Source organism: Artemia franciscana, chromosome 11 (genome assembly GCF_032884065.1).
Source record: "Artemia franciscana chromosome 11, ASM3288406v1, whole genome shotgun sequence".
NCBI classification, from domain to species: domain Eukaryota; kingdom Metazoa; phylum Arthropoda; class Branchiopoda; order Anostraca; family Artemiidae; genus Artemia; species Artemia franciscana.
Genome location: NC_088873.1, coordinates 42,951,737 through 43,023,825, shown reverse-complemented (window position 1 = coordinate 43,023,825; position 72,089 = coordinate 42,951,737). Strand labels below are relative to the sequence as shown.

Below are 72,089 nucleotides of genomic sequence, written 5' to 3'. Positions count from 1 at the left end.
ATTTAACAATAAAGCTTACTAAACAAGTCTGACTGCTTTTTTTTAGTTATATGCAAGAAGGTAAATATACAGACATTATGTGTATACAAAAAAATATATGTTTATTCAGATTTTTTCTCAAATCGTTTCAAAAATCTGCTTTTTATAAAGCAAACGAAAACCTGAAAGATCCAACAAAACTTATTAACACAGAACAAACAAAAACCTGAAATTCATAAAACAAAATGCATAACAACAAATTTTATAGCATAGAACTAATAGCAGGACAAGTGTAAATTTAGGATAAAGTGTTGAATTAAAAAAATGAATAGAGAATAAAAAAAAATAACCAAAAATAAACATTTTACAGCTTATAAGCAACAAAAAAACTGACACATATCAAGGTAAAAAAACACATATCAATTGGGGTTTTTTTGCATTAGTTTCCAAATAATAAAACACAAAATATAGTCTCCCAAAGTTTAATGGCTGAATTGAACAGACTTTGTTCCCCTCTTAAATGTCTGATAACTTGACATTCCCATTGGAATCCCCAGGACTACCCCTACTTTGGTGGTAATATATAGTTCATCATACCTGCACACAGAAAACAATTACTGAAAATTTCTCTATGGAATGATTACTTGTCTCACCAAACTTAAAATAAAAGCTAATAATCTAAATTTAAACGTGTTTTGCAGCAGAAAGAAGCCCTTTTTATCACCACTCAGCTCTTAATCATAGATACAGGAGCATAGGCAGTTACATTTTTTTTCTTGGGGCCACTTAATAAGCAAGGAAAAAAATAGGGACAATTATTTTCTAGAGCAAAGTAGCTTATTGTGTGACAAAAAAGTTAACTGTATAGAGTTACCGTTTTTAATGAAAGAATCCTCAGAAACCGTGATGAGATCAGCCATTTTCGGAATTTATGGCAAGTCCATGAAAGTTCTTGGAATGGACATAACGTAAATTATGAGAAGTATAATACTATCACAGACACTTGGATATGACACAGATTTTAGTCTGGAGATTCCTAAAATACAAAAGATATAGTGATTGATGACTAATAATGACTTTTAACCATTGCAAAGCAGATCTTATCTTAATACAGTTGAAAGTACAGGCTCAGGCTCAGCTCCTTCAGTAGTCAAAGGCATTGGAAATCTGATTATTTCTTTTCTAGTAAGAAGAGGGTGCAAACATTCAAAGACTGATGTAAAAATTCATGTAACAATAATGTAACTTTCAAAACTGATGTAAGAGAGAGAGAGAGAGAGAGAGAGAGAGAGAGACAGAGAGAGAGAGAGAGAGAGAGAGAGAGAGAGAGAGAGAGAGAGAGAAAGAGAGAGAGAGAGAGAGACACTTTTATTATATATATCATCAATATACAAAAGAACCACATCAGCCACTTTAGAAAGTCAAATACTTGTTAGTAGTGGCTGATAAACATTAATGAGCAACAATACCGATACAACAATTAACAAAAAAAAAAAAAAAAAAATACCGACAATATTAACAAAAAAAAAATGAAACAAAAAAGTGGGAACAAGAAAACAAGATGTAACAACAACAATACTGATGTAACTTTGATGTAACAATTAAAAAGTGGAGTTGTTGATCTCAAGTTATAACAAACTTTCTCGGCAGAAAAGCACAATATAGCTGTTAGCTTATTCTATTAGCTGTTACGGCTGTTAGCTGAATTCGTAAATTTTCCAAGCCAAAAAACTATTAGGTTAGAAAATTAGGTTTAACGCTTGAAATGACAACTTTATTCATGGTTTTAATGCTTAAAACTCTACAAAGTGTAGGCCTATGCCATTGTGTATTTCCAAGAGGGTATATCTAGCTGTTCTTACTTTTAAGGCTTCAACAATGTGACAATAGACTTAAAATCAGATCCAAAAACATATTATGTAATAGCATTGCTTTTATCGATTAAAAAATAAGTATTTATTTTCTGTTTGAAATTTTGTTTTGAAATTCAAGCAATTTAAGAAATAATTTCAGAAAAGTAAGTATTTAGTTTTTTAACATCCACTAAAATGTAAGAATATTTGTCAAAAATAATTCTGACAAATGGATCAATTGTTTAGGTTAACTAAGGAAGAGAATTAGGTTAACTAAGGCTAACTTGTTGGGACTCGCTTATGACAAGGTTTAAATTTGTCTTCAATTACTTTTTTATCCAAATATTGTTTCAGCATCTAGGTCAATTTTCTCGACGTAGATAACTTCGAAGACCGCACTGCCTTTCCATGACAAAAATATAACAGCTCAAACTAGGGATTAAAAGGTTTCATCCCTAATTTGAACTGTTATATTTTAAGCCAATTTCATTATGAAATCAACTTCACATTTTTGTTACAACTCTTTGATTAGACATGTAGACAATATACTAATGTAAAAAACAACAAACAACACCCCTATTCAAAGGTTTTCCATATACCATGGTTGTAGTGATAGCTGTAACCTAAGACAGAGTAAAAAGATAATGAAATACCGTGAAACCCTGTAAAATGGCGTCGATTAGAAACAAAAATTAACCAGAAGTTTGCCATCCAACCTTTTTAATGGTGCCTTTTTAAACTTTTTAGCAACCTATTAAAGAGAAACCAAACCCCATTGTTACCAACTGTTTAAATACACCTTTTGAAAAAAAATTAATACCTTTCAGTGCGCTAAAATTTTTAGGAGAATTTCCAGATACTGTAGATAATACATTCAACAAAACATTATATTTTTATACGTAGCCTTACCATTTAAGAATTTAGATAAGAGACTGAATCCCATCTTTCTGCCAAGACAAACCTGCTATAAAAACAGTTCCTTTAGAAGGAGTAAATCACAGAATAGTATATTTATTGTATTAACTTATAAATTATATTAACTACAGATCTTCAATTCTTTTAATATTCTTCCACATTCTAAAATCTGTTTCGAAATTCAAAAATTGGTACCATGCAAATTTTCATGGCTGCAAGCCAACAATAAAAACAACCATTCTGTTCAAACTTCTTAGTATTACTTCTCTAAGGCTCTTTAGCAGCCTACTAAAGATAAACCACAGCCTATTGCAACAGTTCCGGTTCCAAAAATTGTAGGGAGGTATATGGACCAACAACAAGTCCTTTCATCTCTTTGACTTCTTCTTCAGAAAAACTAGCCACTGGAGCCACTATTCTCCTCCAGTCTGCAAACAATGAATATAAAAAATTTTAACAATCATTTTTAAAACAGATTTTGAAAAAAAAACTTGTCGATTTGGTAAATTATTGGCACCTTTCTCACATTGCCCCCCCCCCCTCCAAGATTTCTCTTTAGATTATTGAAACTGCATATTTGCATCAAAAGTTTTCTGCGTTAGAAGTGAGTTTCCATGTTTTTTTTTATTATTATATGTCCATCAAATGATCCATATAAAGGGGGATAGAACACAACCCTGCTTAACTCCTGATTTAATGCAAAACCAGTTGCTAACCTCATTTCCTACCTTAGCTGCAGCAGTATTATTCTCGTACATAGCAAAAAATCAAACAGGAACAAAGAAAGAAATTCTTTGTTCTTCAGTTCTTTGTTCTTCACTTTCATTTTTGATGCTCACTGTTATTTGCTTTTGCATTACTGCTGACTGCACAATTCTTTGTTCTCCATTGTCGTTTTTGACAAGTTCTGATTCTCATTGTTGCTTATAATTTTCACTGTCACTTATCTTCTAATGGTATGTTTCCTTGCCTTTGTTGTTATATATCTTAAAAACCTATCTACGCCTAAATAGGCCATGAAAGGTATGCAAAAAGTTCCAAAGCTGCCAGCAGCAGAGCTAGACGAGATTCCAAAAACTGCCAACACTTTAGCAGGTTGACTGTTTAGACTGCTTTACTTTGAGGAAAAAATTATTTTTACACCTGAAAATTTGCAGAACAGTAACAAATGTAACTTAGTATTATGATAATGATAATTGTATTATGATAATGGATAGTGTTTTGAATAAAATCCCATTATCAAGGTTACAAGAATTAGAAAGTAGGTCAGATTTGTTTAATTTAGTTTTTCAAGCTCCTTTAGCTCATGACATATTAATGGTTTTTCACATTTTTTAAATATTCCACCAAACAAAGATGTATTTTTTAATGAATTAACTCACAAAAATTTTTGTTTTAGGAGGATTTTGTTCTGGAATTGTCAGGGATGGATGAGCAGCTGTAGTGTGATTGAGAAGTTTTTATTAGACTTGGGTATTGATATTTTGGGCCTTTGTGAGGCTTTCTTAGATGAAGATTCTGCAGAGAAAATTGATATATAAGAATACCAATTTTTTCATAGAAACAGAGCCCAGCAATTTTTTTGCCTAATATTAAGAACTTTCGTTTGTAGAGATATATCATCCTTCTTCTTCTAATAAGGTAAATTGCATAAGTAGATTGGAAAAATATGCTAGTTTACCTTTCAAGTCTTTGTATTTCATTCATGATTATAGGGCTTTATGAAGAATTGGAATGTTGCATAAAGACCAAAAACAGTACAACCAGATTTTTCAAGATCATGTCTGGTGTTCGTCATGGTGTGTACTTTCCCCATGCTCTTAATAATTATAATGGATTATGCCCTGAGATTTGCATCAGGTTATAGGGTAAAAGTGAGCAGCAAGCAACTGATCAATCTGGACTTTGCAGACAATGCTGTCCTTCTCAAAGATTCTAAAGAAAAGCTGCAGCAGCTACTTGACACTATCACCAAGAATACAGAGAATGTTGGGGTCAAAGATCAATACTGAAAAATCAAAGAGCATGGCCATCACAAGCTCGCCACTTGTTCTTCATTGCAAAAACAAGGATCTATAACAAGTCCAGGAGTTCAAGTACCTGGGTAGCTGGATTGATTGTGATGGAGAGATTTCAGCTGAGATTAAATATAGAATTGGACAAGCCACAGGTGCCTTCAATAGATTGAAGCCTATTTGGGGAAGAAACAAATATTAAAAGCAACTTAAGCTTCAACTCTTAAAAAGCAATGTACTCTCAATTCTCCTTTATGCAAGTGAATGTTGGAAAATAAACACCCAGCTTGAAAAAAGGATCCTTTCATTTGAAAATATGAGCCTCAGAAGAATGTTGAATACAAGCTGGCAACAAAAAATTACAAATGCAGAAATATGCAGAAGAACAGGTCAACCTCTGGTCATTGAGTAGCTGAAAAGAAGGCAGTTGACATACCTGGGACACATTCTTCATATGGAAGAGAGCCGCCTTCCTCAAACAGCCTATGAATGGAAGTCAGACAGTAGAAGAAAGTTAGGCCACCCCAAAAATACATTCAGACAAACATATGATGAAGATCTGAGGATGGCTGGCACTACTACCTGAATGGGAAGATGACATTGCTGCAGGATCAATGCAGGACGAATGGAGAGGCTTTGTTGATGCCCTATGCACCACCAATGGCTCTGGAGGAACTAATGTCTAATGGGTAAAAATTGTAATATTTACTGTAATGATGGTTAAGCAGGGGGTAGTAAAGTCTATATTTGCTCTCTGAGAAAAAAGCCAAATCTAGCTCTACAGGTGAGTACCTTTCAATTTCCATTCCAATGAATATCTGAAGCTTTCAGGGGGAATATGGAGGTAGGAGGATTATCCCATGTAAAATTTTCTTTGGAGGGGAGAGGTGGAATTTTCAGTGTGTGGAGGGGGGGGGAGAGCCTAATGAGAGCTTCTTGGGGGGAAAATTTTCGAGGGCAGGGAAAAGACATCAACTTAAAGTTTTTGTAAGTGACTCTTTTCTTCAAATTAATTGAATTATATACAAATGCACAAAAAAAAACTTAATGAGAATATACAATTTGGGATATGTGTTTGATGATCAGTGGGAGGGAAGGGATAGTAGACTAGTACTTTTAGGAGCAAAATATGCATCTAGAATGATTTTCTGTTATTTTTCATAATTTTATGGTACTTCCAAATGAGAGAGAAACAACTAAAACAAAACCTTCATATCTGTCTTCAAATTGAAACAATTACAAAGACGCAGAAAAGAAACAAATTCCATGGAAAGCCAATTCCATACATAAATACATTTCAAGATATACCTTTTGACAATTTGAGGGAGGGATTGTTACTGGTACACTTCAAGGACCAATATACAAATGCTTGAAAGCAATTTTCACAACCTATTGTGTTTCTTTTAGACAATGAATATATAATATACTAAAAGAAAATGCCAAAACATTAAAGTTGTTACTTTATAATATCTAGACTGTCTCTACTAATCAGATCCTCAAGTTTTCTTCCATTGCTATACATTTTTCATTACATCTTTGTAAACTAAGCACTCAATAGCTTGTAGAGATAAATTTAACTTTTTTTGGTGCCAAAATAGGACTAATTCTTCTCCAAATGAAATTTGGTAGTAGGGTACAGTTCAGTGTCATCAGAAAAAAACACTATTAAATTCCAAAAATTAACTTTAAAAAATACAAGAATACTTACTTATATCATTGTGAAAGAGCTTTGCTTTACTTTATTCCCCAACCCTCCTTAGTATGTACATTTAAAAAAATTTCAAGAACATTAAAAAACCTGAAAATATTCTAATTAGTTTTAAATCTTAACAGAGTTGTAAAACCATAACATATATCCAATGCATTTTCTGTGTGTTGAATTTGTCAATATTGATAGTTTATAGGTTGAAACAAAAGAGTTATGGACTGCAAAATACATAAAAAATATATAACTGGGCTTAGCTGTATATTTACACAATAGCAAGAGTTAGGGGGTTAAGTAATATGAAGCAATTAGTAATGATATATGTATGTATTTTAGATCCTTTTTTTAAGGTTGAAGCAGTATCATAACATAATGAAGAAACAGAAAAATGCATTGGAAATATATAGTTTGGGCTATATGTTATGGTTTTACAACTATGTTAAGATTTAAAACTAACTTGAATATTTTCTGGTTTTTGATGTTCTTTTCAGATTTTTATGGTGATTCCTTCTCAAGAGCCTTGATTGTGTATTGATATTCCTTATAATTTACTGGATGAAATTATGCCTTTATAATTTACAGCAGCTATTGGTAAGCCATACTTCCTTTGTTTCCTCAATTTCATCTGTACTTGAACAAGATTTAGTCAGTTATTAAATCACTTTTAATTGAATAGCCTAGGGCTATGAAGACCACTAGGGGTGAAGGAGAACTGGAGTTTAATTGTCCAAAACACAAAAATGTCGCTTTTGTTCTAGTATGTCACTTTGTGAAGAAAAGCTATTCTAGACCTATATCCTTTTTGAAAAATAGACAGGGAAGAAGGAAAAATGAAAGTTCAGATAAAATTATATTTGAAGTTTTAAATAGGATTAACAACACATTTTAATGGTGTAAACCAATGAGCAGTCCACTACATAAGGAGACATGTCTTACTTCATAATATACAAAAATGTCCCTGTTAAAATAATTTCCAGTGGGAGAACCTTTATTGTTACTTCTTTTACTGTTGTACAATTTATTGAACAAAACTGTGATAAATAAACATAGATTTGACTGCATTTATCTGTTTTCAAATAGTCTATATATTAAAATGAAATATCATTACTACCATGTACCAAAAAGATATTAATAGGCAAATATTGATAGATGGATAGATACTTTATTTAATAGGCCTACACTTACCTGGATATACACTGAAAGAAGTGAAGATAAATGTTCTCCTGCTGGAAAATATGTTAACTAGGATTATATTACATTATGAAGTAAGATTTGTTTTCTTAACATATCTCCTTATGTAGTGGATTAAATAAAAAAACAAAGTTTTTTTAACTGAAAGTAAGGAGTGACATTAAAACTTAAAACGCACAGAAATTACTTCGTATATGAAAGAGGCTGCTTCCTCATCAACGCCCCGCTCTTTACGCTAAAGTTTGACTCTTTCTCTCAATTCTTCTTTTTAAAACAGTATAAAACTTCAGCGTAAAGAGCGGGGCGTTGATGAGGAAGCAGCCTCTTTCATATACGAAGTAATTTCTGTGCGTTTTAAGTTTTAATGTCACTCCTTACTTTCAGTTAAAAAAACTTTGTTTTTTTATTTAATTTCTGAACGTTTTTGAATCAATGCATGTTTTGATTTTGGCTCTCTGCAGAGGAATAATCAAAACGAAATTTGCATATTTTTTTTTTGGCTTAATGGCTTTCTCATAATTTTGATCGAATGATTTTGAGAAAAAAAAAGCGGGGGACGAAACCTAGTTGCCCCCCGATTTTTTGGTTAATTAAAAAGGCAACTAGAACTTTTAATTTTTTACGAATCTTTTTATTGGTAAAAGATTTACATAACTTATAAATTAGCTTACGTAAAGAACTTTTGTATTCTCATGTTTTTATTACATATATGAGGGGATTCGCCCCATCGTCAGTACCTCGCTCTTTACACTAAAGCTTCAATTTTATCCCCATTCATTAAGAATGACCCCCTGAATCACAAAAGCCGTAGAATAAGTAGTTGAAATTACTGAAAATACTTTAGCGTAAAGAGCGAGGTATTAGAAGGAGGTGAGCCCCTCATATGGGTAATAATTTCTGTTTGTTTTAAGTTTTATTTCTGTTCCTTACTTCCAGCTGAAAAAGCTTTTTCACTTTTATTTTTTAATTGTTTTTTTTTTAAATAATGCTAGTAGCCTATATCCTGCTCTCCCTTCATGGAAATTTTCTTCTCCCATTACAAATTCTCTAAGGAAAGTTCCCCCAGCATATCCCCCTCTTCTCAACCCCTCCCCCAAACCAAAAAAATCCTCCTGAAAACGCCTGTATACTTCCCAATAACCATTACTATATGTAAGCACAGGTCAAAGTTTGTAGGATAAGATAAGATAAGAGATAAGATAATATTTATTTCAACAAAGCAACTATCACAAGCCCAAAAGGGCCGAATTCGCACTTCAGCGTCAGTACAACATCATAAATTGCAATCAATAAAAAGTCAAACAATAAAAACTCGTAAAGTTAAAACAGGGAAAACAAATTTAAACAAAAATGTAGCTAGCAAGAATGAAGGAAGAGCAAGAGGAAGATTGTAACTTGTTGCCCCTCCCATGGGGACTGTGGGGGAGTAAGTCGTCCCCAAAGACATAGTTATAAGGTTTTTCGACTACGCTGAATAAAATGGCTATCTCAGAATTTTGATCCGCTGACTTTGGGAAAATAATTAGCGTGGGAGGGGGCCTAGGTGCCCTCCAATTTTTTTGGTCACTTAAAAAGGGCACTAGAACTTTTCATTTCCGTTAGAATGAGCCCTCTTGCAACATTCTAGGACAACTGGGTCGATACGATCACCCCTGGGAAAAAGAAAAAAAAAAAAAAAACAAATAAACACGCATCCATGATCTGCCTTCTGGCAAAAAATGCAAAATTCCACATTTTTGTAGATAGGAGCTCGAAACTTCTACAGTAGGGTTCTCTGATACGCTGAATCTGATGGTGTGATTTTCGTTAAGATTCTATGACTTTTAGGGGGTGTTTTCCCCTATTTTCTAAAATAACGCAAATTTTTTCAGGCTCGTAACTTTTGATGGGTAAGACTAAACTTGATGAAACTTATATATTTAAAACCAGCATTAAAATGCGATTCTTTTGATGTAGCTATTGGTACCAAAATTCTATTTTTTAGAGTTTTGGTTACTATTGAGCCGGGTCGCTCCTTACTACAGTTCGTTACCACAAACTGTTTGATTGCTTGTACATTTACACCATTTTTAATATCTCTTTTGTAGTTAGCACTAAGTAAACCAATCCTTATGCAAGATCAACTAAAGCTATTTTTTATGCCTAGTCTAAACTTACATATTGAAAATAAATCAGGTTAATAAGTTCCAAGTTCAATTTGAACAAACTTTCACCTTTAATGTGAATGTCATTTAAACAGTAGATTTGCCTAGGTAAATGTTTAGTTTCATCACAACCTGTCTAAAGTGACTAAAATTGCTGTGCTAAAGTGTACAGCAATTGCAGAGTTGTGCTGATTTTGTTTTTCCCAAGTGGCCAAATGCCTATACCTTTTTTAAATTGGTGACTTCAAGATGGTTTTGATTTGCTCCTTGTTTAAAGTAAAACAAATAGTTAAAATACCAACTATTAGGGGAAATATGTCTCTTGATATCATTCTAACTAATATGAAAAATTATCACAGTCCCCCCTCAGCTTTGATGCAGCTGTGCGGGAAATATGACTCTCCTGCCTTTTGCCACTCTCTTCAAATTTTAGTAATTTTTTTTCTCAGAAAATTACGGCTCCTACCACCCTCTTTGAAATTTTGACCTTCTTACTTCTGGTAATTGGCTGAATACTGAAGATAGTTCTAATATTCACAATTTACAAAATCTTGATGATTAAAATGGATGCATTCCATAAAAAAGCTAAATGATAAATATCTAATATCTTTCCCAGAAAAAAAAATTAAGAAGTGCCTTAGTGATAAACCCTTCAATAATCAACACATTAAAATACTACTTCAGAACAAATTGAACAAGTTTATCAGAAATGGTAAACTAGACAAAGCTAATAAGCTAAGAAAAACACTAAAAAGGGAAATTCATAAATTGGCTCAATCCTACTACAAAAATAAAAACCAAAGCATTGGTGTTTCAAGGTTAAAAAGTGGATCCATCCCTAAAAACTGTTTATAAATTAGCTTTAAGTAGTGGTAAATTGGGTGGTTGTTTAGTTTCATCCTAAGCTGTCTTAACTAGAAACTATGCTGCAAAGTAGCATAGTTTCCATAATACAGCACTTACAAATGCTAATTCTAGAAGTGTATCTATTTCTGGTTGACCCACCTCCTCCACAGGGCAAACTAAAAATGCATAAAGTAGGCAGGGTTTTGCGGTCAATGTTCCTATTACCTGAACAATTGTTTAGGGTCATGAAACCATTTTTCATAGGCTAAATGCATTTTGACTTCTGGAACATCTTTTCTCTCTTGCAAAACAACTGCAAACTCACTGTTATAGAGTTATTCCTGCCCAAATATTCTTGTATTTATGCATATAGAATTGAAATCATTTCTGTTTCTATTGATTGGATATTTGAAATCACAAATGTGTAATACTTTAAAAACAAATTTGGGCTATATATTTACACATTAGGGGGGTGGGGTTAAAGCATAGCATATATATAAATATGTAAATTAACCATTGCTGTATTTAATATATGTTATGCTTTACCTCCCCCTAATGTGCAAATATATAATAACTCCATAATGGTGAGTTTGTGGTAGTTTTGCAAGAGAGAAAAGATGTTCCAAGAGTCAAAATGCATCTATTAACAATAGTTTCATGACCCAAAACAATTGTTCAGGTAACAGGAACATTGACCTTTTGTTGTAGGCCTAGGCTACTTCATTCAAGCAGAAGAACTATTTTGCAAGATTTGACTTTTACAACACACATAGCCTATTTTTGAAAGTCATCAAAGGTCAGGGCCCCCTAGAGGGAGAATAAGTTGAGGTAGGTACTTCAAAATACCTTACCAGGACATGGGCTACTTTGGCCTGTAGACCCATCCCTGAAAGTTTCATTTTCATAACCTAACCCCTTTCTGAGATAGCAAAAAGTCAATTTTGAGCAGTCTGGATAGACCTATTGAGTTTAATTCCTAGCCTGGTTATTGAAACAAAAACAGTACGGTTATTTATTACTTACAAAGAGACTTCACCTTTAAATGCTATAAATTTACAGATATGACTAGGCCTTATCCAGCAGGCTATTTTTGCAATGGGTGTGTTCCAGGGACTTACTGTAGTAACCGAATGGTTACTATTTCCGTTCCTAGCGGGAAAATGGTTACTGCCCAACCCACTGGGAACGAGAATAGTTACTGCCGGCAGTAACCGCAGTAAGTGATTTTCTTACCGTGCTCAAAAGAATGGTTAGCACAGTAAGTACATAATTCACCTTCTTCAATAAAAATCTCATTCAACAAAAATGAAATAATGGAATATGAAGTTATTTGATTGGAAGAAGGTGGGACAGTGATTTTGCAAAAGAAAGAGGGATCTGAGCCAGGTTAGTAAATCACCATATTTTGGGATCAACATTAAAGGACACCCTGAGTAGTAGGCTATCTATTAGCAAGTAGGTTAAATCAATGAAAAACTTATTATTTAATTCAAAGTTTTCAATGTTTTCTGGCATATCCAGGCAAAATTATTACCTTAAATTGCCATTTGGTATCATTCTAAGGATTGACTTCTTCCAGGTAACATTGAGGCTCCATTAAATTGCCACATGGTAGCATTTTAAGCATTAACTCCTTTTAGGCTCTGTAAACAGGCCTAGGTGAAGTATTACAGATAAGTTGAGGATTTATGGGCTGCCAAATCATTATTCTAAGACTGTCTTTAATCCTATTGAAGAAGTAGGCTAGGGTAGACTATTCAGAGTCTATTCCAAAGGATGGTAATTTTATCCAGTAAAATTCTAGTTGATTGACTTTTTGCTATCACTGAAATGGGTTAGGTTAGGAAAATGAAACTTTCAGGGATGGGTCTACAGGCTAAAGTATGTCCTGGGAAGGTATTTCAAAGTACACATCTCTACTCATTCTTGCTCTAGAGGGCCTTGATCTTTGATGACCTTCAAAAATATTTATAGCAGAAGTTACATGTTTCCCATTGATTCTGCCAATCTATCCCTCAACCTTTAACTCCCTGTTAATTGAAGCAACTGTAAACAAAGCAAGAATGGGGGAAAAGGTAACAGGTGACAGAATACATTGGAACTATATAATTTTGGCTATGTATTTGCACATTAGGCAGGTTGGAGGTAAATTATAGTATAGAGATGCATGCTTTTCCCTTTGGTATGTAGGCTAAGTAGAAGGTCACTTGTACCTGATGCTGTCCGTGTTGTTTTTAGTTGGATGGGAAACATCCAAAGAAAGTTTCCTTTGAAAAGGAAAGGTGAGAATACCCAAAAGTGAGATTGAATTTGTCAAAGCTTGGAGGTTTGCCCCTTCAGTCTGTTTAAAGGAAAATGGATTCATAATTGAAGCTTTGTTCATTTCAATCTTAAGGGTGACCTATATTTGTGACAGTTCATTAAATGGTTGCAAAGGGGTACTTTTGTTAATTCATTTGTCTTCTTTATTTTCTAACAGTTTTTTTAATCTTTAAATTGATATCCATTTCTTACAAATTTTTATTGATACCAGAGGTTCATTTGCAAGTTTTCACCTACTTTGTAATCCCTGGTCTCACAATTACATTTAAATTTACTGAAGCTAGGAAACATGGAGCTACTATCTATTTAAAGAAAATCAATGGATATAAGTTGGTTTTATTGTATTTAAGCCCTAGGGCCATGGCAATTAAAGACAAATTAAAGAAGATTAACTTTAAAATACTGGACATTAAATAAGCATGATAGTCACAAAGAAAAACAAATAACAAAATTATACTTCTGTGTTCAGTTGCCAACCTGAGCAACAGTCATAATTTTTTTTAATCTTGCAGAACATTCACCCTAATTATATTCACAAGCTATCTCTCATGACCCACACTCTTGTCCATACATCCACATTTCAGGGAAATAGAAGGACCATCATACTGACATTCTTCATTTTTACTTATATTTAATGGGTTTGAAAGAAAGTTTCTATGGCTAAGTCAGTAGGCCAGTAAAGGACCTGGTGGTCCTCTAGCCAGGTAGTGCAATAGGAAGCTAGGGACCAGCCAGTCTATGCTCTTGCATGCCCTTCCTTCTTACTGTCCCTAGATTTCCATATGTACTCATTTAAAGTTAGGCCAACTCTAGCTGAGGTTAGTCATATCACCAACCCCTATCCAAAACAAAATAAACTGACAATGCCAGGAATTAAACCTGTACCCCTTGGACAAAGCATTCCAGCCCAGAGTGCCTACCACTTAGCAAGGAACACAAATTTGACCAGAGAACAATAATTATTTTTAAAAAAGTAGAATATTGAAAAACAAAACTTGCTATAGTTGTCCCACTACTATCCTGTAAATGCTATAGGCCCATTTTATTTAGACAAATCAATTTAAGAGAGGTATCAACAAAACTCCATCAGGGATTGTATATGCTTAAGATACAATCAAGCTATTTGAATGCTTAGTTATGTGATATTCTAGTCTTCAAATAATAAAAAAAGAGAAAAAGTATATGATCTATTTATTTTTCACCAGCTCATTTGAGCAAAATCATTTGTGACAGCCAAATGCCCATGGTTGGCTTAGAACCTCTCTAAATGCTCTGAAACAGAAGGAATAAAAAAATTATACTAATCAGCATTAAACTGTCCCTTAAATTTAAACACGTGCATTTAATTCGAAAATCACGCTACTGCTAGTCAGCTTACTGTGCCGTTCCCACTGGCTCTACCGCAGTTAGAAATGGGCAGTTACCGCGCAGTTACTGAAAACCGTCAGCTGAAACACACCCAATGTTCCACTCACTAGTGTTGCCAACACTTCGTAAGAAAAAGTGCTGTATAACGCTCTAAAATTGTACCACTGATCAAAACCATATCTATTTTTTTGCGTGTTGTGCAGGACGAAATTTTTTTTCACTACGCAAAACACGTGGACGATCGGAAAATGTACCAATGATCAAAACATTATACTATATCTATTATATATCATATCTATTATATATACTATATCATTATTATATCTATTTTTTTGCGTGTTGTGTTACGGGCAGGACGAAATTTTTTTCACTACGCAAGACACGTGGACGATCGGAAAATTACATTAGTGATTTCCATGTCATGAGATGTTTAGTGCAAATATTTAAAGTAGCAAATCTACTTTAAATGTACCACTGATCAAAACATTATACTGTATCATTATTATATCTATTTTTTTGCGTGTTGTGTTACGGGTAGGACGTAATTTTTTTTCACTACGCAAAACACGTGGACGATCGGAAAATTACATTAGTGATTTCCTTGTCATGAGATGTTTAGCGCAAATATTTAAAGTAGCAAATCTACTTTAAATGTACCACTGATCAAAAAATTATACTATATCTATTATATATCATATCTATTATATATACTATATCATTACTATATCTATTTTTTTGCGTGTTGTGTTACGGGCAGGACGAAATTTTTTTTCACTACGCAAAACACGTGGACGATCGGAAAATTACATTAGTGATTTCTTTCTCAAGAGATGTTTAGCACAAATATTTAAAGTAGCAAATCATGTCACCTACATTCAGATTAAAAAATTACTTTAAGCCATGCTTACAGAGTATCCCCGAGACTTCTACTGTTTTACATTGCAAATCTTCAAAGGTTGAATTCGTTGCAATTATTGGTAAAATTCTAGTTTAGCTATGTTTTGTTATCTTGGGAAGGAGTTAGGTTAGAAAAATAAAAATATCCAGGGATGGGTCTACCACCTAAGGTATGTTCAGGGAAGGTATTTTGAAGTTCCTACCTCTCCCTCAAGAGAGCAGTGACCTTTGATGACTGATAAAATGTTTGTGCTATGAAAGTGAAACCATACAAAAAAGACTTTCTGCTGAAATGAAGTACAGTAAACCTGCTTTCAGCTTCACAAGTTTCCTCAATCTAATTTTATGAGGTTCAAATATCTGCAAATAGGGCCTACAATTCTTAAATTTAGAAGATATATATTGATATGGCTAAAATTCTACTCAAATAACAGAATTGCCTATACAGAACTAAAACCAGAGAAAAGGAAACTGAAAATTAGGGTTAAATGCTGTTTTGTTAAAATTTTAATAGGTAGCCTATAAATGTGTCCAGTAGACAAATTTTTAAGATGAAGAAATCAGAAAAGGGCTAACCTAGAAGCTTGGCAACACCTTCCCAGAACACCTAGCCTACCCACACAGTAAAATTCTAGTTTAGTGACTTCTTGCTATCTTGGGAATGGGTTAGGTTAGGAAAATGAAACTTTCAGGGATGGGTCTACAGGCTAAAGTATATCCTGGAAAGGTATTCTGAAGTACCTACCTCCACTCCCTCTTCCTCTAGATGGTCCTGACCTCTGATGACCTTTAAAAACATGTGGGTTATCAAAGTTAAACCTTGCAAAATATATCTCCTGCTTGAATAAAGTACAACAAATTGTTTTTTGCTTCATAACTTTGCTCAATCCCAATTTATAAGGCTTTAAAGATATGCAAATACATTTCTGGGAAGTATTTAAAGTACTCACCTCCACTCCTTCTCCTTCTAGAGGGCACTGAAGTTTGCCTACATGACAGGTCTATACCTATTGTAATTTTGACAAAACAACAGTTTTTAGCCCTGGATTTCTGAAAGTTTCATTTTCCTAACCTAACACCTTTCCAAGATAGCAGAAAGTAGCTAAGCTAGAATTATAGGCTACCTAATTAGGCCTATTATATTACTATTAGTTTAATTTTCTAAATTGAGGTCTTGGTAGCCTAGTACTAGCCAACTACTGCATTTTCCACAAGATTCTTTGGTAATCAACCAACTAGCAGTACCAAATAATATTATTCTGACTTTAAAAGTGATTTATCTTACATTTTTTGGTAAAATTCTAGACAGGCTACTTTTGGCTATCTAATTCCTGTATTTTGTGTAGAATTGGTAAAATTTTAGTTTAGCTGCATTTTGCTACATTAGAAAAGGGTTAGGTTTGGAAAATTAAACTTTTGGGAACTTTCTACAGACTAAAGTCTGCCCCCAAAAGGTATCTTGAAGCATTTACCTCCACTCCTTTCTCTCTAGAGGGAACTCTTTGTGTTATGAAAGTGGTACCTTGCAAAACATATCTTTTACTTAAATGAAGTACAAGAAAGCTGTTTTCAGGTTCAAAACTTTGCTCAATCTTAATTTATGAGGTTTCAAAGATCTGCAATTACATTTCCTAGACTAAAAACAACAACATTTACATGGCTTAAAATTCTGCTCAAATAACATGAACTGCATCTTAAGAACTAAAACCAGAGAAAAAGAAACTGAAAATTACATTAATTTTTTTTTTTGTCAAAATTATAATAGTTAAAGACCTGTCAAGTAGGCAAATTTCTAAGACTTAGAACTCAGATAAGGGTTGACATAGAAGTTTGGTGATATCTTCCCTGAGCCTGTTTTTGCCCCAGGATTCATTGCTGAAAGTCTCATTTTCCTAACCTAAACCCTTTCCAAGATAGCAAAAAGTAGCTAAACTAGAATTTCACCATAGAATTTTAATCCATTAATATACATTTTTTCCAATTTAGGAAATGTATTTGCAGATCTTTGAAACATCATAGGTTGGGACTAAATAAAATTGTGAGACTAAAAATGCTTTTTTTATACTTTATTTTACAGGATCTGTTTTGTAAGGTTTCACTTTTATAATGCTAAGATTTTTGTAGGTCATCATAGGTCAGTGCCCTTTAGAGAGAGAAGGAGCAGAGGTAGGTACTTAAAAAAAAAATTCCATGGTCATACTTTAGTCAGCAGATCCATCCCTAAAAATTTCATTTTCCCAACCTAACTCCTGTATAAGATAGCAAAAAGTAACTTGTATAGAAGTTTACCCAGTTTTCTTAAAATTAATTAAAATTTTTTTTTGAAAAAAGAAATCTTTCAAAGAAAAGTAAAGGCCATATTAAACTTAAGATCAACAGATACAAATATCTGCTAAAATTTAAACTTAAAACAACCAGAAATTACTATTAAAGAATAAATGAAACCCAAAATGGACAGAAATTAAACAAACAATCATAGCAATAAAACATTCAGCAGGTACTAATATAAATGAATCAATAAGTCTTAAAACAATTTAAGGTTAAATTGCATATGCAAACCAAGCTTAAAATAAACAAAAATATTTTGCTATTGAAGCATAAATGAAACACAAAACAAAGAGAAATTAAATAAACAATCACAGCAAACGAACATACAATAGGTACTAATATAAATGAATAATTCAATCTTAAAACAAGCAAAACTTAAATTGAATCAGCAAATCAAGCTTGAAAGAAACAAAAATCTTTGCAAACAAGAGTTAGGGTTTTCCTCCTTCTTTCACTGTAGAAGTCTAAATCTACTGCATCATTGGCACTTTACTAAAAACAAATCAAATTAAAAAAAATTTCTTTTGTACTTATTACAACATTGAAAATAAACATAAAAATTACAGTAAATTTAAATTTTGAACTGATGAGCTTTCAGTAATTAACGTCATTATATGAAATATTCAGTTTAATTTTATTGGTTCCTTTCCAAAACTGTTCAAGGTGACTATAGCTTCACAACAAACAGAAGTTTGGATACTGTCCCCTTCCCTAACTGTAAAAGTCTAAAGCATACTATGCCATTGCTGCTTTACTGAAAACAGATTATATTGTAAATATACTCTTTTCCAGTTATTGCAACATTGAAAATGAAAATAAAATTACAATGAAATAAAATCTTGGACTGATGATCTTTCAACAATTTATAGCATTATATATCAAACATTCAGTTTGATTTCATTTATATTTTTCAAGACTGTTTAAGACACAAATAGTTTCAGTAAAGTTCCAATGTTGCAGTAGGTTTTACACTTTTACTGTGAGAGAAGGAGGTAAAACCTAAACTCTTGTTTGTAGAGATTTTTGTTTGTTTCAAGCTGGATTTGCATATCGAATTCAAGCTTCACTCGTTTTAAGTTTTATTTACTCATTTATATTAGTATCTATTGTATGTTTGCTTGTTATGATTGTTTATTTAATTTCTTTTTGTTTCTGGGTTTCATTTGTGCTTCAGTAGCAAAATATTTTTGTTCATTTTAAGCTTGATTTGTATATTCAATTTATGCTTTACCTGTTTTAAGATTTATTTATTCATTTATATTAGTACCTGTTGTATGTTTTTTTGCTATGGCTGTTTATTTAATTTCTATCCATTTTGGATTTCATTTATTAAAATAGTAATTTCTGGTTGTTTTGAGTTTGAATTTTAAATGCATTTGTATCTGCTGATCTTGAGTTTAATGTGTCCTTTACTTTTTTTTGGAAAACTTCTTTTTTGAAAAGTTTTTAATTAATTTTCGTTTTTTTTTATTGCAAAAAGTTTCAAGTTTAAAAAGATTCTTTATTTCAAAACAAAATGTTTTTTTTTTTCAACATCAAAGTATCAAAACTAGTATCAAAGTAAAGAAAGCATCAAAGTAAATAATCTATCAAAGTAACAAGAAGCAACTTGCCCTTGCACTGTAAATCAAAGTTACCAGATAAATCTCTAAATACAAGTATCAATGTAACAGTGAATAAGTTCTGTAACTCAGATTTCCCTGGGGGGGGGGGTCAAGCATGGAAACATATTTAATTGGCCTGTGAACTATTGATATCTCAAAATTTAGACCAGATGACCTTTGGGAAAGTGGGGTGTGGGCTAGTTGCCCATTGATCATTTTTGACTCTTAGGAAACAGCTAGTAGTTCCAATATCCTGTCAAATGAGCCCCCTCCAAAGTTGATACAACCACCCATTCCACAAAAACCTTATATTATAATAATGGGCAACTTACATAAATTACAATTCTTTCCCTGGGGGCTAAGGAGGATTTATTAGCCCTTCTTAGCCTCTAAGTTATGGTAATTTGAATTTTGGACTGTTTTGAACAAAGTGACTATTCCAAAATTTTGACAAAATGCATTTGGGGGAAAAGGCACAAGAGGAGGTAGCTTGTTACTTTTTGATCGCTTTTGATTCTTACAAACTTACAACTTACATAAGTTACAGTTTCTGTCCTGTGTGTTATGGAGGATTTCTAAACCCCTAAGTAATAGTAAATTTGAATTTTGGACTATTTTGAAAAAAATGGTTATCTCATCATTTTCATTGGATGCATTAGGGGGAAAAGGCATGGGGGGGTGGATGCTCCCTGATCACTTTTGGTGACTCATAAAAAGGTAGCTACAACTTTCAATTTCCAACTAAATGAGCCCTTCCTAAAGTTTATACAACCACCCCTTATAAAAAAATCTTATATGCCCCTAGGGTATAGCTTATGACACTTGCCCCTGGGCTCTGAGGGGTTTTGTTGACCTGGAGTTTTTGTTATTTGATCTCTAAACTATTTTGCACAAAATAGCTATATAAAAATTTTGAATAGATGCATTTGGGGGAAAAGGGCCTTGGGTGGTGGGGGTTGGTATTGCCCACCAATCACTTCTGACTCTTAAAAAGGGCACTAGAAATTCTGGTTTACAGTCAAATGAGCCCCCCATTTTGCACAAAATAGCTATCTAAAAAGTTTGATATAGATGCATTTGGGGGAAAAGGGCCTTGGGTGGTGGGGGGTTGGTATTGCCCAGCAATCACTTTTGACTCTTAAAAGGGCACTAGAAATTCTGGTTTACAGTCAAATGAGCCCCCTACATAGTTTATACAACCATCCCTTCCCTTAAAACTTATATGCCCATGGGACACATTTTACAACTCATGTTTTATCCCTAGAGAATTTGTTGTATTATTTCCCCCAAACTCATCTAATACAAATTTTGTGATAGCCAATTTTGAAAAATAGTGTAATCATCAAATAACAAAAAATCCAGGGTCAATGCAACCCCCAGGGCAGTGTTGCCATTCTAGGAATTTACCCTCTATAATTGTGATTTTTGAGGGGCTAAATTTTCCATTTAGGGATTTGGGGATTTTAGAGATCATAACAAGTCTTCTGGAATTTTAAGGAATTGCTAGGGTTTTGGCCCAAGAAAATCGTCTTCCAACTTGAAAAAAATGCAACAGAAGTAGTTTAGTATCTCATTTTTCCAGAAAGCTAATAGTCTGGACATGCCATAAAGTGTGTTAAGAGTCTTTTGCACAGTCAATTCGTAAGTTAATTATGTTTGACTGCTTTTTCTATGCTGGATAGAGCATTCTAGAAGACGACAATAATAACTAAATTGATCTAGAAGTCAAGGAGAAGAAGGGTCCAAAATTCTTTTCAACACTACTAATAACAACGAAAACCTGGTAAAGGTGCAAATTAGGGACCCCTACAGTCAAAGGTGCAGAGGTGCTGCTCAATTAAACTAGGACATGCAGCAATAATTGTTTATATCCTGCTTCTACTAGACAGCCCTCTGCAACTTTAGAGCACATTCTGAATAGTTTATAGTAGTGAATAAGATGTTTTTGTCAGGAACCCCTTTTTCTTCCATTTTCTGCACTTTTACCAAAACTTGGTTAGTTATCCAGATAAGAGCAATTTGCGTGTTATTTTCATTAAAACTTCTTTACCTTCTCCTGTTTCCACAGCCTCCCTGCCTCATTCTGATTCTTCATAATTGAACTGCAATCAATAGCTACTGCTACCCTCTAATGATACCAAAAATTGAACAAACTTAGGATACAAGGTGATCTATCACCTTTTAATAACACATCAAACATATGTACTTTCCATAGGATCGTGACTTTTTTGTTGATAAGGAATGTTTTTATTTACGAGATGATTATTTTAATGTGATTGATTGCCAGTTGATGCTCATTGATAGTACCCTGACTGCTGTACTATGTAACTATAAAGTTGTCATATGAAACTAGGTTAAATTACTTTGCTTAAAAAAATGAACTTGAGAAAAGACAAAATGGAACAGCTATTATATGTAAAAATCTATAAAAATGTCAGTCTCTTTTCTTCCCTAGAGGTTTTTAGTCACAAGAGGCAACATACTTTCATTGAATTTCAAAAGTTCTACCAAGTTAACTTGCATAAGATTCTGCAGTCTAAGCAGACTTGATGGCTTTCAGTCAAAGTGGCTACTGGACCTTTCAATAATTCTGAACAAAACAGTTCTCTTAAAATTTTGATTGGATATGTTTGGGGGAATGATAGGATTGTGGGGGAAGGGCTGGTTGTCCTTGTTTTTCTTTTGGCTTTAAAAATGGTACTAGATCTTCTGACTTCTAATTGAATGAGCCCCATCCAACCTGAATTGTAAACAACCATCCACTCCATAAGTGTTTGTTCAGAGTTCATGGTGAACACACTTGCGCTAAATTGGATATTTCATTATCAAACCAGTAAGTTTTTCAAGTGAGTTTAATCCTTGAGATTTCCCAATCTTTGGCAAAGGATTATAGGTCTTGACCTAAATAAAATTCCATTACATTATGGATTAAACGACTGTCTCTGGACTTTGATTTATGGATTACGATTTAGGTTGTGGCCGCTTACAAGTGAAGTAAGATAGCTGAAAAATTGGTGTTCAGCCTTGTTCTGACCTTTTTGAGTAGGTCACTCAGAGAAGGGGTAAAATTTGATCTGATCATCAAGAGTGCTATTAATTACTTTGAATACAATTCAGTTTTACAAGCTAAGAAGACCCTTTGTTGTGAGCTGGATATCCAAACCCAGATGGTTTTGTATGTCAAGGATGATGACAATATGACTGATATGAACAAGTTGCTAGTCATAGCGGTAAAGCAAAATGTTCTGATCCCGAAGCTTGTAATTTTCAGTCCGTGTGAAGTATCTGTCATTGGCATCTGTTCATGCCACAGTAGTTTCGAAAGTAAATGAACTTTCAAGAAAATTAGACAGATTTATGTTGAATGCTAGCCGCGTCCTGGCCAGCCTCCCTGACAAGTCTTGGCCTCCTCAATCCGCACCCCCTCAACACTTTACTCTGTGATACTTAAGAATCCCCCATAAGACTTAGAAGACCTTAATGAATGAAAAACATTCATTGACAAGGTGTGTCCAAATCCGAACAATATAGCCAAGTTACGCCGCTCTGATGACGAGTGGAAACTTGTGGTTTGGTCCAAGAAAACTGCAGTCCAGATAGTTGAAAATGTTCAGCGCCCCGAACCATCGCTCAACATTTCCCTCAAGGAGCCTGCTTTTGTCTTGGCGGTTAAGCGAGTGCCAGAAGATTTAGACGAACTGTTGCTGAAACAGTTAATTCCCAAGTGCACTAAAACAGTACAGTGTGGCAAGTCCTGAGCATTTAAAGTCTACTTTCCGTCTTCAAGTGTGGTCTTTGAAGTTATCTAAGTTCCCTTGTCCTTATCTATATGTCCTGTCAGTTTAAGCCAATCAAAAAAAAGCTAGATTTTGATGGCACAGTTTCAGCTGTCACTTCTAAATACAACCCAAGTCCAAAATATCCTTATCTTCATTGAAGTTCCCTTGTCCTTGTCTATATGTCCTGTGAGTTTGAGCCAATCAAAAAAAGCTAAGTTTTGTTGCCAATGAAAAAAAGCTAAATTTTATTGGAACAGTTTCAGCTATCACTTATAAATACAACCAAACCCCAAAATATCCTTGTCTTCATTGAAGTTCCCTGGTCCTTGTCTATATGTTCTGTAAGTTTGGACCAATCAAAAACAGCTAAATTTTAATGGTGCAGTTTCAGCTGTCACTTATAAATACATCCAAACTCCAAAATATCCTCGTCTTCATTGAAGTTCCCTTGTCCTTGTCTGTATGTCCTGTGAGTTTGAGCCAATAAAGAAAAAGCTAAATTTTGATTGCACAATTTCAGCTGACACTTATAAATACAACCAAACTCCAAAATAGTTCCCTTGTCCTTGTGTATATGTCCTGTGAGTTTGAGCCAATCAAAAAAAGCTAAATTTTATTGGCACAGTTTCACCTGTCACTTATAAATACAACCAAACTCCAAAACATCCTTGTCTTCATTGAAGTTACCTTGTCTTTGCCTATATGTCCTGTGAGTTTGAGTCCATCAAAAAAGCTAAATTTTGATTTAAATTTTGATTATATATAAATTTTGATATATAGTGTTCAGCTAGCTTTCATTCAGTGCAGACGAACAAAAAACAACATTTTTCTGTATATTACCTTGCTCTTGAAGCGTGAACATAAGCTTAATTAGACGGATTATTTTTTCAAGTTACAAGGATAAACTATTATGAAATTGTAAAGATTGAATCACATTAACTACGTCACTCGTACAAATACCAATCTACCTGTGTTTACTGTGAAATTGTGCAAAAAAGATTGGATTTGTTTGTTTTGCTAATTAATGGATTAGCTGACGTTGAGTCAGGAACTGCGTGTGAACTGGATTCGTTTCATGGGATGCAGCCGAATAGACTAGTACATAACGCTGTACTAAATTTTGCCGTGCGGGCGAAATCAAAAGGAAATGCAAATGCCGATATTATCAAAACTGGTTGCGATTTTTTCGCCGACGATTTGGTGAGCGAAGCAAAGAAAACGATTTGGTCTGTGGCGAATTATGCTAAGGCTGAAAGTTGCTGATACATTTGCAGACATTTTGAAAGTTTTAGACTACTGTGATAAGAATTCAGTGGAACTGCCGAAGTTTGTTATACAGGACTGGAAATTTTTCGTCAAGTTCAAATCTTCTGCTGAAAAGACCGTTGAAAAAATGAAAGCTAGTAAGCCTGAGGTCTCTGCCATGCTCAAAGAGAAAATGTTTATTGATGTATTGAAACAGGTTCCACCTAGTATGACCCATACTGATATAGAATCCCCTGTTCCAAGTGCATTAAAGCAATAGAAATCGGTAGCTTTGAGCGCTCCAAAGTGTTCAAGCTGTATTTCGGGACCAGGAAGGATCTCGAAGACTTTCTTGCAGTCTCAGTCCGAGTTGGTTATGAGAAGCTGCCTACTGTAGAATTCAAATTTCTCCCAAAAAGATGTTATTCGTGCCATAGAGTTGGTCACTTAGCGACTAATTGCGTATTGACGCCTATATGTGGTCGTTGTGGTGCTTCTGATCACACATCCACAAAGGACAATTTTTGCACTAAAGATATGTTCTGAATCTTATGCAAAAAGAAAGGCCATACATTCTATAACATAAGATGTCTGGCTAATAAAGCAATTATCAATATGAATTCCCTACCAAAATGAATCTAGAACCCGCTTGTACTAAGCATGCAGTTGCAACGTGGAATTTAAATGGAAATCTCTTTAACTGGTATGTTTTTATTGAGGACCTTCTTTCAAGATATGATATTGTGTGTTTGCAAGAACATTTTGCAACCTCTCTCAGCCCTACCTTATTGAACCTGTCACCAAACCATCAAGTTTTTACAGTCGCAGCCAAACGCTCCCGCACTCATGGCCGGCCATCTGGTGGCCTTGCGACTTACGTTAGATCCTCTCTATCCACTTCTATGTTTGACTCTGCATTAGACTTTCTCGCTGTCAAAATCCAAGATATGGTTATAGTGAATGTTTACCTCCCTACGGACTATCGTGATGATCGATCAGATAGACTGTTTGCCATAAGTATTGCAAGGCTATTGAAGTATATTGATAAAATAAAAAAGTATGGACTTTCGTGTCTGATAACAGGTGACTTTAACTGTGATCTTGAAAACATGAGCGGCAACAACAGTTCTAATCGTGCTAGTATGCTACTCGGTATGCTAGGTGATGAATTTATACTCGCGTCTAATAATAAGAGTTTTTCATATATTCATAACTCGGGAAGTATGTCAAACCTAGATCATGTTATACACACTCGATCAGTTACACCGAATGAGATTCTTGTTTCTGATTTTCCGTTGTTTTTCAATATTGATTTAAATACTAGTTTTTCGCCTCCTCCTGGAAGGCTCCAGAAGCCTCCTTATTTTGTTTGTGATTGGAAACGTGCGTCTATGAGTTCATTTCAGTCGACTTGTGATGAACTTGCTTCAAAAATCCGTGTTCCTATTGATCTGCTGATGGTTAGTTCAAAGAACTATCCGGTAGAGTCACGAATTCGGTTGAATATTTATTGTAGTGAGCTTGTACACGCATTGCGTCTCGCTGAACAGTCAGCTGTACCATCTAGACGGGTGTGGCCTGGTACCGAAGTACCAGGCTGGTTTGCAAATGTGAATCTGCAAAACACGTGTAATTCGGCAAAATTTTGGCTGTCGGTTTGGCGTGAGGCTGGCTGTCCACGAGGCGGGTGGGTGAATAAGTTTCAAATTCATAGTAAACGTAAATTCGCGAAAGAACTTTCACTACACCGTAGTGTAATTATTCGTTCATCATCTCAGGCTATCCTTACCTACTCAAATAAACTTTGGTCTTCATTGTTTAAAGAAAGATCTCATGTAACATTGACCTCAATATCTCGAGATAACTGGGTTCAGCATTTTAGAAATGAGTTTTCGGCTCCTGATATCAGGCTACAAAAAAGCTTCGGTGTGAAACTGGATGATTTCTTCTCACGTAAGCAAGAAGAAAACAGTCCGGGTGTTATAATTACTAGGTGTTCTATCCGTACTGCTATTAGAAAACTAAAAAAAAAAGAAATCGCACGGTTGTGATGGTATATCAATTCAGCACCTGCTGTTTTGCAGCGAGTTGTTCCTTGAGCACTTTGCCCTGCTTTTCCAAATAATTTTTAAACTGTGTATAGTGCCTGATTCTTTTTCAGTAGGAATATTAACACCTGTGCCTAAAAAGGGAAAGCCACTTAGCCAATGCTCGTCATTCCGACCTATAACTTTAGCTACAGTTTTTTGTAAGTTATTTGAGGCACTTATTGTTGATGAACTGCGGTCAAAATACACAGTTCCTGACCATCAATTCGGTTTTCAGCCTAGTCTAGGTTGTGGCCATGCTCTTTCTGCTCTTGTTTCGGCTTTGATAGATGCTGAGAAAAGCGGTGAGAGCATAGCTCTCGCTGGGCATGATGTCAGAAGGGCCTTCGATTCACTAATTCATGAGCAGATTATTTTAGATATGGGCCTAGCAGGTGTTGACCCAAGTATGTTAAACCCTTTATATGATATGTATAAAAATTTAAAAGCTAGGCTTAAGCTACCGACAACACTAAACCTGACAAATAACCCGGTGCTTCCCGTTAAAAAAGGTGTAAGGCAGGGTGCATTGACCTACCGCATTTAATAACAGCATCGTTAAACCGCAATCTAAGTCAAATCTGACATACATTCTGAGAGGGATTGATCTATCATTAATAAGCTATGCAGACGACGTACTTAATCTGAGCCGCCTCCTTCGCGGTTTAGAGGAGAATGTTATCCAGTTTCAAGTAGAATATGGAAAAATAGGCCTTCAGTTTAATGAAAAGGAGTCAGATGTGTTGTTGTTTAATGCTAAGCAAGGGTCTGCTGTTGATGTTAGGCTGGGTGGTGCTACTGTTCGGCTTGCCAAACACATAGTTTATTTGGGGATCCCTATTGGTCGGTCTATGCTTGAAACGCGTCATCTTTTGCAGAGTCATCTGCAGAAACGGATCTCTTTAGCGTATAGCCGTGTTGTAGTTTATAAGCGTCAGTTTGATCGGCGGATTTTGGCCCATCTCTATAATGCAATGGCACTACCCCATTATCTGTATTTGAGTCCCTTTTGGAGGATATTCCAAAAGGAAGACAAGAATGAATTGCGGTCTACATATTATAAATATGCGAAGTACCTCTTACGGCTTCCACCATGGACAAGTAACCGTATTGTAACAAGTCGGTATGGGATTATCGACCCTAATGAAGCGATAATAGCCCAGATCGCCAGATATAACTCTAATATCGTTACTCATCCTTGGGCAATTATTTTGAGGCAATAGCTTTTGTTTTTTGTAGTTAGATATCCATTTTTTCTTTATTTTTCTTGTGTTTGTGTATTTTTTTGTAGTGTGTTTTTTGCTTTTTATCTTATACTCCATCTGTTTCTTTTAATGGTAAATAAATATATACATACATACATACATACATACATATATATGTCCTGTGAGTTTGAGTCAATCAAAAAAGATAAATTTTGATGGGGCAGTTTCAGCTGTCACTTATAAATACAACTAAACTTCAAAGTATCCTTGTGTTCAGTGAAATCTACCTATCCTTGTCTATATACCCTATAAGTTTCAAGCCTGTCAGACAAAAATATCTGTAGCCCATTTGTAGGTGTCATAAATTGATACAGTATTGATATAGTCTTAAATATTTGTCTGTATAAAACATGTTTGCTTTTTTAAAATACTATCGTTAGTATTTGTTGTGTGGCTTTTGTCTTTTAATAATCTAGACAGGAATGGGAGCCAAGAGAATTTCAGATCTGCATTGTTAGTAAATTCAAATGTTGTTTCCTTTGTGCTATTTTTTGCACAACTGGAAGATTTTATAGCTATTAGTTAAGCAAGGCCAATTTAAGGAGTATTTTAAGAACAAGTCACATTTGAACTAACAAAAGAGATAGAGCAAAATTTTAAGCGCCCATTTTCTGGCATCACAAATCCAATGCGATCCAATTTTTTTCAAATTTTTCATTTTTGTTAAGGTTTTCTTGGCCCTATCTACGTGTAATTTTATAGTTGATCAGCAAAGACTTATTTGTGGTTTTCCAAATCTTAATTTGGAAAAAAAGGGGTTTGCCCTGTTAGGCCCAACACATTTTTAACAAAAACAATTCTGAAGATTTAATAACCGAGAATGTGCTTTTTAAGGCTGCATCTTTTACATTAAGTTCATGCTTCCCTAGGACTTGTAGCTTTAAATTCCAAACTGATCAATGATAACAGGTTTTTGGCTCATTTTCAGGCCCCCTTGACCCTTTTCCCTCCTCACATATATGTTTGTTTACCTTTCCCCAGAGGAACTCCTTTGTCTTTGAGGAAGAATCAATTTTGGATATCATGAGAAAAAAAAAAATCATTGTATCATGTTTTAATCTATCGAAGTGTAGTTACACATACTCCATGTTCATCGGAGGAGGGGATGCTCAATAAGTTTTAAAGAGTTTCAATGCTCTGAAAAATTTTTATGGGCACAATTAACGACAATATCTAAGTTTTTGTCACTTATAAGCTTTTTGTAACCAAGATTTTCATAGAATTATAGGGTTAATCTTAATGTGGGGTTCCTCTACCCCTCCTACCCTTGTATTAGCTGTTGCATGTGGAAGTTTTCTTTTTCATAGCATGATTTTCATTTTCTTTTTTTTTAGCTGCTCCTAGAAAATGGTCTTGTCTCACCCACTGGAAATGGGCTATACTCTTTTTTACCGATGGGATTTAGAGCTGTAGAGAAAATATGCAAAATCATAGACAATGAGCTGGAAGCCATTGGGGCTCTGAAGCTAGAACTACCAGCTTTGACTTCAATAGATCTATGGAAGAAAACGGGTCAGTGTATGTCTATTTTTTATTTTTCTGCCAAGAAAAAAAAAGAAATACATAAAGACAAGCATGTGAACAGGGGGATGGGAGTAACTCAAGTTTCAAGTGAAAATTGAGAATAACATTAAGTTTAAAGTATGTCCTACATTCTAGTGGAATTGCTGCAACCCTGCTCTTTAGAAGCAGGATATTAAGATGCTCTTTAGAAGCAGGGTCTGCTTTAGAAGCGGAATATTAGAAATTCAAGATTTTAATGTTTAAAGCAGACATGAAGGATAGTTATTCTCTTTCATTCACATGGTGTAGTCTTATAGAAATTCATACAGCTTCTCACATTGCGTTTGTTTTAGAGGATTCCATCTCTAAGAAATAGGGAAAGAAATTTAGATGCTAGCTTGCAGTGCTTATCACATAGAGGATATCAAGTATTCGTTTTAAATTTATATGTTGCTGTCTTCTTCCAATTGAAAAACTTTTTATATATTTAATTCCTGGCTGGTTCTTAAATTCAAATAAAGGGTAATTCAAAATCTGAGGTGTGCTGCAATCTCCTCATCTGGTGCTCCTTATACTAAAGTTTTCTATATTGCTCTCACCTTCATCAAACCTTATGCTTTATTCTCAAGTTCATCTTTTTATCACAATGCCTTGATGTTTGAATGCAATTGATTCCTGTTATTAAATACTAGGTGTGTTTTTTAATTAAGGTCTGTGTTAACATTAGTACATATTAGGAAAGAATTAAAGAATATTAGAATATTACATAAGGAAAGATTATTTAAAAAAAGTAAGTTTATTTTCAGAAAGTGCATGATTTACTCTATTTTTTGACATAGTTACCAAGTTTTTTGAAACACTTAAACACTTATTATGCCTATCAACTAATCTTAAGTATTGCCGCCAACTCCAATAGCCAAGAGTTCACTGCTTTTTTTTACGTCGTCGTCATCTTTTTAACAGTTGTCACTGGGGTGGCAACTAGTTGAACTGGAGACGAAACATGGGTTTTACATATCACATTCACGCCCAAGTCAGAGCAACAAAACATGGAATGGAAACACACACACACACTCTCCTGAAAATTTGAAGGGCGAACATCCTCTCTCTCAGCACAAAATCATGGTGTTGGTGTTTGAGAATAGGCATGGTGTTTTTTTGGTCGACTTCATGCAACAGAGAAACCACTATCAATGCAGAGGCATACTGCCTATTCCTCAGAAAGCTCTGCAGAGCAATAAAAAAAAAAAAAAAAAAAAAAAAAAAAAAGACTTGGCTTGCTGACAAAGGAAATTGTCCTTATTCATGACAATGCAAGACCTCACACTGCTGGTCAGACCCGTAATTTGTTGGACAGTTTTGGCTGGGAAGTTTTAGATCAACCACAAAACAGTCCTGATCTGGCGTCGAGTGAATACCATCCGTTTCTCCACCTCAAGTAACACCTCAGTGGCAAGCGTTGCAGTGATGATGACGACGTAAAAGCGGAAGTGAATTCCTGGTTGGTGGAACAGGCGGCAAGTTTTTATTCAGAGGTTACTTTACAATTAGTTAAGAGGCATGATAACTATGCTGTGAAATAGACTAAAGCATTTACTATTTGAAAAGAATTTTCTTTTTTTTAAATAATCAGTCTTGTGAATAATCAGTAAAATAAATTGAATATATTCAAAAAATATGTAATAAACAACATGTTTAGGCCTATATATATATCATTATCTATGCAAAAGGTGTTTGACAACTCTGGAACTTCTCAGTTATTAACCTAAGAGTCGACATTTTTCATAAAATCGTTAGGTACTTTTTCAGAAAATACCAACTCATTCGCCAAACTATCAACAGCTGGAGCCTTATTATTTGTTAATCCTTTGAATACTGTCGCTAATTCTTCCTCACAAACCAAATCTTTCTTCACATCCAAGGTATCACAAAATTTTTTTATCTTCCTCTATATCTTTTCTTGCAACTCTTTCTTGGTTTAACACATTCTCAAAATGTTCTGCCCATCGCTCTTTAACTCTTCTCTTATCACTAATTGTGACCCTGTTTCTATCTTAAACTGAGGCAAGTGCGGAATTACTGCTCCCTCTCAATTGATTAACCTGCCAGTACAATATTTTACTATTATGCAGTCTAGCTGCATCTTCCAGATCCTCGACAATTTTATTCATGACCTCTACTTCACACCTCCTTAGTTCATATTTTAATGTTTTCTCCACTTTAATTTCAATCCTTTTGTTTTCATATAATCTATCATTCAGATAATTCTTGTACAATTCCCTTCTCCTCTATATTAAACATAAGGCCTTTTCACTAGTTTTCCTAGCTGCAGTCCTAAGTTTCTTCATATCATCAATCAGTCTAATTCACCATCAGTCTAGTATTCAACGGTTCTACGAAAATTTTTTCTCAAATTCTCATCCTGGAGTCTAACAACATTATAACTTTCCGGGTCGTATTTACCCTTCAAAAATTTCAGCTTTAAGTTAACCCTAGACACTACTAGATGGTGATCTTTATTTGTAACATCAATAACAGCATTCCTATATACCCTAGTATTTCGCATTGATCCTGCCAGTCTTCGGTTTACTATAACATAGTCAATAAGGTTTGCTGTCTTGCCATCACGTGAATACCATGTGAACTTATGGGCCAATATATAACCAAACACCGTATTGGTTATGACTAGCTTGTTATACGTAAGAAATTGCAAAAGTCTGTAGCCATTACTGTTTTCATTTCCTACACCAAATTTACCTGCGCTAGGATGCCATCTATCCCTATTTCTACCTACCTGGGCGGTAAAATCTCTTAGTAAAAACACCTTATTTTACTTGGGACCCTGTCTATTTGCTCCTGTGACTGTAAGTACAATTCATCTGAGTCACTAGTGTCTTCGTCAGTCGGTTCTACAGGGGTATATACTTCTATAACTGATACCTTGAACTTCTTAGTCATAAAATGATCAATTAGTATTCTATTATTAATACCTTCCCAGCCTAAACAAGACTTAGCAGCTTCCTTATTCATCATAAGCCCTACTCCCTACCTATATACCCTATCCTCCCTGCCTGACTAAACAAATTCTATATCACCTAATTTTATTCCTTTTACCTGTGGGATATGAGTTTCTGAGGCTCCTAATAAATCCAGTTCTGATGTTCTGAATTCCTCAGTCAAAATGTCGATACGATAGTAATTTTTTAACGTCGTACAAGTTCCAATTTTCATGTTCTTTAAATCATTGAAGTTTTTTTGCCTCAGCAAAAGTAATGATACCAGTACAGGATGGGGATCAACATATCTTCTCAAGTCTACACCGAAGCATTTAAGCCGGCTTAGAACCGGACAGCAAGAAGTCCCTGGGACCTCCAAGTATGAATGGAGGCTTTGTGCATTCCTGGGCCTGCCTTGGTCACAACATAGTTTTCAGCACTTGGTGATGCTTTTCTATCAACAAGAGTCGAAATCCTTTACTGACAATCTCGAGCCTACTACCTCTGACTCATTATATATTCATTCCTACAAATATTATACTACTACGGGGAGGCAACCCATAGTAGATAAATTAGCTAGGAAGAGGTTTTTCAGCCCCAAAACGCCCATCAAAACAGACCAAGCCCAGAATAATTATCCATTAATGAGAATCCCGTGTGAATGCTGTGACGTTTACTAGGCTATAATTTCCTCGAGGGGCGCCACTCCTCAAGTGGGATATATATATATATATATATATATATATATATATATATATATATATATATATATATATATATATATATATATATATATATATATATATATATATATATAGAATGAATTTACAAAACTAGTATATATAGAAAATAAACACGAATCCTTAAACTGTATTCTCGATAAACAAAAATACGAAATTTCGTATTTTTGTATTTAAGAGCTTGAAATCTCTCCTCTATGGTTCTCGGGCAGGTTACATTATATATTGTTAATTTTACCAGGATTGTAACCCTTTGTGTGTCTATTCCGCTCCTCTCCCTCTTCGAAAATTATGCATATTGGGACTGTACCTCCTTGAAATCGAAATTTTGATATTTTCTAATAATTGCACGTATTCTCCTTATGTTTTGTTTATCTTCAGCATTCTTCGAATCCGTGGGCCCCCTCCTCTCTAATAAAAGTCATGCGTGAGTTCCTGATTGGAGCTATATAATTATTAAATATTTTCAAGACAATATCAATATTTATTTGAAATACATCAGAAAAAAAAACAATTCAATGGAAAAAACCATGCTGCAATAATGAACTGAGTAAAACGAGATTTTTAACAACTAGAAAAGAAAAGAAATTACTTTAAGAAATATAGTTCCAGCTCACTGTATAACTAACTAACTATCTATCGAACGCAGGTATAGATCTCCTGATTCTCTGCCTATGGCCGGGAGTGCAATGCGTGTTTGAGAACATTCACCCTGATAAATAAAAATGTGTTACCCTTTTAACTGCCAAACCCCAGCTAAGAGCTAGACATTTTGTACCCTCTTTTAACTGAAACTATATAAAAATTCTAAATCGTTGGTATACTAAAAGGGGGTTATGACTATAACTCCCCTTCTTCTCACTGCCAGCTTTTTAGTTGACATGCAGTTTGATTTTTTGGTTTTGTTTTGTTTTACCGAGGCTTGAAACTTATGGAGTAAGTACTTCAAACCAATAAAAAATGGGAATTAGGATTTTCAGAAGCATACAGCCAGAATTGTCCAATAATTTTGTATGATTCTAGGCAAGAATTAGAACCATGCCCTAGTATGCCCCATTTTATAGGCGCATAGCTACAGTCAAGAAGACTTTCCCAACGAAATTATATACTGTTGGCATTTGTGGTCTAGCCACTGAAATAAAGTATCAATTCCTATTAGTGTCTAGACCTTGACGGCTTGGGGTCCTAAATTCCTTGAACAAACACTCCTTGACTGGAGACCCATATCAACCAAAATCCAAAAGAATCTCATAATTTAACTCCTGTTAATTCCAAACTGCCACAGAAGCTGTTAATTTCATGTGATTAATCTGAGGCAGCTTATCTAATATTTGGGGTAATTAATTCCTAAATTTTGGGTATATGCTGCGGGTTACCGCCCAGTGGCTTGGCAGCCTGTTGCCTCGCATTCCGGCCGAGATATGTTTCTTGGTTACCTCTATGTTTTCCAAGGATTGGGTCTTCCTATGATTGTGGGTATTAAAGTAGATGTTTTGGGCCTGGAACCAAGAAAACTACAGTAAATTTGTATTTACTACCCTAGAAACTAGCATATGGCTCCCCTGATCTCTCCATTGGAAAAAAAAGAGACGTGATTTATAAAATGAAAGTTCAGCTGCATCCAAGGCAGTTTTTGGGAAGGGGTTTTACAAAAAAAGCCTTTACAAAACGCAGCAAAATTTGTTTATTTCTATTTTTGTTACTTTTTTTACGAGCCTGACCAAAGTTTTAGGGTGAGGGGGGGGGTTCAAACCAGATAACCCTCTCCTTCCGTGGCTACGGCCATGGCTGCATCGTTTGCAGTAGCAGTTCAATTACCTTTAGTATATAGAGTATTATAGTGTTTTTAACGTTATTTCACAGCACCATAGGCCGCGTGATTTGCGACGTTGGACTATTCATATTACAGTATTTGCGTTCTCATCTAAATACCATTCTCCAGTTTTATCAGCTTTGGAATTTTTTTTCTTTTCTGTTGTTGTTGATATTTGAGTAAATTAAAAGCATATTCGTCATAAACTATGTCAATTTAAGCTATATACAAATGGCACTGTATCCTAGAGAGAGACCCTTCATTCTGTTAAAGAGTGAAACTTTGAGTGGATTGGGGTAAAGGAGAAAGGTGTGCAACTGTGTGAGCTGAGGGAGGGTTACATTTATGATTTCATGCCCGAATATTGTCTTAGATGGACAATTCTCTACCATCTTAAATTTCTGTAAGTGATCAACGATCAATAACGTCACAACGTCACACCCAAAGGGCCTAAGTTATAGAAGAAATAAGATTTATGTTTTGCAGTATTAATGCGGCAGTTAAGCCATTATTTCTGGCAGTGTTTTATTATTCTTATTTTTTTTTTTGGATTTGAAGAATTTTTTTTTCATTTTTGTCACACAGAGTGATTTTTAGCTATTATCAATTATAATATTAATAATATATAATAATAATACTAATAATTATAATATTATTGATAATATATAATATTATTAATATTATGCTACAATCAAAAACAATGGTGAGGGGTTAGATGTCTTTGCTAATTACATAATGTTGATTTCTAATAACTATTAGAGGGTTAAGAAAAATTTGTTTCTGGAACCAAATTATTCTTACCATCAGACGCATTGAAATAAAGTGGTAATTTTTATGATTTTGGACCAACTCACACAGCATTACCTAGTATACCGGAATATAGCATTACCTCCTTGCATTAACGATTCCACAAATGATTGTTATAGTGGGAGATTTTGTATTAATGGTGATGGAGGTGAGGTGCAGACGGTTGCAAGTACAAGTACAAAGTGTTTGGTTTTGTGCTTGATGCTTTTCTAGTTAGATGGATGTAATCACGACTTTTGTATATGGCCTCGGATCCTCCAATACAATTTTTTTTTTAAACATGATATAAATAATGATGAAGGCCACATTGCCTTTCCATCGTACAAAACAAGAGAAGATAACATGAAGTGTGTGAAGATAGGTTTCATCAGTGATATTCAATATAAAACGAATAAAGGAAAACTAAAAAGAATCGATTCGATTCAACTAATTTTTAAACTAAAATCATAAAATATTCTTTTTTTTAAAGAGTCTAGGCTTCATTAGTTTATTAAAACCCAGGCATCTAGAACAAAATGCATAATAAGCAACTGCAAGCATATACAAGCATTAGAAGCATAAGCTCAAAAGCAATATAAGTATAGAAGTAATATAAACATAGAAGCAATCATTCGTGATGTTACATCCTCCTTCTTCTATAATAGAAGATTAACATCACTTACATCATGTAGAGGATGAACTGTTGGTACTGTTACTAACGTCCAAAAGAGAAGGCGCTAAGCTTGCTTCTCTTTGATCTCTACAACATAGACAAGAATACTAAAGGGATAGGCACACGGTGCAGCTAGTACATAGACCTGGAAGAAGGCGCTTGGCTTCCTCCTCATCAGGCAATATATACACTAAAGACTTACTTCCACTTCTCTTCTTTTAAGAGTTGGGTAAGGTCACAAGTTTAGTTTGATTCGTGGTTTAATTATGCCTTGCGTATCTGCTTAGAGTCAGATATTCCTCCGCTGGTGCGCTATTTTTGATTGAGCTTGGTCTGCTGGTGGTATGGGGCAGGGTTGTTCTGTTGGGTGACGTGATGTCGGATGATGCTGAAGGTGTTGTCTCATCTGCACGAGCTAAATAAGATGTTGGATTGCTAACCGGTGGAGTGACAGTATCCCACCCACTGCACTGTCTGCTTTGTACAGGTGGTGATGGCATTTGGTATGTTCTTCCGATTCCTCTGAAGGATGATTCCAGCTTCGTTTGCGATGTGGAACGATCTTGTTTGTTCAAAGCGTTTCCATTCATGACTGAGAGAAGCTAAATCCCAATCAATCCTTGGTGGCTTCGACTCCCACTTCTGACACCATGTAGTGTTCTACCAGATCATTAGTTTATTAAAACCCAGGCATTTAGAACAAACAAGCACAGAAGCAATATGAGATTAGAAGCAATCATTCATGATAATGCACAATTTACATAGGTTTAGCCAAGATTGATAAAACAAGAGCATTATTCATTCAAGCTACCCGATTTGAATACAGATTGGAGAAATTCTGTATTGTAATATTTGCCCTTCCTACTGCTAACCTTGTATTTCCTTTTGGACCGGGGGTATGGCAGAAATGTCCGCACAGATTGTACCACTGTGTTCACATGTCTCTACAAACTTCCTCGTTATTTTCTCTTTACATGACGTATTTTTAAAAGTTGCAATTTCGATTGGGTGTCAGAAGGAAATAGTTGGAAGTAAAGGTAATGGTAAGCAAAGATAGTGTATTCGAGACTGTTCTTAAGCAATGTGTCATGATTTTTTCCCCTGGCACATGCCATTTTAAAAGCTTTGATGTTTGACAACTTAAGCTTTTAAATTGACGGCGGAGAAGAAAAGCAGAAGCATTGCTCCTGCAACTTCTCTTGTCAGTGCAGCCGGCCAAAAGTTGATGCGACACTTCACATTGCCTAGACAACGTAAATCCAGGTGTAATTTGAATGTCTTTTGCAGCTCATTTGAGGGCCATAACTATTAGCCCTACAGTTTAAATAATTTTTCAGGACGATATGATGCAAACAACAATGAACTTTTTGTACTGAAAGACCGAAAGGAGAGGAAGTACGTTTTGGGACCGGTTAGTTTAGTTTTTATTTGTCTTCTTCTATTTTTTTTTACAGAGCTATATTACTTTTTTGTTGGCATTGTCAGCACACAAACAAGCTGTAAGTTCAGCCTTTATCGAGTGCTGTCAAATGTCAATAGGTATCGAATTAGGGAATGGACAATAAAATTGTTAAATTTGATAATGTTAAAAAAAAAAAAAATTGTGAAAAGGTGGACTCGAGCTGTCATTCCCGGGGGCATATTTATTGAAACTTACAACTAATTTGAACAGAATGGCTACCTCAAATATATATTATAATAAAAACTATATATTATTTTAGAAATATAATGTAAGTTAATATAATAATATTAAAATAAAACTCACTGAGGGCTCACTTGAGGGCCATAACTATTAGCCATACAGTTTAAACAATTTTTCAGGACGATTTGATGCAAAAAACAATAACTTTTTGTACTAAAAGACCGAAAGGAGAGGAAGTACGTTTTGTGACGGGTTAGTTTAATTTTTATGTGTCTTCTTCTGTTTTTTTTTTACAGAGCTATATTACTTTTTTGTTAGCATTGTTAAAACTGTTAAAATTGTTAAATTTGATAATGTTAAAAAAAAAATTTGTGAAAAAGATGTACCCGAGCTTTTGATATTGACTTTATAGTTATATGGTAACATGGTATGCATGACTCAATAGATGCAGAGGCGTATATAACTATTTGTGAATAACTTATTATCTTGCAAAACTTTCGAATAATTAATTTTTTTAATGGCTTCCAAAGTTTTGTTTTATTTGTCAGCACACAAAAAAGCTGCAAGTTCAGCCTTTATCGAGTGTTGTCAAATGTCAATATGTATCGAGTCAGTATAATCCATTTCCAGCTCGTAAATAACATCATGGCGCAGGAAAGATGTCTTTGGGGATATTAGGCATGTTAATCCTCCACAATTACGCAATTGGTCGATTATGCTTTAAAACTAAATGTTGCTTTAAAATAAATCAAAAGGCATTATGTTAAATGGTTGCCAATAAGACACCTCAGCAATATATCGAGTACGACTGGGGGTATTAAGTTGAAACTTTTGGGGATGCTACTAATACTACTTCTGCTCTTACAATTTAAATAAATAAATAAAAAGTAGGACTGATAGTCCCTATGCCTTCTCAAGACCAGAGCACTATTTGCGCTTTACTGAAAACAAAATACGTTTGAAACATTTTCACCTTTTTTACTTTCATAAATCAAAAATTATCGACACTTTAACAAAGAAATGTCAGTATATATCAATTTAACTGACAATGCATGGTCATTTGCTTTTTTTTTTTCAGTTGATCGCAAATAGTGTTCTGGTCTTGAGAAAGCATAGGTGTTATCAGCCCTACTCATTTTAATTTTTACTCGTTTTGAGTTTGACTCGGCTATTTGTTGTGATTTCTGTTCGTTTTGAGTTTCATTTATTTATTGATAGTGATTTGTAATAGTTGTACGCTTGGAAGATTATTTGACTTTATTTATGCTCATTCTAGGCTTAATGGAGCTCTTTACTTGTCTTTGAGAAACTTGTCCTGTGGAAAAAGTTTTTTAAATTAATCACATAACAAAGCCTTAATTTGGCTAGTAAAATCATTCTAATTTCAATTAAAAGCGCAGCAATGTCTGTAGTACAATCAGCGACTAATTAATTACTGTATTTGACTAACTGTATGATCAATCTGCAGGCTCGATATCTTTGTACAATTCTCGCTGCACTAGCGAAAAATTCTAATTTCATTCTAATATCTAATTTCAATTAAAAGCGCAACAATGTCTGTAGGACAGTCAGTGACTAATTAATTACTGTATTTGACTAACTGTATGATCAAACTGCAGACTCGATATCTTTGTACAATTCTCGCTGCGCTAGCAAAAAAATCTAATTTCATTCTAATATCTAATTTCAATTAAAAGCGCAACAGCGTCTGTAGTACAGTCAGTGACTAATTAATTACTGTATTTGACTAACTGTATGATCAAACTGCAGGCTCGATATCTTTGTATAATTCTCGATGCGCTAGCAAAAAATCTAATTTCATTCTAATATCTAACTTCAATTAAAAGCGCAACAATGTCTGTAGGATAGTCAGTGACTAATTAATTACTGTATTTGACTAACTGTATGATCGAACTGCAGGCTCGATATCTTCGTACAATTCTCGCTGCACTAGCAAAAAAAAATCTTATTTCATTCTAATATCTAATTTCAATTAAAAGCGCAACAACTTCTGTAGGACAGTCAGTGACTAATTAATTACTGTATTTGACTAACTGTATGATCAAACTGCAGGCTCGATATCTTCGTACAATTCTCGCGGTACTAGCAAAAAAAAACTAATTTCATTCTAATATCTAATTTCAATTAAAAGCGCAACAATGTCTGTAGGACAGTCAGTGACTAATTAATTACTGTATTTGACTAACTGTATGATCAAACTGCAGGCTCGATATCTTCGTACAGTTCTCGCTGCACTAGCAAAATAAATCTAATTTCATTCTAATATCTAATTTCAATTAAAAGCGCAACAACTTCTGTAGGACAGTCAGTGACTAATTAATTACTGTATTTGACTAACTGTATGATCAAACTGCAGGCTCGATATCTTCGTACAATTCTCGCGGTACTAGCAAAAAAAAAAAACTAATTTCATTCTAATATCTAATTTCAATTAAAAGCGCAACAATGTCTGTAGGACAGTCAGTGACTAATTAATTACTGTATTTGACTAACTGTATGATCAAACTGCAGGCTCGATATCTTCGTACAGTTCTCGCTGCACTAGCAAAATAAATCTAATTTCATTCTAATATCTAATTTCAATTAAAAGCGCAACAACTTCTGTAGGACAGTCAGTGACTAATTAATTACTGTATTTGACTAACTGTATGATCAAACTGCAGGCTCGATATCTTCGTACAATTCTCGCGGTACTAGCAAAAAAAAAACTAATTTCATTCTAATATCTAATTTCAATTAAAAGCGCAACAATGTCTGTAGGACAGTCAGTGACTAATTAATTACTGTATTTGACTAACTGTATGATCAAACTGCAGGCTCGATATCTTCGTACAGTTCTCGCTGCACTAGCAAAATAAATCTAATTTCATTCTAATATCTAATTTCAATTAAAAGTGCAACAACGTCTGTAGGACAGTCAGTGACTAATTAATTACTGTATTTGACTAACTGTATGATCAAACTGCAGGCTCGATATCTTCGTACAATTCTCGCTGCACTAGCAAAAAAATCTAATTTCATTCTAATATCTAATTTCAATTAAAAGCGCAACAACGTCTGTAGGACAGTCAGTGGCTAACTAATTACTGTATTTGACTAACTGTATGATCAAACTGCAGGCTTGATATCTTTGTACAATTCTCGCTGCGCTAGCAAAAAAATCTGATTTCATTCTAATATCTAATTTCAATTAAAAGCGTAACAACGTCTGTAGGACAGTCAGTGACTAATTAATTACTGTATTTGACTAACTATATGATCGAACTGTAGGCTGGATATCTTTGTACAAGTCTCGCTGCACTAGCAAAAAAAAAGTTCAAAGGTACCCCATGATTTCCATGAAAATCGTTATAATTTTCGCCCAATTTATGCTACTTGACACACTTCAGAAAACTACTTTCTAGGCTTGTGTTTTCCTGAGTATGTTATCTGATAATAATTTTAACAGGATAAATAAAAGAAGAATATACTTTAAAGTTTAAAGAACAAAGCCAGTGTCAGATTTTAGCCTATATCAAGTTTTCCAGAAGTTATAAAAAAATAGATTTTTGTCAGAAAAATGTGTTTTCGTTTACATAAATAATCGTAAAAATACCTTTACCTAAATAATTTCTACCGGGGGGACTGGGGGGGGGGTGTACATTAAACATAATGTAATTTTTAGTAATTCTTTTCAGAATGCTATTTTCCCGGTTCCCTGGCTTATAATCTCTATGAAAGTTTTGGTATGTTATTTTTTCTACTCTCCTACGGTTTTAATATGTTATGCATGTTTATGTATATGTATGTTCCTAAGGCTTAAAGTTTTAACGAAAGACAATAGTTCTACTATTATTCCATAGCTGAGATTTAGTTCTATCCATTTACCAAGTTAAATGTTTAAGATTTGGTGTAGAGGGGTTTTTAGATTTGAAGTATGTTGAAAATCGGTGGGACAGATCTCAAAGTAATGATGCAACAATACAAGTATTTGGTTCTTTTTGTGCAAGTTATGATTGGATGCTTGTTGGAAAATTCCTAGTCTCAGAGGTAACATGTATCTTAACATTGGCTTTTTATAGACACACGAAGAAACAATAACTAATTTAGTGGCGTCATCTGCACCGCACCCAGTTAGGAGCTTGCCAATAATGTTATATCAAATAACAGCCAAATATAGAGACGAGCCACGACCTAGATATGGGTTGATAAGGGGAAGAGAGTTCATAATGAAGGATTTGTACACGTTTGACAAAAGTATAGAAGATGCTAAAGTCACCTACGAGAAAGTCTCTGAAGGATATGATAAGATCTTTCGTCGATTAGGACTTCAGTTTTTAAAAGGTATTTTTGTTTTTTAATCAAAATGCAAGCTTACCGTACTGTTGTACTCACCACATAAAACGTAACTCAAGTTTGTGATTAAGGCTGAAAAGAATTGAAAGAAGGAAAAGAAATGAAAAGAACGAGACTGAAAAGAATTAGCGTCTATTCAAGTATAACTACTTTTTACTAAGGAAATAGGGGTCTTATCCTGAGCAGTTTAATGGCGCTGCCTAGATAAAGAGCAAAGTTGGTAAAGTTGTTTTTTTTTCAAGGCACTTCGTATGAAAGGAGTTGTTGTTGAAACTTTGGAAGCGGCTAATTTGACTGGGATGACCAGCCCCCTCACAAGTGTCTTTTTTTCCCAAAGATATCCGATTAAAATTTTGAGAAAGCCATTTTGTTCAGTGGAGTTGAAAGGTCCAATAACAATATCTTTGGGGATGACAACCCCGCTACAGTCCTTGGGGCTAGGATCGTTAAGTAATACAGTTCGCCTATTGTTTACATGTATTATTTATTATCAGGAAAGGGGGATATGTTTAACCTTTCGGGTAAAAAAAAGGTCAAGGGCCTTCAGGCAAAGCTCTCAGGAAATGTTGAGGGGAGTGTTGAACTAAATCTAAACAAACTGTGTGCATGCGGGGTGTCGAAAATGTGTATCCCAGACGTAACTTAGAGTGTTAAGTTGGAACTTTCAGGGAATGATGTGGGAGAATGATCAACTGACCAAAAGACAATATGTGTACGCTACTACTACTACTTCTGCCCCTATAACTACTATTTCTACTCCAACTGCTGCAAAGGTTGAGGATAATAAGGTAAATTTCAGGAAATGTAGAGGGAAAAATGTTGAACTAAATCATAACACAGTATCTGCATACTGGTTGTCAAAACGGGACATCATCAATATCTTAGGAACGGCTTAGCATATAAAGTTGAAACTTCCAGAACATGACGAGGGGGTCGTTCAGCTGACCTAAAAACAATATGTGCATTCTACTACTGTTGCTATTATTACTAATACAGCTACTACTACTACTACTACTACTACTCTTACGACATGTATTATGACTCCTATTTCTGCTAAGGCAAAAGGTAGGGAGATGAAAATTGAGGGAAAAGTTGAAATAAATCAAAACATACAATGCACCAGCAGTTTTTCAAAAGAACGTAACAGCACTGTCCCTAGAGCTGTTTACGATATTAAGTTGAAACTTTCAGCGTGTGTTGAGGGGGATGTTAAAAACAGCCGCTATGTTCATACTCCTACCAATCTTACTACAACTATTGTTCCTACTATAAATAAGAATATTAAAGAGAAGCTTCCAGAGAATATTCAGGGGGCATGGAAATACATAAAAACACACTCTGATCATACAGGTTGTCAAAAGGGTGTACCAGCAATATTTCAGGAACGGCTTAGAGCATGAAGCTGAAATTTCTAGGGTATGTTGAGGTGGATTTTGAACTAACCAGAAGTAACTATGTGCACATTACTGCTACTGCTACTACAATTACCGCTACTGGTTAGGCTAACGGTATTAAGGTGAGACTTTCACGGAATGCTTAAGGGGAGTTTCAACTAAATCAAAACACACTCCCTGCATGTAGGCTGTCAAAAGGGCATATCAGCAATGTCCCAGAAATAGGCTAGGGTATTCAGTTGAAACTTTCTGGGCATATTAAGGGGGATATTGAACTAACCAAAAGGCGCTTTGTGCATACTACTATTGCTGCTCCTAGAACTGGCACTACTCCTGCCACAACTTCTATTACTACGACTACTGCTAGTTGTACTTCTGAAGCTGAGGGTATTACGGTGAAACTGTAAAGGAATGCTGAGGAGGGTGTTGGACTAAATAGAAAAACACCATGTCGATTTAGGTTATTGAGTTCAGAATTTTATTCGCCAATAAATGCGAAATGGAAATACAATACTCTTATTCCCCCTCGAAAGGCTCCATGGCCAGGGATACAAGGGGGATACAAAAAATACAATATAAGCAACAACCAAAAGAAGAACAATAGCCACATAATATATGAGATGAAAAAGAGAACATACCTGAGGCCTGGGAGTCAAAGCGCAGAGAGGACAACCATGCACCATGAACCTACACTCAGGGGACATCAACTCCTCAGAGGAGAAAAAAGGAAAAAAAATGATGTTATGTTTGATTCTTTAATAAATGATCCTTAAGAACCCTTTTAGAAGTCCCAAACGAGTGACATCTCTGTACTGAAGAAGGTAGTGATTTCCAGACTTGTTGACAAGATATAAGGGGATTGAAATCTGATCGAATAGTAGGGGCAGGTGAAATACATATATTATATGAAGCACGGAGGCTATATGGAGCTGAATAAGAAATGATTCAGCTCCATATAGAGCTCAATCAAAAAACACAGGAGTTTTTTGAAGAGATTTTGGAAGATTGCCGTGAAGCTGATGAAAGAAGAAATAATGTAAACAGACTGTAGACTTAAGAGCGGTGTTGGTGAGGAATGGTTGGTGTCCATAAACAGACGTCGTGCTTTATTATGCATGACAGAAAGTGACCGCAGTGTAGACGGAAAAGTAGACACCCATACAATGGGGCAATAAGAAACATATGACTGGACAAGGCAGAAAAAAAGAAGCTTCAGAATAAATCCTTGAAATGATTGAAAAGGTGTAACAGCTATATCCCAAGAACAGCTTGAAGTATAACTTTCAAGTATGGTTTGTAGGTTTAAACTTTCAGTGTGGTTTGACGGGAATGTTGAACTAGTCGAAAGGTACTATATGTGTGCTACTATTGCTACTGTTAGTGCTACTACTATGGCAAAGGGTGTTGTTTGGAAACGTTGAGTGAGATATTGAATTACATTAAACACGCTATGTGTATGTATTAAACAAAATATTGATACAAGTCTAAATTTTAAATAAATGGGTGCGGAAGGGAGCCAGTTGCCCTCCAGTCTCTTTTGTCACTTAAAAAGAGCACTAGAACTTTGAAACTCCGTTAAGTGTGCCCTCTCCTAATCTTCTAGAACCATTATTTCAATACGATCACCCCTGGAAAAAAAATACAAATAAACACGCATTCGTTATCTATATATATATATATATATATATATATATATATATATATATATATATATATGTATCCGAAAAAGGAAATTATTTCACAAGAGTTAAACTGTTTGTCGATGTTGCTAAATCTTTAACTTTCTTGTCTTTTGTTTTTCATTTTATATAAAGTCTTTATTTTTCTTCTAGTCGAAGGCCCTACTGGTAACATGGGTGGCACCGTATCTCATGAATACCATTATCCATCACCCATTGGAGATGATAGGCTATTACTTTGTAGAGCATGCAATACAGGCGTAAATGTTGAGTTGGATCGCCCTAGTCAATGTAGTTCATGTAATGGAAGACTCACAGAAACTCATGGTATCGAGGTTGGTTTAATATGTTACAGGAATGGACTCCATCGCCCTTGGGTAATTTGCCCTTGGGTAATCTATAGGAAAGGGTTCAGAAAGTTTTCCTCTGGGAGGGGTATGATGCCTCAACAAGTGTGTTTTGTGTTTAATTTTTTCCTGCGATGCGGTCCTAAGTATCAATTTCAGGGAGAAACGTGGACATCGTCTTACTACAGACTTGATTGTAAGTTAATCGTCTCCAATTGTCCGTACTCTGGGCTTGATTAAGTCAAAAGTTCAAACACAGTTTAAGAACAACACACAGTTTAAAAAAGATTTAAACACAGATTAAATTAACAGAAGTTAACTTGGTTTAGTTAAAAACGTAGACCGTGTCGATACCGAAAGAAAAGACGGCATCGGCCAAATGTTTAACTGATAAGTTCTATATTATGTACAAACGTTACATATATATATATATATATATATATATATATATATATATATATATATATATATATATATATATATATATATATATATATATATATATATATATATATATATATATATATATATATATATATATATATATATATATATATATATATATATAATTATAATAATATAATGTATAATATTATATAATATAATTATATAATTATAATATATAATATATATATATATATATACATATATATATATATATATATATATATATATATTTATTTATATTTATATTTATATTATCGTGAATGTCCAAAATCTGGTGATATTCAACAAAAACATAGTCGCTTGGTGTATGTCTGAAGTATTTGTTAAATATCCTTATTTATGGGTTTCGCCGGAGAATGTCGACATCCGCCTCGCATTAATAGTGAATGTTGAGCATTTATGAGATTTGCGTTTTCTGCTCCATAATTCAGTTGCGACACATTTTTTGCCGTTGCTTCTTGAAGGAAAGACTAAGAACATAAAGCATAGAGTACATTTTCAATGAGAAAAGAAAATAATAGTAACAAAAAACTTCGCATTGTGCAAATTTCAAATATGACTTGATTACTGAAAGAACCTGAAATCTACTAAATTATGTGATTCAAATCTTATTTATTGCGACAACTTAAACTATTATGACACTTGGAATTACACAAAAAGTCCTTGTTTTACAACTGGTTTTGTTTATGGAACACTTCTGATGGCAATAAAAGCGTATATAACCTTGCCCACCGCTTCTCGAATTAGCTGTAGCTGCTTCTCTCTGCGAATTTTCTTGAAGATTAATCTCATCCATAGAAAGTAACATTTCTTTACAAATTACAAACTGATTACGTGTGCAAAGTGCTTGAATACGTAACGTAACACGTGCGCGTTAAAGCACACGTGTTACGTGTGCTTTAAGGCACCATTTCCATTGAACTGGATACACTTGCTCGGATTCACTTTATCCTACTTGCAGCAGATATTTCGTACAGCATGCTGATGCCAGAGAACATCATTCCAGAACATGATGCCAGAGAAATGCCACACAAGTAGCGCTGGCGTTACGTGAAATAAAAGGCGTGAAAAGGCGTTACTAATAACAATAATGATCCTCAACACATTCATGTCAATCCTTTTCTTGGAGCTGGTTTAAAAGAAATATTTAGAAAAAGGAAAATGGCGAGAAGTTAGCATGGTATTCAAAAATAGAGGCACCATGATTTTATAGAAGTCGGAGTTTTCTATTCCAACAACAACTGTTAAAACATTAAAGATAATTAGAGATAAGGAGCGAGTTTAAAGAATTGAAGTTTTTCCTCTCTTTTGGACATTTACAAGATTGGGTTTTAAGGATTGGGCTTTTTTCTTCTCTTTAAGACATTCACCAGAGCATAATTGTGATTGTAGACATTCACCGGTGAGGATCTGAATGTACAAGAATATAATAAAATATTTGGTTTTTCATTGACGTATTGAAAGTAACTACTAAAGACTAGTATCGTTGCAATATTTTTCACTAGGAAAGTTGAAGGATATAGCAAGCTAGACAAGATTCTTGGCTGATATTTATTAACACACACACACACACACACACACACACATATATATATATATATATATATATATATATATATATATATATATATATATATATATATATATATATATATATATATATATATATATATATATATATATATATATATATATAGATATATAGATATATATATATATATAGATATATATATATATATATATATATATATATATATATATATATATATATATATATATATAGATATATATATAGATATATATATATATATATAGATATATATATATATATATATATATATATATATATATATATATATATATATATATATATATATATATATATATATATATATATATATATATATATATATATATATATATATATGTTGGTTTTAGATATCAAAATCAGAAATGGTTCCCGGATTTTAAAATAAAGCTTGACATGATATATGATATGTTTTTGCCTAAATTCTATGCTTTATATTTTATATGCTTGGTTTTTTTTTTGTGTGTGTTATAACCACAGATTTGTTCGTTTTTTCATCCTTCAATTGCAGATGGGAGCTGCCATTAATGTGCTGTAACCATGAACTTGCTTTTAAGATGAATGAATTAAATATTTTATAGTTTAATATTTCTATCTTATCAGTGGTTTTAAGTTTGATGTACCTAATAAGAGTTCCTATCATAGTTGTAAGTGGAGCTAGGGGGCATTGCACTCTCCTCCAGACAGCTTTCTGAAATGTTCACAGCCAATCAATTTCAAAGCCAAGTCATGTTTTCCTGTAAAATACCCAGAGTCGCTTACGCAATACCTTGAAAATGAAAATACAATCCTACTTTTCCAGATGTGGGTGAACTTTTAAACGTAATAAAATCTATACTGATTCTAGAGAAATTATTACCTGTATGTCTAATATCTAAACCTAATACGCTTTTTGTAGCCAGGCGAAACTCTATAGTTACATACCTATCTATTATATGGTTGAACTTACCGTTTGGGTTCTGGCATCACTGGTTTGACTCTTTGGCATCACCGCCTGGGTCTAATAGGGAAATAATTAACTCAACGTCTAATATCTAAACCTTGCAAGTTTTTTTCAGCCAGGCGAAATCCTATAGTTGCATATCTGTCTATTATATGGTTGAATTTGAACTCTAGAATTACCGTTTGGGTTCTGGCATCACTGGTTTGACTCTTTGGCCTCACCGCCTGAGTCTAATAGGGAAATAATTAACTATACGTCTAATGTCTAAACCTTGTAAGTTATTTTTAGCCAGGTGAAATCCTATAGTTGCATATCTGTCTGTTATTTGGTTGAATTTGCAACTCGGGAATTACCGTTTGGGTTCTGGCATCACTGGTTTTGACTCTTTGGCATCACAGCCTGAGTCTAATAGGGAAAAAATTAGCTGACTATTTGGCATCACTGTCTGAGTCTAATAGGGGAATAATTAACTGTACGTCTAATATCTCCGCCTAATAAGTTATTGTAGCCAGGCGAAACCCTATAGTTACATATCTGTCTATTATATGGTTGAATTTGCAACTTTGGAATTCTGTTTGGGTGCTGGCATCACTGGTATGACTCTTTGTCATCACTGTATGAGTCTAATAGGGAAATAATTAACTGTACGTCTAATATATTCGCTTAATAAGTTTTTTTTAGCCAGGCGAAACTCTATAGTTGCATATCTGTCTGTTATATGGTTGAATTTGCAACTCTGGAATTACCGTTTGGGTGCTGGCATCACTGGTTTGACTATTTGGCATCACTGTCTGAGTCTAATAGGGGAATAATTAACTGTACGTCTAATATCTTCATTTAATAGGTTTTTTGTAACCAGGCGAAACCCTATAGTTGCATATCTGTCTATTATATGGCTGAATTTGCAACTCTGGAATTACCGTTTGGGTGCTTGTATCACTGGTTTGACTCTTTGGCATCACTGTCTTGGTCTTATAGGGAAATAATTAACTGTACGTCTAATATCTAAGCCTAATAAGTCTTTTTGCAGCTAGGCGGAAAATCATAATTCCATATCTGTCAATTACATGGTTCGATTTCCAGTTGTTGTAACGGCTTGTGGATGTTGGCCTCACTGGTTTGACTCTTTGGTATCACTGTCTGGGCTTAATGCTTTTTCTTTATTTATTTATAATATTTGCCTAGAAAACATTATGATGTCTTAAACTGCCTGTAGTAAGTTTGCAAGGATTGAGAACTTCTTGATTTTTGATTTTGCAAATACTTTGATGAAAATAAAACGCCGTTTGTGAATTATGTGCTTAACAAATTTCTATTTTGGACTTTCCTATTGGTATATTAGCCTCAGATTTGTAATCAACAACATGAAAAATACTTAAATCCCTCAAGAAGGTTTCCAATTTCGGTGAAAACCAAAACTTTTGTGAAGTTTGTACTTGATGTATTTTGATTCGGGATCTTTCACAATTGTCTCAGGTTTGGAACGAATGACCTCGAAAGTTTTCCATACCAACTTTGAAAAAAAATCAATATAAACTCTATGGGGTTCGATTTTTTACTTCTATATTGCAACATTAGCCTTGGGCATAATCAACAGCCAAAGCTATCTTAGTTCCTTCTATAAAGGCTCAAAAGTTTAACTGCGATACCGAACCTAGTTGGTTGCATATTGAGTGTTTTTATTGCCTCCAACTCAGATGATTTTGAAACGGAGTGTATGCACAGCTAATGGGCGATTTGCATAATTTGGGGCTTGTACCACTGGGGCTGTTTAGGTAATGCCCTCCCCTCTCCTGGAGGCAAATATCCCACTAATTATTTTCCTGGTGCTATGTGGACTGGCTTGGGACACGTGCTGCCGAATGGGTGTCAGGCTGCCCCTGATTAGTTATGGATCTTGATAAGAGAATGAAATCACTAAAAGAGTATCATTCAAAACACGGGACTTAGTTTTTAAGATTTATGGTCGTGGTTTTTAAAAATTAAACTATACTTCTCGGATTTTTTGCATAATGGTATTCATATGCTCTAAGGCACCAGGTTAAATATTCAGTTTGTAAAAGCAGACCTAGAGGTATAATTAGAGAGAGGTTGAGACGCGATCTGCGGATAAAAGATGACAGATTGCTAAAGATAGTCCTTGTCGGCCAGCCGTCTAGAGCCAAACGAAAAGCAGGTCGTCCCCGGATGAGGGGGGAGGATGCAGTAAGGAATGATTTAAGGGAATGGGAACTTCTTGGGAGGTGTAAAGAGGAAGGCTATAAAAAGTTTGAGACGGGGGAGGAGCGAACGTAGCTGTGTTCCACCTCAGTTAGCTTGGTACTACAGTGATTTGTAGTGGTGCTGCAGAAGTAGTAGATTTGGAACCCATAGCGTAGACGCATTTCGTAATATTAGATCTTTTTTTTAGATTGGCCACACTTTTTTGTTGGGCTCCAAATACTCGAGTGCTCTTAATGCCACCTTTATTAATGCCAATGGTAAAACACAGCCTTTAGAGATGGGCTGTTATGGCATAGGTGTCAGCCGTATTGTTGCTGCAGCTGTTGAGCTACTGTCATCAGAGAGGCAGATACGGTGGCCTTTAGAAATCGCTCCCTTTAAAGTGTGCATCATACCTCCTAAGGTATTTGAAATTCTGATTTTAAATATTTCAACACCATTTCACTGATATGTAGCTAAGTAGAAAGAATCCAGTCTACTGAATTCAGAAAAATAGTGAAAGCTATAATCCTTCTGTATAATTTTTATTGGATTGCATTTTTATATTTTATTGTAAATAATCTTGCAGTCAAGGAGCAGGAATGGAGAGACGATCTTACCGAAATTGATGAATGATAAAAACTGAAAAAGTGTATCCAAAAATGTTCTCTTTCATTCTCATACCCTTCCTTACACCTCCTTCGTAAGGTTTGTAACCTAGTTATAAATCATAGTTGAAAGTAGTAACAGTAAATTTTGCATGGAACTCGACACTGTGTGAGACTGTGTTATTATACCTTATTAGTATATGCAGGTCTCATAAAAACATAACAAAAAAATACTATGCGTAGTCATTTTATTACAAGGGCGTATCTGTCATGTCTCAAGGGCAGCAAAGTGTATTAAGTTGAAGTTTTCAGAGCATTTTGAACGAGATAAAAAGATACTACGTGCACCCAGATTGTCAAAATAGGGTTTTGAACTCAATCGAAAGATCAAGGTGTCAAAAGGGCATATCTGCTATGTCTCAGGAGGGGCTAAGGGAATTGAGTTAAGGTTTTAGGGAGTGTTGATGGGGATGTTGTACTAAATCAAAAGGCCTCTATGTACATCCATTTTGTCGAAATGGCGAATCTGCATATCTCAAGAACGGTTAAGGGTATCCCAGTGAAAGTTCCATTGTCGAGTGAGATATTTAACTAAATCAAAATATACTATGTGCGTCCGGGTTGCTAAGATGGTGTATCTCTAATATCTGTAGAGTGATTAAGAATATTAATTCGAAACTGTCAGGGAATATTGATCTAAATTAAAGCTAAATTAAAAGACGCTATATGCATCGAGGTTGTCCGAAGGGCGTATGTGTAATATCTCAGGTACTGCTAAGGAAATAAATTAAAAGCGTAAATGACACAAATGAAACTTTGGGGGATATTGGACTAGGGGATCAATTAGATTTTAAATTATAATTTTAAGGGAGGGGGACACAGGGGAGATAATCAAGGATAATAAATTAGTGCGAAATTTTCCTTTGTTATGTTTCTCTATCTAAACTTCCAGGCCATGAAAACCCCTCAATTCAAGTTTCAGACCAAGGAAAGCACAACCGAAAACAAATCTAATTACATTGATTCGTAACATCTTATTTACATTTTATTAATAAAACATGAGTATTTTTAATAAATGGCTTGAACAATTCAACCAACATGCACTTCTAACGCAATAAGGTTCTAATAATAAAATGTTGGATAATATTCATCCATATTCTAGGTTGCATCAGGGTGGGTTTAGGATGGATTCAGCTTTATAGAAGGTCAAAAATCACTCAGAATTGCGATCCATTTTGTTGAGACCCCCCTCTCCCCCTCTTCATTTAAAATCTTATAGTATAATTATTATTCAAATTATGAATTATTGTGTATAAAATTTAAATAGCAAGCAAAATTCTTAAATCATAAGGAGAAAATTCGGCAAAAACTTTATTAATATTCTTTTTATTAATCAATAAAAAAACAGTGTCAACTAAAATGAACAGAAATTAATTAAGAATAGAAAAATATTTCTTCTAAAAAAGAGTTTCAAAATAAAGTAAAAAACAACACTTGAACAAAGACGAGTGGAAGTAAATTCAAACTTAAAATTATTAAAACTTAAAATTTAATTATTATTAAAATGAAAACTTAAAATAATTCAAACTTGAAACGAAAAGAAATCACCATCAACAAATAAATGAGATAATAAAAAAACAGAAATTTATGATGAATGATCGGGCCAAGCCTAAATCATACAGAAATTATCGCAAAGAGGAATAGTGCTAGCACTCCCTATGGCTCTTATAGGCTGGAGCGTCATGTGCGCTTCACTGAAAAACAAAATTCATTTTAATTTTATTTTTTTTTTATACGTTAATAAACCCAAATGGCTGAGATTTCTATGAAGGAATTTTAAACAATCTGTCTACTTTCTAAAGCTTTTTTGGGTAATTTTGGTTAGCATTCTAAGTATTCTAAAACTCAAGTTAGAATCCTTACACGTTCAACCTTGTTGGCATTGTTTGTTTTTTAGTCATGATATAAGCGAACGTCAGGATCATTCATACTGTTATTGCTTTTAATACTGTCAATCACGAGGCATTAATAATAAAAATGAATAAAATGCTTTTTCCAGTTTAGATGGTAAAATGGCTAAAATCGTATTTGGAAGATTGAATACAAACTGTAGTTGTCAGATCATCAACATCATTAGAAAGAAAAATAGTTCCCCATGTTCGATCCTAGGGCCGCTACTTTTTTTAATATATATTTTGGAAACAAAAGAATTTATAACTAATTGCATACTAATAACATATGCGGTTGACACAGTAATGTTGTTTGGTCATATACGGTAGATAGTATGTTTGCTATTACGGAGACCGCTTAGCTCAATTGTCTAGTTATTTGCGAATGACTCATCTATCGTTAAATTTTTTTGAAAACAAAATATATGATATTTTAAAATAAACAACATTTTGAAACAAATAAGATACTTTCACTTGTAAATGTAGTGATTGTCAGGGTAACCAATTTCACTTATCTGGGAATGATTATTGATGAAATGGTTACATGGAAAGATCATGTGAGGGCACTTTCCATTAAAACTTCTGGAGGGACCGGAATTCTGAATAGACTAAAGCTCTTTATTCCCCATGAAACACTTAAAAGTTTGAAGTAGACTCTCGTTTCTTCATATTTAGAGTATGGATGCGATCTTTGATCTAACTCATTTTAATTATAATGCACGTAAAATCAACGTAATACAAAATCGGGCAGTAAAAACTCTATTCTCATATAAATACTCCGCAAGTGATTCATTCCGCCTCTACTCAATGCTCTGCAAGTGATTCATTCCGCCAAAAGTTCTGAATGTTTCTAAAATATTTATGCTCCAAGTTGCAAGTTTGGTTTACTCGTTTATTAATTCTTTAGCACCACTTGGACTGATATGTTTTAAACATACTTTTTTGATATGTTTTAAACATACTTTTACCACTTGATATGTTTTAAACGGCTTCAGAATATCATTCATATCCAACAACTACATCTGAAAATAATTTACTCTTTTCAAAAATTCGCCTCAGCCATAGAGGTGCAGTGTCATTGCAACATATTGGTCTAGGGGTGCGGAACTATGTTGCTCAACTACATAAAAGAATCAATTTTGCTAAGTTTGTTCCGAAAAAATGAAAAAAAAATTATTGAGTAGATAAAAGTTGTTTGTTTAGTTTTTCCATTTAATGTTTTATTGATGAGCTATAAGTGATAATCTTGAAGTGATATATTTCCTTTCATGTGTGAAATACCCTTATATTGCCCAAATATATAGAAGAATTGATCTTGCTAATCTTGATCTGAAAAAAAAAATACTTAAAAATATCTTATTGGAGTAGATGAAAATGCTTACATTTTTTGTTCGTTAATGATATTAGAATATGGATATTTTTGTTTAACGATATTTTTGTCAATTTTTTTGTGATATTTTCATTAAATTATTGATTTTTCATATCCCCGCATTTGCCGTTTATAGCTTCTGGCATGTTCTGGCAAGTCGAAACTCATAAAAAGCTCTGTTTTATTTTCGCAAAAGAAAATCCGATGTTCCAAACCATTAAAGCAGATTTATTTTCCTTTTTTTCCAGATGAATCAGACCTTTCTGAACGTTGAGTAACAAACACCTGTGTTAAAAATATTGGAATATTTTGAATCTAGATAAAGAATTTTGATCAGATTTCCTTGAGGAGATTGCAACTAAAAAGGATATGGGAGGGGGACTGGTTGCACTCCAGTGTTGTTTTTTTTTTGCAACATGCCTTGAAAGTTTAAACTTCATACCCACTGGCTTATATCCTCAGCCGCTCTCAACACGTTGCAGGTAAAACTTCTTGTAAAACTGGATGCACATAGTACCTTTTGATTTAGTTGAAGATACTCCTAAACGTTTTCCGAACGACGTGACGGCTGATACCATCAGCCATTGTAGACATTGCTGGTATTTCCTTTTTTACAACCAATTAAGAAAAAAAAATGTTTTTCGATTGTGTTTGGCATTCTTCTTGACATTTCTTTAAAGTTTAACCTACTCCATGCTTTGTTTTATTTCTAGGATCAAACATGCCCTCTTTTCTTCCTAAAAGAAATTAATGTTAACAACAAGCAGCTTGCAGAACTTACAGCCCTTGCACCTGGGGCTGAGGGTTCTGAACCCTGGAGGCATAGTTATTTTAGCTTTGAACTGTTTTAAATAAAACGGCTATCTCAAAACTTAAATCAGATGTATTTGGGGAAGAATTTGGATGGGGTGGAAGTCCTCTGATACCTTTTGACTCTTAAAAAGTGCACTATAACTTTTGATTTCCAATCGAATGAGTCCCCTCCAAAGTTCATGCATAAATCTTTCTCACAAAAACCTTATGTGCTGAGCAACTAGGTTAACTTACAGCCCTTGCCCTGGAAGCTGCAGGCGGTGTTGCTGACCTTAGAGGCGTGGTTATTTGACCTTTAGACTGTTTTGAACCAATGAATTTTTTTAATTTTGATCGAATGCATTTAGGGAAAAACGGCCGTTGAGAGGAGAGGCTGATTGTCGTCTGACTACCTTTGATTCTTCAAAATTGAACTTGAACATTCGATTTCCAATCGAAAGACCCTCCTCCAAAGTTTATACGGCCATCCTTTCTATAAGAACTTTGTATTTTAACAAGAGCTAAGAGCTCATATGGCACTTGTGACGAGGCGAGAAGAGCTAAGAGCCAAGAGATCGTATGGTATGAGCTCTAACAAAATTCTATGAATCAATAGATTGATTTAAAATTAAAATAAGAGGCTTAATGCCGGTCAGGATTTAAAATAAGAGCTCTGAGTCACGATGTCCTTCTAAATATCAAAATTCATTAAGATCCGATCACCCACTCGTAAGTTATAAATACCTAATTTTTTCTAATTTCTCCTCTCCCTTTAGCCCCCCAGATGGTCGAATCTGGGAAAACGACTTTATCAAGTCAAATTGTGCAGCTCCCTTACACGCCTACCAATTTTCATCGTCCTAGCACGTCCAGAAGCACCAAACTCGCCAAATCACTGAACCCCTCCCCCCAACTCCCCCAAAGAGAGCGAATCCAGTACGATTCTGTCAATCACGTATCAAGGACATTTGTTTATTCTATCCACCAAGCTTCATCCCGATTCCTCCACTCCAAGTGTTTTTCCAAAATTTCAAATAAGAGCTCTTATTTTGAAATAAGAGCTCTGAGACATAAATTCCTTCTAAAAATCAAATTTCATTAAGATCCGATCATCTATTCGTAAGATAAAAATACCCCAATTTTCACGTTTTCCAAGAATTCCGGTTTCACCCTCCAACTCCCCCCAATGTCACAGGATCTGGTCGGAATTTAAAATTAGAACTTTAAAGCACAAGATCCTTCTAAATATCAAATTTCATTAAGATCTGGTCACCCTTTCGTAAGTTACAACTACCTCAATTTTCGAAATTACCCCCCCCCCCCCCAATTCCACCAAAGAGAGCAGATCCGATCTGGTTATTTCATTCGCGTATCTTAGACAGGTTTCTATTCTTCCCATCCAGTTTCATCCTGATCTCGCCGCTTTAAGTATTTTCTAAGATTTCCGGTCCCCCCCAACTGCCCCCCCCCCAATTACGCTTGGTCCGGTCGAGATTTAAAATAAGAAATCTGAGTTACGAGGTCCTTCTAAATATGAAGTTTCATGAAGATCCGATCACCCGTTCGTATGTTAAAAATACCTCATTTTTTCTAATTTTTCGGAATTAACCCCTCCCCCAACTACCCCAAAGAGAGCGGATCCGTTCCGGTTATGTCAATCATGTATCTAGGACTCGTGATTATTTTTCCCACCAAGTTTCATCCCGATCCCTCCACTATAAGTGTTTTCCAAGTTTTAGGTTTCCCCCTCCCAACTCCCCCCCCCCCCCCCCCAATGTCACCAGATCCAGTCGGGTTTAAAATAAGAGCTCTGAGCCACGATATCCTTCTAAATATCAAATTTCATTGAGATCCGATCACCCCTTCGTAAGTTAAAAATACCTCATTTTTTCTAATTTTTCAGAAATAACCCCCCCCCCCCCAACTACCCCAAAGAGAGCTGATCATGTCAATCATCTATTTAGGACTTGTGTTTATTTTTTTCCACCAAGTTTCATCCCGATCCCTCCGCTCTAAGTGTTTTCTAAGTTTTAGGTTCCCCCTCCCACCCCCCCACCCCCCCGCCAATGTCACCAGATCCTGTTGGGATTTAAAATAAGAGCTCTAAGACACGATATCCTTCTAAACATCGAATTTCATTGAGGTCTGATCACCCGTTCGTAAGTTAAAAATACCTCATTTTTTCTAATTTTTCAGAATTACCCCCCCCCCCCTCCAACTACCCCAAAGAGAGTGGATCCGTTCCAATTATGTCAATCATGTATCTGGGACTTGTGCTTATTTTTCCCATCAGGTTTCATCCCGTTCCCTCCACTCTAAGTGTTTTCCAAGATTTTAGGTCCCCCCCTCCAACTCCCCCCAGTGTCATCAGATCCGGTCGGGATTTAAAATAAGAGCTCTGAGACACAATATCATTCCAAATATCAAATTTCATTAAGATCCCATCACCCGCTCATAAGTTAAAAATACTTCATTTTTTCTATTTTTTCCGAATTAACCGGCCCCCCACTCCCCCCAGATGGTCAAATCGGGAAACCGACTATTTCTAATTTAATCTGGTCCGGTCTCTGATATGCTTGCGAAATTTCATCGTCCTAGCTTACCTGGAAGTGCCTAAAGTAGCAAAACCGGGACCGACAGACAGACAGACAGACCGACAGAATTTGCGATTGCTATATGTCACTTGGTTAATACCAAGTGCCATAAAAATGGGTAACTTGCAACATCCTACAGCCCATGTCCCGAGGACTGTGGGGTTTTTGTCAATCATTTAATCATGTTTTATTATTCGATTGGAAATTGAAAGGTTTAGTACTCTTTTTAAGGATCAAAAGTGATTAGAGGGTAACCTTCCCCCCCATCATTTCCCCAAAAAACTGCAATAAAAATGTTTATGATAGCCGTTTCGCTAAGCATGGTTAAAAGGTTCAGTAATTATGTCTTTGGAAATGTCTACCCCTCCCCCTCAACCTCCGGGAATGGCCGTAAGTTAGACAATTCGTCCATTGTTTATATACAGTATATGTTATTGAGAAAGGTGAGGATATTTGACCTTTACTTTCAAACCGGACAAAGGGTAAGACGAGAGTGAGCTTTCAAAAGAATGAAATTAGATTAAAAGAATGAAAAATTAAATTAATTAAAAAATTGAAAAATTTGATTAAAAATTTAATTTAATTAAAAAAGTAAATCTGATGCCACAGTAAACTAAAAATCCAAACACCACAACAAAAGCAACTAAAAATCCAAACATCGGTCCTAAAATCGCTCTGAAAACATATGACCTTTTTGTTATTTAAATTCTCAAAGTTCAAACATTTTTAACACAGATTTGTATTACTCAACTTCAGGAAAGGTCTTATTTATCTAAGAAAAAAAAATCGAACCAATAGTTTCTAAACACAAAGCGAAAATAGTTTTTGTCTCGGCTCTCAACCAAAGCAGGTAATTAACCTTTTTCAAACCAAACGATAACCAACTACCAGCGGAAAACATATCACAAAATGAAAATGAGACAATAAGAAAAGTGATAAAAAACAATTACAGTATATAGACATTGGGATCCGGCGTTTACCCCCCCCCCCTCGTGAAACACACTTCCTGTGGAAAATACCCCCCTCCCACACTGGAAAACACCCCCATTGAAAACACCTGGGGTGCTTTTGCGCTTGAGTTTTCTGCAGGGGGGGGATTTTCCATGGGAAGAGAATTTTTGCACGAGGGGGGAGCAATGCATACACTCCATACTTATGGCGTGTAAATTTCTCTTTTCCACTTTCCTTAGCACTTCTCAACTAAACAAAAAAATGAAAAATAACATAACTCAAATAATCTGCATCAAAACACGAATTGCCACTTTGCTGTGGTCTGGCCTATTTCGGTATTTAAAATGGGTTCATGGTTTTTAGATTTTTGTTTGAATGAGCCTTCTTTCGAGAATCTACGCCTATTGCTTCAATGCGATCATCTTTGGGGCAAATTGAACAAACACGCATGCGTGACCATTCTTCCTGGAGAAATTAAATTTCTCAGTGCTTTCAGGCATGCTGGATTTCATTGCCCAATTTCTATCAAAACCGTGCTCTTCAAACCGTGCGCATCAAAACACAAATTATTTCGTGTAAAAAACTTCTATGTTTAATTAGTAAAAATCATTAGAATTATATAAATATAAAAAGTAAAAAATTGAAAATTAAATATAAAAAATTACAATAAAAATTAAAAAAATTAATTAGTAAAAAAAAACTTAATTAAGATTGAGTTTACTTCGTCATAGATATGGCAAAGGGCATCGAGACCCGCTCACCGAAAAATTTAAAGATTATAGTTTGTTTCTCTCACAACTTCCTATATGTTTTGTAATATAAAACATATTGTAAAACGTATATACGATTAAAATTTGTATCACATTCATGTTTCATGCTATGATAATTTGAGCTTCAATCCGTATATTATTTTCATATTGAGAAATAAGGATCATCTCTGACTACTACATTTTGTTGTTAGGGGAGGGTTGTATAGTTAAGATTGAGTCTGTTTCTAGTCATAGGTAAGGACGTAGAAAGGGTTTAGAGACCTTCCCCAAAATTACATCTAGACTCTAATTTGTGATCTGATGTGTTTTATATTTTGATGATTTGGAAAGAACAATATTTAAAGCAAAAGTGTAGGGCATTGTAATATAAAACATACTATAAAACGTATGTACGATTAAAATTTGTGTCATATTCATGTTTCATACTATGATAATTTTAGCTTCAATCAGTATGTTATTTTCATATTGAGAAATAAGGATCATCTCTGACTACTACATTTTGTTGTTAGGGGAGGGGTATATAATGAAAAATGTGTCTGTTTCTAGTCATAGGTAAGGACGTAGAAAGGGTTTAGAGACCTTCCCCCAAAATAATATCTAGACTCTAATTTATTTGGCTAACAACTTCTGATGTGTTTTATATTTTGATGATTTGGAAAGGACAATATTTAAAGCAAAAGTGTGGGGCATTGTTATATAAAACGTATGTACGATTAAAATTTGTATCATATTCATGTTTCATACTATGATAATTGGAGCTATCTCTGACTATTACATTTTGTTGTTAGGGGAGGGTTGTATAGTGAAGATTGAGTCTGTTTCTAGTCATAGGTAAGGACGTAGAAAGGGTTTAGAGACCTTCCCCCAAAATAATATCTAGACTCTAATTTATTTGGCTAACAACTTCTGATGTGTTTTATATTTTGATGATTTGGAAAGGACAATATTTAAAGCAAAAGTGTGGGGCATTGTTATATAAAACATATTATAAAACGTATGTACGATTAAAATTTGTATCATATTCATGTTTCATACTATGATAAATTTGAGCTTCAATCCGTATATTATTTTCATATTGATAAATAAGGATCATCTCTGACTACTACATTTTGTTATTAGGGGGAGGGGTGTATAATTAAGATTGAGTCTGTTTCTAGTCATAGTAAGGACGTAGAAAGGGTTTAGAGACCTGTCCCCAAAAAAATCTCTAGACTCTAATTTTTTTTCCTAACAACTTCTGATGCGTTTTATATTTTGATGATTTGAAAAGGACAATTTTTAACGCAAAAGCGTGGGGCAGAAATCTCCGTTTTTCTTTGTGGCTATTCTCGTAGTATAGGTGATTATAAAAATAAAACACTATAGAAAGTATACTCCTAGGATAAAAATAATAGCGTGCTCAGCTCATCAAAAAAGATAAAGCATGACATATTTAAACAAGTTTTGTTTTCATGCAATGTTGGAATGTACCACATTAATTATTGTTGAGGTGTTGTTTTTGTGTTAATGTGTGGACAGGTTCTGACCTGTTAATTGTTATTTAGACTAAATTTAAGCTGCTAAATCTGCGTGATGTATTATAGCAGACAGCTAGTTTTCGACAGCTATCGCGTTTCAGATTGAAAACATTAAATAATCTCTCTTTTCGGACTTGATTGCTGGGTTGTAAAGTCAGGAATAATTTCATAACAAATATTGATTTAACTATAAGAATATTGGAAATATTAGGGTTTCGACTTGCTGAATCACCAAGTATGATAAACCTAAAGTATTAAAAACTGAGTCGGGGGTGGGGGTCACGGGTCCCGATCCCCCTGCTAAATCTGCGTGATGTATTATAGCAGACAGCTAGTTTTCGACAGTTATCGCGTTTCAGATTGAAAACATTAAATAATCTCTCTTTTCGGACTTGATTTTTATCCCCCCCCCCCTGGAGAAAAATCCAGCGTGCGTGTTTGAATAGACTTTTAAAACTAAAATCATGATGACAATAAAAAAGGATAAAAATTAAAATGCCCTGTTTCGGTATCTTAATAAAAAAAAAATGAAAAAAAAACTAGATGCCCATCCCTATATTGTCACAAACATTTATTGCTCCCCCTCCCCCCTCTCTCTCTCTGTCGATTCCACTGATCACGTGTGCCATTTAACTCCTTAAAAGTCAATGTTTGTTTCGATTTATCCGTCCCAATGTAAAGTATACGTTCATGTTAACGGCATATTAATCCCTCCCCCCTCATCCCTTTCTTATTGGGCCGCTCTCGTTAAGCCCATGTGAAACACCTGAAGCTCAACCGCTCCTCAGAAATTTCTTCTTGTAAAGATTTTAATTACAGTATAACAACTCATTTTAATGTTTAACCTTGTCAGAAGGTCGGCAAATTTAAGAAAAATAAATGGAAATTAAATTAATAAAATCTCTACAGAAAAGGAAAATTGTAATTTGCATCTGAGAGATACATTTATAATGCCGTTAAAAATACTTTTGCTGCCCACAGATGAGCTCATGGGGTTTTTATACAGAATTCCGTGACCAGCTATTAACGCCCATAGTAACCCAGCTTTGAATTCTAAGCAACTTCACGTGCCAAATAAATAAGGACAAAAACAAGTACTAAATTTTTTGAAATTGTCTAAAAAGAAGTTTTATGGGATGTGCTGTATCATTTTGCTCTATTGAAATTACTCTTGCATCAGCCTTAGAAATAGGTATCCCGTTTGAATCAATAGTTCAGAATAAACTTTAAATTTATGGCATCGCCTTTTTAGAGAGTTTCGCGGTATTACAAAGCATTTGTTTTTTTGTTTTTTTTTTTTTACGTTTGTGACTCGACTTTTTTGTAGTGCAACGTAATCCTCATTTTCGGGGGGGGGGGGGAGGGGTGCATTATATTGCCTAGGAGTATTTTCTGTGTTGAATATCAGGCATGTTACTTCTTTCAATCCTACTTGTTTTAAAAATCGTGATTCAAGCAATAGCTGTAAACTAGTAAAGAGTGAACCACGACCCGACATTTTCAGCAATCAAATACACCAGATGACGCGTGCCAAGCGTGGTGAAATATTGTGGCACACGTGTGGTTCCAGGATATTCTCCAGGTAACGGAAAGTGGGCACCCCCCCTCGATAGTAACTTATTGTTTAAAAGTACGTTTTCGAAGACGCTCTCTAGTGAGAAACGTTTGTCATTAGAACAGTGCGAAGCAATGCGAAGCGACCCAGCTTCAAAGTATAAGCATCACTAAAAAAATAAAACGAGTAAAAAAAACAAGTAACAATAAAAACAAAACAAAACAAATACAAGTAAAACAATAAAAAAAAAAGTAAAAACAAGCACTAAAAAATGTCTTTCATTGAATTGAAATAACTCTTACCTTGATAGTATAAATCAATATTCAATTTGAATCATTAATTTAGGGTATGGGCGCATCTAATGGGGGGGGGTGAACCATGAACTTTTGGCGTCTTAATTTAGCTTGTTTGCCCACATTTATCGGCACACTGATGATTTTGTCATCACACTCTTTATATCCCTCCTCCAAACCCAAAATCCTATCTTCGCCCATGGTTTAGTATATACATTAAATTTATTACATCACCTCTTTAGAGAACTTAGTGGAATCACAAAACGTCTGCATTCATTTTTTCTTCTTTTTTCCCGTTGCTGACTTGTCATTCCTTCATGACGAAGGATATAAATATTTGGAAGAATGGAGGAGGAAAGGGGTAATATGGGCTCTGAGGGGTCAGATCAGTTATGTTACTTCGAGTCTTCAATCAAACGGTAATTAATGTTATTAATTTACTGTTATTAATTACTTAAATTAATTTAAGTATTAATTTATGTTATTAATTATTAAATTAATTTACTTAATTTAATTAATGTTATTTAATTAATGTATTAACGGTAATTAAAGTTGCAAAAATCAACATTGCGGCAATAGCTACAGCCTAGTAAAGAGCAAAAACTGTCCAGGAGAACTTTTCTTTTAAACTATTCTAAGGGAAGAAAGAATAGGTAGACTGAACAGGTAACATATCCAAAAAAATACAATAAAGTGAATAAAAAAAACAACAAACTAAACAACAGAAGGGAATAGTGTGAAAAAATATCTTATACTAATTTTTCCCACTGATAAAGACTTTCGGAGGTGAAGCTAAAAAATTCGGGCATAAATAAAAAAACTAGTTTTTTTTAACTGAAAGTAAGGAGCAGCATTAAAACTTAATACGAACAGAAATTACTCCGTGTATGAAAGGGGCTGTTCCCTTCTCAACGCCTCGCTCTTTACGCTAAAGTTTTTAATTGTTTAAAAAGTAAAATTGTGGCAGAGTCAAACTTTTACGTAAAGAGCGGGGCGTGGAGAAGGAAACAGCCCCTTTCATACACGGAGTAATTTCTGTTCGTTTAAAGTTTTAATGTTGCTCCTTACTTTTAGTTAAAAAAAATAGTTTTTTTATTTAATTTCTGAACGTTTTTGAATAACCATGTTTGATTTTGGCTCTCCGCACATAAATTATTAAAATGAAATTTGCTAAATGGCTTTCTCTTAGTTTTGATCAGACGATTTTGAGAAATAAGGGTGGGGAAGGAGGCCTAGTTGCCCTCCATTTTTTTGTTATTAAAAAATGCAACTAGATCTTTTAATTTTTAACGAACGTTTTTATTAGTAAAAAATATACGTAACTTAAGAATTAACTTACGTAACAAACTTTTATATTTTTATTATGTATATGAGGGGGTTTGTCCCCTCGTTAATACCTCGCTCGTTACACTAAATCTTAAGTTTTGTCCCAATTCTCTAAGAATGACCCCTGAATCAGAAAGGCCGTAGAATAAATAGTTGAAATTACTAAAAATACTTTAGCATGAAGAACGAGGTATTTAGGAGGAGAAGAACCACTCATATGCGTAATAATCTCTGTTCGTTTTAAGTTTTAATGCTACTCCTTACTTCCAATTGAAAAAAAAAATTTCATGTTTATTTTTTCATTGTTATTTTTTTATAGTAATGCTAGAAAATCCTGCGCCTTTTTCATTGAATTCCTCTTCCCCCATGCCATATCCCTCCAAGGAAATATCCTCCCACATAGCCCCCTCCCCTCAACCCCACCCCTCGAACCCAAAAAAATCCCCCTGAAAACTTCTGTACACTTCCCAATAACCATTACTGTATGTAAACACTGTTCAAAGTTTGTAACTTGCAGCCCCTCCCGCGGGGACTGTGGGGGAGTAAGTCATTCCCAAAGACATAGGTATTATAGTTTTCGACTATGTGGAACAAAATGGCTATCTCAAAATTTTGATCCGTTGACTTTGGGAGAAAATGAGCGTGGGAGGGGGCCTAGGTGCCCTCCAATTTTTTTTGTCACTTAAAAAGGGCACTAGAACTCTTCATTTCCGTTAGAATGAGCTCTCTTGCGTCATTCTAGGACCACTTGGTCGATACGATGACCCCTGGGGAAAAGAAAAAAACAAACAAACAAAAAAACACGCACCCGTGATCTGTCTTCTGGCAAAAAATACAAAATTCTACATTTTTGTAGATAGGAGCTTGAAATTTTTGCTATAGGGTTCTCTGATACGCTGAATGCGATGGTGTGATTTTTGTTAAGATTCTATGAATTTTAGGGGGTGTTTCCGCCTATTTTCCAAAATAAGGCAATTTTCTCAGGCTCGTAACTTTTGATGACAAAGACTAAATTTGATGAAACTTATATATTGAAAATCAGCACAAAAATCCGCTTCTTTTGATGTATCTTTTAGCATCAAAATTCCGTTTTTTAGAGTTTCGTTTACTAATGAGCTGGGTCGCTCCTTACTACAGTTCGTTACCACGAACTGTTTGATTTCTGTACATATGTTTGTTACATATTTTCTTTTTATTATTATTCAAACCCTGCCTACGCCAACTCCCCTGCTCGTCGAGTGCTTTAAGGTGTTATAACGTTTTTTTTGTTGTTTTTTTTTATGCATCGTAACTTATTTTATGTCATTATATTTATATAACGAAACAATGTCATTTATATTTTATGTGTGAGGAGGTTTCTGGTCAAATCCTCGGTAGGGTTACCTCTTTCTTCTTTAGCGTGCAGATGTGTGATCAAATTTGTCAACAATTAATTTTACTTTCTATTTTTAGATTGGAAGTAAAGAAGAAGCTGCCACTTCTTTTGTTGATGACATTGAAAAACGCCTCTCAAAATCCAAAGAATATAATGGTGACATCTTGATTGATGATAGAACTAATTTAACCATTGGAAAACGATTTATGGAAGCGAAAAAAACTGGTTATCCCTTTATAGTTATAGTTGGCAAAAACGCATTAGATCAAACGCCAAAATTTGAACTTGAAAATCTGGTGAAACAAACCAATGAGCAGTTGACTTTTGACCAGCTTATGACTCATTTGGATGCTTAGTCATGTTTTTGCCATACTTTGAGAACAATAAAGCGTTTGAGTAAATTTCTTGCAATATTTTTCATGAATACGTCTGACTGTGTGGCATATTCCATTTTGGTACCTTTTTTGGATTTCTTTCCTTTAGAACTGTCAGGCTCTTAAAACGAAAAGAATTACGTGATGTACTTCTAATTTACAGAACTTTTCACACACGCCAGATAAATAAGCTTGCCTTTTATGCAAGACAAATGCATTTATTAAGTTGACTGTTTATTCTTATTGTCCAAGGGCCAGACAAAAATTGTAATGGCAAAAACCGAAAGAAAAAGATCGCAAAAAAATATCAAGTGGAAATTACCGCTACATTAAATCCAGTTAGGAGAACGTTGGGCATGGCTTGGAAGACTTTAAATTTCAGTCGAAATTACAGCTCTAATTAAGCTTAAATCAATTAAGCTCTAATCTTAAATCAATTAAGTTATCGCTATTTGCCATCCAATTAGGTGAAAACTGGATAATTCTCAGAAGATTTAAATTTTAATTGGAAGATACCATATCAATCAAGCAAGATTAAGCTCTTAGCTCAAACAAATTGAATTACTGCTAATGCTATATTTATTCCAGTTAGATCAACATTGGGTAGTACTGAAAAGATTAAAATTTTAATCTGAAGATACCATATCAATCAAGCTTAAATCAATTATGTGACTGCTATTCTATCCAATTGGGCAAACACTCAGTATTGAATGGAATATTTTAAATTGAAGTGGTTTAATACTTAGCCACTTCAATTAAGCCTAAATCTTAAATCAATTAAGCTTAAATAGGTTAAATGATCGCTATAGGCCACCCAGTCAGGCCAACACGGGGTAACGCTCAGAAAATTGTATTTTAATTACGATACCTCATCAATCAACCTTAAAGCTTAAATCAATTAGATATGTATCTTAAACTAAGCTTAAACTAAAAAACTAAACTAGATTAAACAATATACATGAAACAAGGGAAAAAAGCACAAGCGGTGAAAAATCATATTTTAAATGTGTCTAATATGAAAATGCTCCCCATCCAATAGAAACAAAAGTAGGACCAACTAGGCTTCATGTTCAATCAAAGTATTTGCGTAATTATTATTATTTTTTATTTTTTAACGCTCGCTTTGCTTTAGGCCAGATTTTACGGAACACATTTTCTAAAGGTTATATTAGTTATATTTGTGCAGAGCTATGTTTAACTATGGGACTAAGCTGTCCCATTATCTTGAAGGTAATTTAATAACTGCATTTCATTGGTATTGTAATAATCTAATAGCTCTCAATGAAAAATGCAACAAAGGCAATATATTCAGCAAATATACCATGGATAAGGTTGCTCAAAATAAAGTTAAGGGGATGCGGTACCTTAAAGGCCAAAGGATCATCCTATATCGTCAATCATAAACTATTCTAGTTTGTGGGGCTAAAGATGTTTGTGGGTTTTCATATTCGGAAGTCTATATCAACAGGGAAAAAACTAAACTAGATTAAACAATATACATGAAAAAAAAGGGAAAAAAGCACAAATGATAAAAAATCACATTTTAAATGTGTCATATATGAAAATGCTCATCATCCAGTAGAACCAACTAGGCTGTCTCTCTGGTATATCAATAAAGCAACAGCAGTGATACATTTGGTTTTGGGTTTGATAATGAAATCTACCAAAATGAAATGGCATATTTGTTTAAAATTTACATGTGTCCTAGGTTAAAACAAATATAATTAAATACGGGCCAAGAAAGCTTAGTGTGTTTGTTAAATTACATGAGTTTTCGTTTGTTTATCTAACAGAAGCACGTTTTGTCTTTCCGAAGTTTATTTCATTTTGGTCTTTATTTTCAAGGTTCAAACCTGTTTAGGGCTGTATCCCTGCCTTTGTTTACGCCGTGATAAACAAAAGAGACAACCTAATGTGTCTTATCAGGACCACAACCAGGAATTTTTTTCAGGGGGAGGAGGACAAAAAGAACTTTTAAAAATATCAAAAGTTACTTTATAAGCATTTTTGTTTCCTCGTTTACTAGTCGGACAAAAAATCTTGACGGGGGCTGGAGTTCAATCCTCCTAGTCCCCCCTGGATACAACCTTAGCCCTACTTATGTTTGTTTTAGTGCTATTGCATATTGAACATTTACATATTGGACCTTACTAAAATGTGAGTTTTTGTCACATTTGTTTTCTTTTTCCTTTTCTTTATATGTTTTGTTTAATTTAGTTTAGTTTGTTTTATTTCAATTTTCTTTCCCTGTTGATTGAGACTCTCCGGGTGTAAAGCAAAAAAACTATCACTAATGGTATTATTAAAAAAAAAAGTTGTTTTATTATTTTCCACTGTCTTATTTGAAATATTGTCTTATTTGAAATACCTTTTTCCACATTTTCACTTCATTTGTAAGTTAGCTTTATAGTGTATGCCTTTTATGATATGTGCAATATGTGATTATTCGTTGAGGGCCTAAAACCGATACCAATCTAAATTACACAACTGACCCTGTCTAAATCCTCTTTTTTTCCACTTTCAAAGAAATCCCGAAAAATTTCAGGGAATATTTGTAGTATATTCATTACCGTAAATGTCAGAAATCTTGTTAATGTCGGTATTCACCGGTGGAGGTCTCAAGTTCCTTTTTCTCTGCTTGGATTCAATTAGCTTTGTGAGTCAGCTTTTTCAGTGTTATGCACGCTATGATGGTAAAAGTTAAAGATAGGTTAATTAGATTATGTTATTTTATTAAATTGAAATAGTTAGTTTATTAGATATGAATATAAATATATATAAAACAAATATAATTCCAATATAAAATAATAAATATAATCAATAAATAATATACAATATAAATAAATTATATATTAAATAAAATATAATAAAAAATATATTAACCCTCACACAAATCATTCCTATTTATCGAACTTTTGTACTCAAGTTGGGCTCAATGCCAAATTCGATCGTAAGTTTGAATTTGCTATTTACCAGTGTAATAAATCCTTCATCTGGTGAAAAAAAGAGCCCGGGCTTTTTTTCAAAAACTTGACAATCCCTTTCAAAGATATTCAAGAGTTAAAAAATATATACTTGTCAGATACTAGTGTTAAAATTGACAAATGAAAGAGGCCTCTAGCATAAACAGTGACGTCAGGTCGTGAAAATGTACGGAGAGGTGGCGTAATTAATTTTTCAATGTCTAGGGGACGATTTCATTCTTTTTCAATAAAATTCCAAGAAGCATTTTTCAAAGAAAATACACAAAAAGATATTTTACAGGAGTCTGAGGGGGGGGGTGCCTCCCCTCTCCCAACTGACGCCACTTATCAGAAAAAAACCCACAAAGAAGATATGAATAAGCTGATGCTTTATTGTAAGAATGGTCTCAGTTTGATCTACTCTCTCTAGGTTTTAAAAGTTTTTGTCCAGGGTTTGATATGAAACACTTAAAGCTCTAATAAGAGCTTTAATCGTCATTTTTTCCCTAATCATAGCGTTTGAGGTCGTCATGACTTTCGCTGCATAAAAAAAAACGAACACCATACATTTTTTTAGATTTATAGGATTCATGCCTGGCGCTCTTGCCTTAGGTCGAGTACTATTTGCCTAATTTGATTCTGATTTTAAAATTGCTAATTACCAGTATAACGAATTTGTCTGCCTGTGGTTCCATTAGTAAACAGTGGCAGAGCAGGAGATAATAACCCACATGGTCCGAATTCAAAAAATGATGGAGGAGGCGAAATCTATGGGAAGCGGTTAGTTTTGCTTTGTTTCTCGAACGTTTTTTCAGTGAAAAAATTCTAAAAGGGTCAAAATCTAGGGGGGGGGCAAAAAATATAGGGAGAGGGGCCAAATAACCATCCCTGCATCCCCGTCCCCATTCGGCACCCCTGTAACTACCCCCTAACCGTTGTGCAGTTTCACTGGAAGGGAAGATAGCCGGAATTTCTGACCCCTTGCCCTCTATATTCTTGGTTTACCATCATTGATTAATTTACTGCGGTTGCTGTATTGAAGTTTGTATCTCAAGTTTTGGGGGCACCTTTGGGGGATGCATAATTTTCTGCCTATATTCTGAAAAATACCTATTTTGTATTATCATTACTAAATGCTCCACCCCCTAAGATCTTGAAAATCAAATTTTTGTATTTCCGCTTTTAAATAAAAAAGTGAAAAAAATCCTTGCTTCTCTTTTCATTTCTATTTCGGGGCTTTAATAATCGTGACTCGTGTATTGCAAAAGAGAGGCAATCTTACAAATCTCTTAATTTTATTAACTTGTTTGAGATTTATTCCTTTTTTGGCACATCCTTGATTTATTAAAGTGATTAAAGCATATAAATTAAAAACACTATTCATCAAAGACTCTTTCAGAAACTTTCACGGGTATTTCTGCCAAGATCACGATCAAGATAAGAAAGAAATCATAGATGCTATTTTTAAATAAGTGAGGGCGTAGCAGCAATTTCATAAGCAAAAAACCACATCCGAGGAACGGTCCACCCAACGAAGGATGTTGTCTCAGCTGGAAGTATGTATCGTGGGTTCCAATGGACAAAGATGGTGATAATACATGCAATACGGCTCTTTGAAAACTGATAGTAATCTTTATTACTTTCTCGTTGAGTGAGGGTTGACTAATTATAAAGCCACTTCCGATGACAACATTAATTTTATCTCTGATGTATATACTTAATTTGTTTGAATAAAATAAAGAGACTGGGCATAGTCACGGGCGCCAATTTGAGATGGGAGAGGTGAATAGCACCCCTACAATTTTAACCTTGGTATTTTCAGTGAAAAAATATCTGCCCTTCCCCTACGTTTTTGTGAATTAATTCTCTCTATTTTATCTTGTCTTCATGGCCGTATACAAGCGGGAAGGGGGTTTGAACCCCCCCCTGAACTGTTTGTCCAACTCGTAAAAACATACAAAAAATGAATACAAGCGAACTTTGATACGTTTTTTAAAGATTTTTTGTAACTCCCTCCTCCCGCAAAAAATCCTGGATACCCTCCTGCTTGTCTTTCAGGCTTTTTTTCTTTCTCCTCTATTTAGCTCGTTTTAGTGAATTTTGCCTGTTGCTTGCTTTTTTTTCTTTGTGTTATTGGTGTTTTCTTCAGCTTTCTGATATTTTTCCATTCTATTTTATAAATTAGATATTACACTGTAGAGATTTAGTTCCTAAAACAATCATTTCACTTACTTACCTTTCCTATTGAAGACATCATCTCGGCTGAGTTGAGCCTAACGGCGTTGGGCGATATTTTTTGTAAACACAGTTTATAACTTAGACTCTTATCTTAGACCTTACTTTCTTCGCGCCATTGAGCAATCGATCAATAAGATCAATCGAAATAATAATGACCATTCCTGAATCAGCTGCAGATGGTGATTCTTCCTCAATTGACAAGTTTTTATAGCTCTTGATATTTACCAAGTGACATATAGCGATCGTAATCTCTGTCGGTCTGTCTGTCTGTCTGTCCCGGTTTTGCTAGTTTGGGCACTTCCAGATAAGCTAGGACGATTAAATTTGGCAAGCATATCAGGGTGCAGATCAGATTAAATTAGAAATAGTTGTTTCCCTGATTCGACCATCTGGGGGGGGAGGTAGTGGGGGGACGGTTAGTTTCGAAAAATAAAAAAGAATGAGGTATTTATAACCTACGAACGGGTGATCGGATCCGTCTGAAATTGGATACTTAGAAGGATTTCGTGTCTTAGAGCTCTTATTTTAAATCCCTACTGGATCCGGTGACATTGGGGAGAGTTGGAGGGGGGAACTTGAAATCTTCGAAAACGCTTAGAGGGGAGCTATCGGGATGGAACTTGGTGAGAAAAATAAGCGAAAGTCCTAGATACGTGATTGACATAACTGGAACGGATCCGCTATCTTTGGGGGGGGGGGGTTAATTCGAAAAAATTAGAAAAATGAGGTGTTTTTAACTTACGAACGAGTGATTGGATCTTAA

At 34.6% G+C, this 72,089-nt stretch overlaps 2 protein-coding genes across 10 annotated transcripts in view; one reads left to right on the top strand and one right to left on the bottom strand.

Annotated features, from left to right (window-relative positions):
* The window catches only part of LOC136033256 (zinc finger protein 239-like), a 19,379-nt gene extending 7,526 nt beyond the window's left edge, over positions 1-11,853 (bottom strand). The window contains exons 1-3 of one of the 6 annotated variants that reach the window (XM_065714000.1): positions 11,672-11,853; positions 2,943-3,175; positions 854-1,015 (exon numbers count right to left, since the gene is read on the bottom strand). In XM_065714000.1, coding sequence (XP_065570072.1) covers positions 854-899 — 46 coding nt within the window. In that variant the 5' untranslated portion in view covers positions 900-1,015; positions 2,943-3,175; positions 11,672-11,853. The remainder of the gene's footprint in view (positions 1-853; positions 1,016-2,942; positions 3,176-11,671) is intronic. The other 5 variants (XM_065714002.1, XM_065714003.1, XM_065714001.1 and 2 more) reach the window with 5 other exon arrangements.
* Positions 11,854-15,169: 3,316 nt separating this feature from the next.
* LOC136033255 (probable proline--tRNA ligase, mitochondrial) lies at positions 15,170-66,152 on the top strand. 4 transcript variants are annotated; one of them, XM_065713997.1, is made up of 7 exons: positions 15,170-15,293; positions 28,878-29,055; positions 37,392-37,465; positions 41,779-42,040; positions 45,279-45,460; positions 50,861-51,076; positions 65,829-66,152. In XM_065713997.1, exons 1-7 carry the CDS (start codon positions 15,201-15,203, stop codon positions 66,105-66,107), a joined length of 1,284 nt encoding a protein of 427 aa, XP_065570069.1. In that variant the 5' UTR covers positions 15,170-15,200; the 3' UTR covers positions 66,108-66,152. The 4 variants fall into 4 exon arrangements, with proteins under 4 accessions (XP_065570069.1, XP_065570068.1, XP_065570071.1 ...); XM_065713996.1 differs by having other exon boundaries at positions 45,279-45,502; XM_065713999.1 differs by lacking the exon at positions 50,861-51,076.
* The last annotated feature ends 5,937 nt before the right edge of the window (positions 66,153-72,089 follow it).

Bases quoted from the DNA above. Each gene is read 5' to 3' on its own strand.
- LOC136033255 (XM_065713996.1), top strand. From the start codon at position 15,201: ATGTCACCTACATTCAGATTAAAAAATTACTTTAAGCCATGCTTACAG. The intron at 45,503-50,860 runs GTAATTTGCCCT...TCTTTTTTTTAG, and splicing joins ATGGACTCCATCGCCCTTGG to ATTGGCCACACTTTTTTGTT. The intron at 51,077-65,828 runs GTATTTGAAATT...TTCTATTTTTAG, and splicing joins TGTGCATCATACCTCCTAAG to ATTGGAAGTAAAGAAGAAGC.